The following is a 60,948-nucleotide window of genomic DNA, read 5'->3' on the forward strand; positions in this document are numbered from 1 at the left end:
CCTCACATTCCATCTTCAAAGCTTCTCCACTAGGTAAAGAGGGATAACAGTCTTCCATGGCTTCTAGTAATCTAGAATGACTTCTCTCAAACTGTTGATTTCTATGGTATTATCGAATTCTGCATACAGGATGACGTTCAACGTTACATCATCATCACCGATTCTGTTTCCGAACTGAATTTCCACACGAATCTGGCCGGATTTTATAGGGTGGAAATGTCCCTCGTCGCTGCCTTGGTCTGGAGTGAAATCAAAAGCCCACAAAGCATAGCCTCCGTCATAATCGTCGTACGTAATGCCGTGACTGGTGTTGGTTCCTAACTGTCCCGTGGCTTCGTACAAGGACAAGTACGATCTCAAGTAATTCTTCTTCTCAAAGTCAGGTTCGAAAGGTCGGGTACACAAGGTCTTGCCATCGCGACTGACTTCAATCTTGGACACGTTGAAGTGATGAAAGTTGAAAGGATTTTTAGTGATAGCTCCGTTGAAGGCTTCATTCGAGACCATACCAAGGATCAAACGTTTGGGTAGCTGTCCTTGGAACAGATGATCTTCGATCATGGATCGCTGTCCACTAGAAATGGTGAAAGTTTTCACTTCTACGCGTCGGATCGGATACTTGGCGGTCGTTCTGCTCAACGTCTGACTGATGTCGTTACCTACTTTAGGTAACACTTCCACACGACGTACGTAGAGTCTGGCTTCTTGGAGTTTGGTTTTGTACTCGCCAGCATCAGCCAATAAATGGAAAGCGGTACTGCTCCGATTCAGTCTCAGGCGGACATCCACCCCGTTCAGCAAATATTTTTCTTGCAACCACATGTCCAAATGCAAACGATCCATCAGTTCTAAACTTTGGTTGGGTCCTATGATTCTCTTTCTTCGTTCTACAAATCCCTCATTGGTGGTTGTTTTTGATTTGGGGTCAGCTGCAAGACCTGTTTTATCAAATTCGCCCGCTTCGTCAGGTTCCCATAGCACGCAGGCATTGAGATGAGTGTTCTTGGCGTCTATTCCGTACGTCAAGAGATTTTCCAGGTAGGCACGGTAAGGGTAAGTATCCATGCTGCTGCTAACCAGTTTGTTGTTCAAGTACAAGTCCACTGAGCTGAACAAGGAATGCATGAAATTGTTGACGGGAGCTACTGGCTCAGTGTCTATAGCATTTCCATCCTTATCTAGAACTTTGACTTTCAGGTACAAGTAACTGCTATTCAGATCGATGTAATCTTCGGGCTGTCCCTTGATTTCAAACTCGATGGGAGCGGAATCGGTCAATGAGGAGACGGGATGAAATTCCACCCATTGGGATTCTTGCATGGTCATCATGGTGGGGGGCATGGCAAACAGATCCAGTTCCGTCTTGGAACAGGCGCAAGACTCTCGGTGCATCATTTTTTTGTTGCAGTGTCTCAATAATCGAAAACGTCTAAGTCTCGAACGGTTCTTCTTTTCTTGGCCTTTCTAGCTTGAAGTCTAGTGAAAGGGTGTTTTCTTCGTCGTCTCTTTCTGCCTTGTCCTTGCTGAATGCTTGACTCGGTAGCGTGCAGGGCATTTATAGGTGTGTCTTGTCGGCCCAAAAGGTCTTTACCCGTTTGCAGCAAGACATTTTTGCCTGCCCTCATGAAGGCTTCTTTAGGGTTTTGTTTGTCGATGATGACATTTTGGAGAAATTCTTTGCCTTGTGTCAGTGCCGCATCTTTCAAGGTGTGCAATCCGCGTGTCACCATCGGTTTCAACACCGGGGCCACCGAACGAAAGGCCGATTTTAACATATCTCCTAAACCGTGTCCTCGCTGTCGTGCAACCCCTCGATACACTGGATACATGACTTACGAGTCGTGAGAGAACCGTTTTCGAAAATGGAGTTTCACCGTGACTTTTCCTTTGGTGAATGGAATATTTTGTCCCAAATCTCCTTTTATAGCAATGTTGACCGTGTCCAAATACGACTTGCTGACAGGCAAATAATGAGGATGCACAAATTCCCGGTGGACGTGATAGGTGTTTCCACCTTCCTGGTCACTGGTCGTGGTACTATCCACTTTGAAAGGAATGACACGCAGTAACGGTACAGAGGTGTGTCCCACCACGTTATACTCCACCACATCGGAGTACACGAACATCAAATTCAGTCCTTGGTTCAGTTCTACAGGGAATCGAAAAAACTTGTAAAATTCCGTATTGCTGTTGATCTTCGGTTTAAAATTTGGAGCCATTTTTGTGTCTCCACCTAAAATATCAAACAAGTCACGATTAAAACTGATGGACAACGTTTGGGTATCCTGAAATTTCATCAGTAAGCGACGAGCCACTTTATGGTACTCCAGGGTGACACTTTTTTTGACTCTGTTCAGGGCTTTGCCAAAGGCGAACTCGAACCTGGAAGTAATGGTGTCCACCAAATGTTGGCCACTAAAATAAAACCCTGCCGGAATTTTCAAGGTGTAGATATTGAAGGGTGAATTGTTGGATGGTCTTGTGTCCCCTGAAAACCCGATGTCATTCATGGCTTCTTGTAATTGTTGGTTCAGGATTTCGACCTCAAAAGTGTTTTGCTTTTCGGTGATGTTTTGGATTTGTGTAGGGTGAATCATTTCTACTAAAGCCACTTCCCAATGGGCTTCGTGATCTAACTGGATGGCTTGAGGTAATTTAGCTGTGTAACAGCACAACGTGTTGTGGGGAAACACCTCCATGGAACTGTCACTGGGTAAGGTTAAGTAAAATTGGTTTTGGTGACTCATAATTCCAGAGTTCTGTGGCTGTCCGAGGGGTTAGTGGATGTCAGAGGCGTGTCTCCGCCCAAAATGGGGTTCTGGTTGTGGTTATTGTTGGAGTGGTGACTGGCACTGGCACTGGATACAAGGTTCCCGTGGTTCCCGTTCGAGGAGAATTTCAGGGAGGGATTGGGAAGCAGGTAACCGATGCAACTGCTCAATACAATGGTCCACAATTGTTTGTCTCCTTGTTGCAAACTCAAATTGGCAATGGCTGCTCCGATGACACAATACACCACGAAGATTTGGCAGAAAAAGACGATTTGCGTTTTAGGCACACGTTCTCCACACCACACCCACAAGGGTTGTTTTTGTAAATCTTGCACAGAAGAACTAGGTGAAGGAGGAGTGGTCGACGTAGCTGCGTCTGTGTGAAAGGGCATGATGGTCACTTCTTTTTATAGTCGATGACTTGCGAAGCTTCGATCCAAGAATCAAAAACTGGGCGGATATCCTTTCCAACGTACTTTGACTTCTTTGACACGTCGTTTGCCCACTTTACGGGTTCTGCGTTCGAGAATGCTTTCAATGTCGTACACGTCGTCTTCTTTTTTGGTCACACGTTGTAACTCGGGCAAATAAAACGTTCCTTTGAGCACTTCTCCGTTCATGTCTTCCAATTTATAGACGGCAGGATGACGGCCATGCACTCGTCCAGTGACGCGAAACAATTCGGTCGTCCAGTTAGGTAAGTAACCTTTGTCGAAAGTGCGTTTGGTTTTGCCAATGCGCACCCAATCTCCTACGGCCAACTCTCCACTTTTCTTGGGGACAGCCCTCGTCGGGGACGTACCGAACAGACGCTCAAACACCAACACTTCGTTGTCGGGAGTCACGTCTTGCGGGGCACGTCCGATGCTTCGATGGTAAGATTGGCTGTACGCTTGCACCAGGTGCGGTAAGATGTCGATGTACTTCAGAGTGTGGTGATGCGTAAAATATTTCCACATGCGTTCTTTCAAAGTGCATTGAAAACGTTCCACGATGCTGGCTTTGGTTTCGGGATTCTCGGTGGTAAAAAAATGAATGTCACGTTTCTTTAATTCTTTTTGGAAAGCTTGGTTCAGAAATTCGGTGCCTTTGTCCGTTTGCCATCGAAGAGGGTGACGACCGCTTTGTTTCAACACCCGTTGCAGGGCTCGCACTAACTCGCTGCTCGATTTGGAAGTCAAGGGCACGACCCAGGCAAATTTGGAAAAGACGTCGATGACACAAAACAAATATTTGTAGCCACGATTGTAGCTGGCCAAATGAGAGACATCGGCTAAATCGACTTGCCATTGATGATCGATGCCTTCCACTCGGGTGCGACTTCTGGCAAACTTGCGTCGAATGGGTTTGTGTAAAGTGTAGGTAGCTTGTTCTTGTAACCATCGTTGCACTTGAGGTAAACGGAGACTTTTCAGTCGCGTTTTGGCAGCACGATACAATTTTTGAACTCCTGCGTAACCTGCAGGATGCGAGGGATCGTAGTAAATGCTGGCTAAGACTTTTTCCATTTTTTTGTGTTGGTTGGTGTGTTAATAAGGCACCCACTCTTGGAAGATGCTACTCTTTTTCTCTTGGGGTACTTTCTTGGATTGCAATGCTTTGCGTGTGCGACCAGCAATAGGTGTTGAAGAGGAGGATATCTGAGCGGGGGATATCGGTTCTTGTTTCACTTCTGTCTTCACTTCTGTCTTCACTTTCTTTTTCTCTTGTGATGAAGAAGGGGTGGCCATCATCTTTTTAATTCATCCAATTCTGGAGGTAGGTGGTGTTGTTAACTTGCGTACTTTTTCTGGTGGAGTTTGAAACCCTTCTTCTTCTTCTTCTCCTTTTTCTGTCTTGGTCACTGGTAGTGGTGGTACTGGTACTGGTACTGGTGATGGTGCCGGACTTTTCATCAAGGTCTTAAAATCTTTCAGAGTGGGTAGACCTGTTTCGTCTAAAGCTTTCTGGTGAAAGAGTTGCAGTCGTTGCAAGAGTTGACCGTACTTTTGCGATTTTTCTGTTTCGGACAAATCTTGGCGATCCATTAAGGACTGCAATTCGTGTTGTAACTGGGACATCTCGCTCAAATGGGGATTGGGAGGTAAATGCGGGGTGCGTTGTTCTTGCCACCGATGGTATTCCATGCATCGTTTGTAAGGCACTAAAGCTAGTTTTCGTCCTTCCATAGGGTTGTCAGGGGTCAATTCTGAGATCTTGGGACTTCCGAGGGCCTTTTTATCTTGCTCCCACCAGTCCTCCCAACATGGTTCCCAAGACTCCTTTCAGTATAGGGCCTAACAAGAGAGGCAAAATGCCTCCACGTTGGACCAACATCTTCTTCTTTTGACGAATGGGAATTTTCTTTCGAACCATTTGGCGAAGAACGTGACGATGCTTGCTTAAGCATTGTTTCTGGTGTTTGGACAAAGGGATCGTGCCTTTCAAAACGTTCAAACAACATTCGCACACGGTATCGATGACCTCTTTGGAGGCCGATTGAATGAGTTTTTTTCGTAGGGGTGGAGAAGCTTTGGACAGGACAGATAACATGTCCCCATGTTTGACTAAACGTGGTGGTAGTCCTTTTCTTTTCTTTCCTTGGGGTTTTCTGGAGGGTGACATCTTTGAGTTTTCAGGAGCACCAAAAAAACACTGATACCTCCGACTTGGTCACAGGTCTTTTTTATACTGGAACGCGTCTCCACTGATTGTCTTTACGGCGTATCAGTTTGAGGACAGGCATGACACGTCGTGGAGGGGTACGCAACGGACTAAATCGAGCCAGTTCTTGCTTGGACAAATCCAGTAAACTTTGTAACATACCCGATCTTTCATGGACTTTGGTTTTGGGAGAAGGTACTTTGTGAGCAGCAGCCACTGCCACTAAATTGGAGGGTCCTGCCACTGGGGAAGTTCTTTTTGGGGTCATCAACGGAGAAGGTCTTGGTGTGATCAACGTCTCCAAGTACTCTTCAGTTCTTGGTGTCATCAACGGAGAAGTGGATGAATGTGAGGCTGCCGGAGATGCGGTCACCGCCGTGGCAGGTCGTGGTTTGCGGGTATAAGGTTGCGTCCTGGCCGAAGTGCCTCTCTTGCGACTAGTTTTCTTCTGTGGACTTTTCTTTTTCTGGTGGCTTCTTTTCTTTTCCCGGGGTGGTGTCTGGTAGGAGGAGGGTCCCGCCACTGGAGAAGTTCTTCTTGGGGACTTGGTCTTTTTCTTTTTCTTCTTGGGGTTTCGTTGGACTTTTTTCTTGGGGATAACTTTGGGGGCATTAGGATCCCATCTTAAGAGTGAGCGAATGATGACCCCTCCTAGAGTACCACTCCCTCCAGGTTTCAAAATGATTTGTTTTTTGGTTTGAGTGTCGATGCGGGGATCGGCCAGTTGGACCAAAGCGACTTTGTTTCGATCGAAAAAGCGTTTGGTTTGATGAGGAATCTGAATGATTCCTTGGAGTATTTGACGTGCCGTCACCGTGAACCATCGTAAGACTTCTTTGAGACTAGCTTCTAAGACACGAGCTCGTATTTGTGGATTTTTTTCTCGACTGATGCCATACAAGGCACGAATCAATTTGACGGAAAGATGCGACTGAAGGGACGTCATGTTCGCACTGTGAGTGAGACAGACGAAAAAGAGTCTGAGGTTTTTATAGATTTTTTTATGTGGAGTGAAATGAAGTCGAGGACGGAGACGTGTACAGGACAGGCCCTCCGTCTTGGCACCAGTGGTGAAACAAGTGGGTACGAAATCGCAAATCCTCGGGGGTCGTAGGTTTCAAATCGACGAGTAAATAGGCGTGTGGACTTTGAGTGGCATCGTCGTACGCCTGAGTCAGCCAAGGCGTTCCTAACTGTTTGGCTAAGACTTGCACTTGCGATTTATCTCGAGGGCTTTCAAAAAAGACCACGTAATGCGCATTGAGACTGATGGTGCGATGGGCTTTACTTTGTTGAAACAAATTTTGGGTGATGTAAACGACACTGGCATTACGGTGATGCCCTTTGCGCGTAAACCACAGTTTAATTTCTTCTTCGTCTTCTCCTAACATGTCGTCGAAAATGACCAAATGGGTTAGACGGGAGTCAGAGACGATGCCGTCGTCTTCTTTAGGAATGCCTTCCACAAACACGATAGAATCGCCTTGACTTTCTCGCAAGAGGCTGTACGCCGATTGCCACTCTTTGTAACACCACACGATCCGCTGAGGTGGTCGATCGATCAAATGATGTTTATGTTCGATCAAACGTTTGACAAATTCGGTTTTGCCTGAACCGCTAGGTCCAGCAATGAGCATATTAAAGGGATGGCGAAGATACAAAGCCTCCCAACTGGCACGATCTAAGTGTTCGTCGATGACTTTGACAGTGGAGGAAGAGGGAGCAGAGACAGCAGAGGTAGCCATAGTGTGAGAAATGTCACTTGTGACACGAAAGCAAACAAGACAAGAGTTTATATACTTTTTTTCAGAACACGTTTATTGAATGTTTCAAACATGAATACGAAAGACAAAAATACATAAAAGTCAAAGGCTTAAGTATAAGGATAAAAGGCACATGATAACCATCAACGTGGAATAAACACAAGTGTCTGTACAACATGTTTTGGGTAATGTTCTAACCAGTTCTATAGTAGGGGGTAAGGTCACACAAGTGTCCTCCCGAAAGGGTCTTTCAGGCCTGTCCACGACAGTCCCGTCCTGGGTGACGGGTTCTTCTGGCACCGTCACTAACACAGGTTGAAAAGTCGCAAGGCTCACAATCGCATTCCACTTCAGAAGCCCCACACTTGAATTGTGCCTGTCTAAACTTGTTTTGTGTCTCTCTGAAAGTATTCATCTTGTTCGCTCGGTCTTGGTAGTCACAATGAACTATCGATCTTGCCTAGGGTTCCTTTTTATATACAGACCAATACCGACGTGTCCATACGGTAAGGTGAAATGATTGGGAAGTCGCACTCGCTTCTGGTACACGATTTGATAGACTTTTTCCAAGGGTCGACTGACGATGTGGTGAGTGGGTAAACGTACAATTTTGTTCGGTTGATAGGTGGTCACTTTAAAGTTTGCATCCTCTCCCGATTGCAAGGCTTCTTTCAATACCCCAAAGTTCACCACACGACTGGTACGATAATTCAGAGTCAATCCTTTCACTTTACACGTCGTGTGCAATTCTCCTTGTGGGTCCCGGTATTCGTAGCCGTAATTTTTGGGACCACCACTGACGAAACTTAGAATCTTGTCGTCGGGATGTTCGTCTGTCCAGGCTCCTAAACGGTCTCCTTCGATGTCAGGGTGCTGTTGACTCGGGTGATGGATGTAAATGCAACTGTCCGTGTCAAAGTACAGGACACGTTCCCCTAACAGTTCTAAAGCTTCGTACAATTTTAAGCGAGCATGAGCTGTCACGTAAGCCGCAATGATGACACTTCCAAAGGGGTCGTCTTGTACAAAGTCCAGATCTTCTTCGTAATTGACCAAGATCAAATCCTCGCGAACGACGTCCACGTGTTTCATGTATTTGGTTTTGTCGTGAATCATCTGAAAGTAGCGGGAAGGTTCTGTCAAATATTCCGTCTTGGGTAAACACGGTCGTTGTGCCATTTTACCCCACAAGCAATTTAACATCACTTTGGCAAACGACCGCCTGCCTTCGTTTTTCTCGATGTGGTCTAAAGAGATGCCTTCTTGTTCATAGTATTTCTCTTTGAATGTCTTTTCGTCTTCGGAAGTGTGACACCAGGAAGGATAGCCGCTGGCTTCTTGCTTCAGTTTCAAAAAGGCATCCACGTAGTCGGCGAAAATGCCTTTCTGACTGGGGTCACCCTTGTGGTATTGTTGTGTCTTGGGAAAGTGGCAAATTTCGTACACTTCTAACAGTTGGTATCCCATGTCCAGAGCTTTGAACAATTCTACGCTGACCCAGGTTCCCGTCAAGGCCCGTTCTTCCTGGGTGTGCTGACAAGGTTGGTCTTGGTTGCACGTTTCGGCACAAGTACGACACAAGGGAAACATCAGTTTGCCTTGACAATGGTGAGGTAAGACGGGATGGTATAGGTTCGTGGGAGGCAAAACTTTACACTTGATCAAGCCTTCGTATTGTCGAATGTTTTTCAGGTCGATGTGTTCCGTGAACAATTGTGGGTGCCCTGCAGGAAAGGGACAATATTTGCACACGTAAGGATACAACGAACACACGTCCAAGTATTTGATTTCTTCTCCTTTCTCTTCGTCGGCTTGGTACAGCAAACAGGTGGCATTGGTCCTTCCTCCGTACAAACTATCCCTCGGGTTTAGGGGGTCCATCAGCTTGTAACTTTCCACGGCACGTTTAAACTCGGGATCGGTTTTCATACGGTGATCGTACTCGTGTTCCCACATTTCCACCACTTGGTATCCTTGCTGTTCTAACTTTAGGCGTCCCTGACAAGTGTCCTGGTACAAGTCTTCCATGGTTCGTTGTAAAAACTGATTTTTAGTGCTACGATCAGGGTAACAGACGGGACATCCGTGAAATAAGCAACCGTTAAACTCGTACACGATCTTGGGGTTTTCTAAGTCCCAGCCATCTACCGAATACGTTCCGATGGTCTTTTCGCCTCCTCCGTTGCGGGCATGCTGAATCCATTTGTCTTCCTTGTCGCACAAGTAATGTAACCAACGTAGGGCTTTGACCGAATATTGACGTTTGACATAGTGGGTCGTTTAAGGACTGATGACAGCCACGGTGTTTTCAGGCATGAATCGTTGTCGATACACTAAGGAACACGCTTTGGCAATGGTGCAAGCTTCTTTCAAAGGATCGACCCCTCCGTGTTCCATGAACAGTTCTCGAAATTTTCCACAGCAACGCCGTAAAATGTCCACGTCGGAACGACAATACTTTAGCATTTCTTCCTGAAAGTCGAAAGGGTCGGAGGCGTGAGTCGGTACCAAGCGTAGAAAGCTTCTCGTTGTTCGGTACGCATGTTGTCGGGGTCGTAATAGTGAGCCTCAGGCAAATGGGGTAGAACGGCGTGTTGATTGACTTCCGTATTGAAAAAGTGTGGAAAGTACCCTTTAGCCATTTCTGTCATTCCAAACGTTTTAGGCATTCGACTCAAAGGCATGGCCAAATAGCTCATCGAATCTTTAAACTGCACTTGTCCCACTTGCATGAAAATGATTTTGGCTCCGTTCAAAGTGACTTTAGGACGTTCGGTGCCTTGTTCCGTATAGTATCTGAGAAGAAACTGTCCATCGTATCCGGAGAAATTGTGAGCCATCACTGTGGCATGACGATGACAATCTCCGTAACGTTCGATGTCCTCTTGGCTCCACGTCTTGTCGATGGGATCTAAGACCCATTGGGCAAAATCGGCTAACGTGTTCGGTCCTCGAAAGATTTTTTCACGCCCTCCGGGAATCTTGCTGCAGTGAGGGCAATGACTGAAGATAGGTTCTTGAATGCACTTCTCGCACGCTCGATGAGCCACGCAGAAATTAGGAATGTGAATGCCAGTCTCTTGCATGCATTCGAAATCGAAAAAGATGAAATTGCCTTTCTTCTTGTGACCGTCCTCTTTCTCTGGTGGGGGTTGGTATTTTTGCACGTAGCATTCGTGTTTCAAGTCCACGATGCGGTGACAAATGTGACATTTTTTCTTTCCTGAACATACGTGTGCCTTGGCATTATTGGTACGTAGGCCTTGTCGACACGTAGGGCACAGTCTCAGCAGTTGACAAGCACATTTCTGCTGTGAACCTTGCGTCTTCAGATGTTGTTGGTAACAGGCAGGGCTGACAAACGTGCGCAGACAAGCAGGACAATGTACTCTTTCTTGTCCTTCGCTCGGACAGGGTGGAGAGGCCAAACATCCTGGGCATCCGCAATGTTTGTGTTGCTCTCGATTGTTATAGCCATAGTCACATTTCTCACAGTAATAACTGTATCCCAGGAATCCAGTGATAGTGGTAATGGTATCGAAATGGTCATCGTGATAATAGACATGAATGTATTTTCCGTCCTTAAAGTCTTTCCCTCGAAACAACAGAGGCCCACGCACTTCTTGAGGGTGCACTTTCAAGGTGTAGCGTGGAGCTAGGACATCTTGCAATTTTTGCATTTCAGGAATGCCACAGGGTGTGTCTTTGGACAGGCCAGCTTGTTTCAACAGGAGTTCTGCTTCGTTTCGTTGTTTGGCTCGGTCCGATTGTTGAATAGTTTTCCAGGTTCTTTTCCATTCTGCCGTGTCGTTCTTGTTGGCATAGGTTTGTCCCGCCACGATGGCTCGGGCTAAGCACATCTGGTCTTGAGGGTTGTTAATTTGGACAAGACTCTTTTTGGTGCTGCGAAGGTCGTTCACCAATAACACCTTATTGCGTTGTCCGGTCCCTTGAGGAGGAGAGACGTGGGCCATTTTCAGTGTGGCTTTACCATCGGTGATGTCAAACTGGTCATTAGATTGTTGTACGTGTTGAATCTTGTCCATGACTTTGGAAGGGGTTAGTTCTGCGGGTCTGCTAAACTCGATCCAAACAGGGGATTTCAAGCTGTCGTGATCTATTGATAGTGTCAAGCGATCGTCTTCTTTGGGTTGACATTGTCGCTTGAGTGCGGTGAGCAAAGAATCCTACATCTCGGTGATAAACCCTTCCGCTTTCTCCAATGGTACGTCGGACTTGAAATCTTTAAACTTCACTGTGTAGGTGTAAGCCGTGGTTCTAAATTTTCTAGAGGAGCGCTTTTCCGTCTCTCGAATGGAATAGTACTTTTCAGGGTTAACTAAGGGTGGTGAACTTTGTTTAGAGGGTTCGGATTCTGGTTCACTCATGTCCTCTTCAAAATCACTGGCATGAATTTGTGCCAAGACTTCAGCTCTGGTACGAGGCGATAGATCACGTTTCTGCCTCTTACTTTCTTCTTCTTCTTTCTTCTCGAATGAATAGGATCGTTTCATCTTGAGTGCAAAACGTCAAATGACTCAAGTTTAAACACCATAGACTAATTTATAGTCATGACAAACCAGCGTATATAAAAAGGGTGTGTGTCTTGTCCTTTCACTATTCATTTCACTCTCAAACCGAGCACAACGATGGAAGAGACTACCCAGATGGAACGTTTCATCAGAGCTTTGCGAGGGGTCATTAGAAAATTCTCTTCAGACCAGCCGACGGACTACTCTCCTTCCTTTCGAGATAAAAGTCAAGATACTTCCTATATCTGTCAGAAGAAAGGGCATTGGTCTTCAGAGTGTCCAGACCGTCAAAAAAGAACAAAAACCGGGGCTAGAAAAGACAAAAGTCAAGATACCTGTTATTATTGTCAAGAAAAAGGACATTGGTCTCCAGATTGCCCAAAAAAGAAACAAGAGGAGTCGGAAGAAAAGAGGGATTCTTCAGAAGAAGAGAGAGATTCTTCAGAGGAAGAAAGCAGCCAGGTGAAGAAAAAGAAACAGGAGAAGAACAGAAGAAGGGAAGAAAGTGAGGAGGAAGAGGAGGAAAAGACTGTGACGGTGAAGAAATTGAAAAAAAAGAGAGAGTAAAAAAAGAAACAGAAGAAGTGAACGTAATTTATAAAGTGTTCTGTTGTGAATTGTGAATTGGATTGTAACTATGGAGAAAAGAATCAATTAATTATATAAGGTAAGTGTCTTTGAGTTTTGATTTTAAAATAAGAAGCTACACTCACGCACTCATACACAGACATGTACTATAAGGGTAAAATGGTTTTTTGTTGTTGATTTTTGAGTTATTGGCAAATTGAAAGGCTATCTCTTTTCGAGAGAAGTGGGTGGCCCTGAAAAGGGCCTTTTTTTGGTGTAGGGGTGAGTTTAAGCAATCAACTTTAACTGCCTTAAGCCTTTGCCACGGCCGAGGCCTACTTCTGATGATGATGATTGGGTTGAAATCACTAAGGGTGGTACGATAGGCTTAGTCACAGGGTTGGCGTGTTTAGCTCGGGAAGGTCGTATTCTCTTCGGTCGTGATAAAGAAGTCTGATACATTTGTTTCAGACTTCTTAACTCCGCTAAAATGTCCAACAGTACCGTAGCCGTTTGATTTTCACCCTCTTGTTTGCTGCTACTTCTTCTTGTTTTTTTCTTACCTCTTCTTGTTGCTGTTGCTGTTGCTGTAGGAGAAAAGCTTATTCCGCTTCCTTTTGTCGTTGCATAAATTTCTCCAGTTCTTCTTTCTGTCTCTGTCTAAAATTCTCCACTTGCGGTAATGAAGAAGGTAACGAAGGTTCTGGAACAAATTCTTGCGAGGTAAGAAAATCCACAAAATCCCAATGTACCTCTTCTGAAAGTAAGTCCGGGTTCCCTTGGGCGGTCTCCACTGCTGGTGCACCCCAATGGATCGTTTTCTGAGTTTCCGTCATGTTGAATCACTGTCGCATAGATTCACAGCACACAGGCGCTAGCGAATCTATATAGACCACATGACGTCACAGACTGCTCTCTTCGGATTGGATGCGGACTGACTGAATTTTGTAACGCGTGTTCGGATTGGTGAATGAACTCAATCCGTTTCAATCCTTCCTCTACCTATAAATAAGCGCAGTTCACTGCATTGATTCACCTGTTCTCGTCGCCTCACGATGTGGACCACAGTTGAATCATCCACCCTTGTGTCTTCCATGATGTTTAGGACGGACATGCTCATGTATGTCCGGTCCAAGTGGACTGTTGTTGATAGGACAGATACTAGTCTATGGATGAGAATAGTTTACATAGAAAGACAAGGATGCCTCAAGAGGGTACTTGTGAATGGACCTGCAGTTAGAAGGAGTTTAAGAAGAAGAAGAAGATGTGACAGATGCCGTCTATGTTAATATTAATATTAACATAAACCCAAAGGCCCTTTTCAGGGCTAGCCATATTTCTCGAAAAGAGAATGACTTTTCAATTGCCTACCCCTTTATAAAATTTAAAAAAAAAAAAAAAATCCCATGTTCAATATCCCTTGTCCCTAAAGTAGTTTTTTTTTTTTTTCTAACATGTTCAATTCCCCTTTGTCCCTAGACAAACCCACACTTTATTCCCATGTTCAATTCCCCTTGTCCCTAGACAGACCCAAACTCTATTCCCCATGTTCAATTGCCTTTGTCCCTAGAATCGATATTTTTTTTTTCCATTGTTCGAATGCCTTTGACGCTAATCTCAATATTTCCTTTTTTTTCCTTTCTCCAATGTTAAATTCCATTGACGCTAATCTTACCCAGGGTTTTTTGCCCATGTTAAATTTCCATTGACGCTAATCTCGCCCAGGGTGGTTAATGTTAAATTTCCATTGACGCTAATCTCGCCCAGGGGGTGTTTGTAATGCTAATTCCCATTGACGCTAATCTCACCCCTTTCACTACTTATATATATATATATATATATATATATATATATATATATATATATATATATATATATATATATATATATATATATATATATATAGCACACAATTATTAAGGTAAATAAGATCACCATCTTTCTTTTCATGAGATCTGGCTGGCCTTGAAAAAGGCAGTAGGGGTTAACACAAAGAGGTTAACGTAAGTGTCATATCATAATTGGTCGTCTTCTTAAACTTCGTCGCACAGTGGGTCAGTAGAGTAAAAAGTGCTTTAGGGACTATTGCCTCTCCAGATCCTTTTTCCACATCGCTGTATCTTTTACCCTGGTTAACAGGCTGTGACGACTTCACATACATGGGGTAGTTAGCCGGAGTTAAACAACATACCCAAAACGACTGTTGACACTAAACTACCTCAAAACTGCATGATATCCAAAAGCTGTATCCAAATCGGGTTTGATATCAGTCGGAGAGTACCATAAGCGCGCCCGAATTTTACAGTATGGTGGGTTGCACAGGAACAGATTTGTTATCCTTTTCTGACATTGGCAGGTCAGTGCATGTGTACGACTTTTTGCCCGTGAAGCTGTAGATCATTGCATTATGTCTACCCGTTGGAATTAAATCCATTGACGGTTCAAAGAAACAAAATAGTTACGACAAAATATTTAGAACATTTCAACTACCATTGTTTATAGATGGTACGTTATTTTTGTTCCCGTCTCCATTACAGGAATGACAACTTTTGCATAATTGTGCACAGTTATAAGTTTTGGAAGAGTTGTACCCCGTATATTGTACAAGATGTCATTTTGCCCGTGTGTCTTTTTGCTTGTGGGTAAATGGCTAGACATGAATACAAGCTACATGACTGAGTGGACATCTATCCCTCCATCCATCCAAACAAAGACATCAAGGTCAAAGTTTTACATCGAAATAATTATCTTGCATGAATAAGACTTTTAATTTGGTAGAAGTCCTTGACTTTGACCACAAGTTTGGACTGTTTGATCCAAGGTTTCAAAATTGTAAACACTTGTCTGAATCTGGAGTTGCGAAGCGAAAGCCACGACGAACCTGTCAAGTGATGATGAACCATAGGTTCCTTTGGGGATCGAATCCGGCACTCCTGCTCCACTATCAGACATACATGCCACTAGGATTAGCTAGGCTAGCTACTAACCTTGACCACTAGAATAATATTCTACAAAATATTTTTGTTTACTAACCTTGACCATTGTACTCGTGTTCTACAAAATATATTCGGTTCTTAGCCTTGATGACTACACACGTGTTCTTCAAAAGATGTTTGTTTCTTAGCTTTCACGACTACACTCGTGTTCTACAAAAGAAATTCGGTTCTTAGCCTTGACGACTACAATCGTGTTCTGCAAAAGATATTCGGTTCATAGCCTTGACGACTACACTCGTGTTCTAAAAGATACTCGGTTCTTAGCCTTGACGACTACACTCGTGTTGAACAAAATATATTCGGTTTTTAGCCTTGACGACTACACTCATGTTCTGCAAAAGATATTTCGGTTACTAACCTTAACGACTACACTCGTGTTCTACGAAATGTATTTCAATTTGTCGATATTTTTTTTTGACTGAAGTATGCAGGTTCAAAGGGTAATTCTTGAAAACACGAAGCGGTCGTGTACTAAGGGTAAATGGCGGCTGTGGCGAATAATACGAGTCCCGAAGGGCCGAAGAAGGGGGATTGTTCTTTGGAGGTTGCTAGTGCCTCCTCCCACCAGCTAGAGGGTATGGGGGAGCGCTGTGCCCGGGCGGAGCCCTGGCTGCCAACGATTTTACTGCAGTTTGATGCCATAAATGTGACATGAGGAATAGAGGTGTTATATTTTAGAAAGGTATATTTCAGTTTAAATAATTTTACTTTGAGATAAGGTTATTGAGTTAACTTAAAGGTAATCCCAGAACAAAAACAGCAGATCGTGCTATCTTCTTATCAAGTATGGAAACAAAGATACACCGTTTATAAGCACACACGCCACCAGTTGATAATATTCATGGAATTGGGTAACAGCTAACATATATGCTATGATAACAATCTTACCTGCTCATACAACAGATCCGAATTTTGTGATATGATGGAATTCAGAAAAATATTATTTCTCTGCTTTTTATTTTTTAAACTTGGCATATTTCTTTCCAGCTGTGTTTTTCCGGATTCATCGTGTGACCTGTCGTAATGTCTACGTGAGCATCAACATAAAATAGGTATCGTTAATGTGGGTCTAGATGGTAAGTATGACGTAATATGTAAACTATAACATCTGCTTTAATCTTCATCTAACAGAACAAGACGAATCACCATGCTGTCAATTGCAGTTCTCTTTGTATTGCCATTATATGGTAAGTTCGTTGATGATAAGAATAATAGTAATAATAATAATAATAAAGCACTTCGTTATAACAGAAATTATGCGAAGAGTACATTTTTGTTTTTTCTTAATCACATGTTATCTCCGCCAAAGTAATGTACCAAAAAAGGTCCTCGTTCTTTCTTAGCACGTGTCTATTCGCATATTTTGTTCTGTTTGACCATATGCATTTGACCAACATTTCTTCGTTTTGCTTTTGCCTTTTTAATTTTTCAGCTACGTGTGTCTTCGGATATCTAGAGTTAAGTAATTACACCTCATTACATTCATTACCCTAGGTACCTGGAAAGTGAATTATATGAACACGAGTAATTCATGAAGCATTCTGAGTGATTTGACTGGATCCAATTTAAACTGCTCAGAAAATTTAACTTTCATCCTGATCGTTAGGTGGAGCTATAGCTGCGTCAAGAATACATTCATACGAAGTAAACCATTTACATCAGGCTGTTTGCTAGAGCTAAACAGGGTCGATCTTGCTTACTGTAAACGCTTGGACTGACGGTCGGGCTGCATTTTTAAAACATCGAAATCCTCATTCTGATTCACGGTTTGATTATCGCCGATGAAAAACATGATACCGAATCAAGTGAATCATACATGCTTCGTGATTCAAAGTGAATCAAAGATGACGACTCTACTCCTGATTTCGAAAAACCAGTATGAATGAATACAAGTAACACTATATATAGTCAGTCAGGATCCCGATTCTCTGTTGAATCCAAATTTTGATCCCTAAAAGGTATTGCAGCTCTGGGTTTCCTCAATCATTGAATACAAATAAAAAGTAAGATACTCATGAAAATCTCAGATAATAGTCGGGTTTATAGTTTCATACAAAAATTGCAGAGGAAACAAAAGTAGATGAGTAGGTGTAAGAAAAATCGTATCTACGCAAGATTCGATGACGTTTATTTACAGAAGACAAATATGTAAATCACAGGAGCCTGTAGAATATTATTCCATCGATAATAAGTACTTATGATGTGTAGACCGTTGCAAGTTAGTACGGGAGATTCATCATTTGACGAAGATTAGATACATGAAATAAAATAAAATGAGTAACCGCACATCTTTAATATCATACACTGGGTTCCCCGTCTCTGATTAACTTGTATGCAAAGGTAAATTCTTATGAAGATATAGTCTTTGCTAAATCCCCAAAAGAAATGTTTGCTGCATCCCCAATAGAGAGTTTTGCGGAATCCCCAATATAAATGCTTGCGGAATCCCCAGTGGAAACGATAAGCTGTAAATCTTCCAATTTATTACTTTTATTTTGCCCATAAAAAAGATTTGGGATGGCCATTGCCAGAGCAGCATGAGCGGAGGGGCGGGGGGTCTGTGTGTGTGTGTGGGGGAGGGTTTCCGGAATTTACGGAATCTACATCCCCGGCTAAAAAACGCACATACCAACGTACATTCGCTTGAAATTTGACCATGGTTTTATTCTTCATAACATGTATTGGGTATCGTACACAATGTGAGTAAACAGATACATAGACTTTTGCTTTGGTGCCATTTCGAGGAAATTCAGGGCTCTTTTTAAATGTTGGAAACCCCCTCTGCCAACAATTAACATGAACCGTCCCTGGATCTATGACCACATGAAGGCCGGTTTATACATGATATGTACGACCTAATGAGTGTGTATTTATAATTAGGGCCTATACATCACAGTGTAACCTAATGAACGTGTATTTTTAATAAGGACCTGTACATAATAGTACAACCTAATGAATGTGTAATTTTAATATTGACCTATATACATCACAGTGCAACCTAATGAATGTGCATTTATAATATGGACCTATACATCACAGTGCAACCTTATGAATGTGTATTTATAATACTGACCTGTACATCACAGTGTAACCTAATGAATGTGTATTTTCAATAAGGACCTATACATAATAGCACGACCAAATGAATATGTATTTATAATATGGACCTATACATCACAGTGCAACCTAATGAATGTGTATTTATCATATTGACCTATACATCACAGTGTAACCCAATGAATGTGTATTTATAATATTGACCTATACATTACAGTGCAACCTTATGAATGTGTATTTATAATACTGACCTGTACATCACAATGTAACCTAATGAATGTGTATTTATAATATTGACCTATACATTACAGTGCAACCTTATGAATGTGTATTTATAATACTGACCTGTACATCACAGTGTAACCTAATGAATGTGTATTTTCAATAATGACCTATACATAATAGCACGACCAAATGAATATGCATTTATAATATGGACCTATACATCACAGTGCAACCTAATGAATGTGTATTTATCATATTGACCTATACATCACAGTGCAACCTAATGAATGTGTATTTATCATATTGACCTATACATCACAGTGCAACCTAATGAATGTGTATTTATCATATTGACCTATACATCACAGTGCAACCCAATAAATGTGTATTTATAATATTGACCTATACATCACAGTGCAACCTAATGAATGTGTATTTATAATATGGACCTATACATCACAGTGCAACCTAATGAATGTGTATTTATCATATTGACCTATACATTACAGTGTAACCTAATGAATGTGTATTTATAACATGGACCTATACATCACAGTGCAACCTAATGAATGTGTATTTATCATATTGACCTATACATTACAGTGTAACCTAATGAATGTGTATTTATAATATGGACCTATACATCACAGTGCAACCTAATGAATGTGTATTTATAATATGGACCTATACATCACAATGCAACCTAATGAATGTGTATTTAATAGAAAACTGTTTTTGGTTTATCATTTTAGTCTTCACTTTTTTGGGAAGAAAATCACACAGTTATAAATAAAACATTTCCAGGCTGAATTACAACCTGCAATTTTTCCTCCATACAGTATGTCAAGTTGACAAAAACAGTGGTATCATTACATTATGTCCCATCATACAGAATTGTGTCCGTACAGTATGTCCAATCCGTCAGAATTGTGTCCGTACAGTATACCCGTCCGACAGAATTATATCCGTACAGTATGTCCCGTTGGACAGAATTATGTTCATACATTATGTCCCATCTGACAGAATTGTGACAACAATGTATTCATAGACAGTTTAATAATGATCGAATCCACTTGCTCGTTGGAAGGCACTATTATGAGTTACCTCCCCTTTCCATTTTCTGTTCATTATGTTGAATTCCACAATTTCGCACTTTGCGTTTGATTTTTAAAGGAAAGGAATTTTCCAGATTTATCTCAATGATTATCATGGTTATTTAAAGAAGAATCTGAATGTCTCAGGTATTCTTAAAATAACTGTTCCTTTTTACTTTGGTGTATTGATGGTTGCCACTTGGGTTGGTGAGTAGGCCTATACAGCTTGGCCTCGCTTCAAATGTGCATCTCTTAGACTGCTAGATCCTGACAATGTCACTTTCCGGAAATCAAATTTTAATTACTAAAAACAGCCAATAAATAGTTACTTTTTCTACGTTTTGTTATTCATTCATCGCAGTCCAGAAGCTTGTAATATCTAATCTGTCGAAATTCATTTTCCCTATTTTACAAATTACAAAAGTTAGTGTGTTTTGGACCAGCTTAAGGTCGTTTTTCGAATACTTAGGTCCAGCCATTTTACCAGCTGTCAGCTTTAGATAATGCATAGTTTCGATAATAACTACAAGTAAAGAAATTTCAATCACAGAACATGAAAGTAGCATAAATGTATATTAACATTTGCTCGAGTGTGAAAAGCCTCACCATACCGGCCCCTCTCTCAGAAGTACATACTGTAGTGGAAACTCCCTCGGCTACACTACCCCGAGTCTCCTTATCTCAAGTTGTTTAGGATAGATCTTTGTATTTGGAGTGATACCCCGCTGAATCTGTCTGAGGACTGGCGCGCCAGAGTGCGACAGATTTCTACCTCAGCTGGATATCGTCTTATTCCCGGCTTTTTGTTGCCGACTGGGTCGCCGACTGAGTCGCTGTGTCGCTGAGTCGTCGACTGGGTGTCCTGTGGTCGCAGGGTGTGTTGTCAACTTGATCGTCGTCTGGGTCGAAGAGTAGCCCACTGTGTCACTGACTTGGTCGCAGAGTTGCAGACTGGGCCACAAACTGTGTCGCAGAGTCGCCGACTGGGTCTTTCTCTGGTCGCAGCTGTGTCGCAGAGTCGCCGATTGTGTCGCAGAATCGCCGACTGTCTTCTTCAAGTCACAGAGTCACGTTGTTATCCGATCGAGATCGAGAGAGAGAGAGAGAGAGAGACGACAGTGCGAAATGATGAAAGAAGAGTTATCCTCAGTCAAAACATGTATTGCCAAAAGATTTCAGCTTTCCTTGATCGAGACTTATATCACCTGTCGTTTGGTGAACGAAAGACCATGTTCCTACTCTTTTCCGATTTCCTGGCCTGGCTCTCTCCTGTCCAGCGAAATACGACCAAATGTGCTTACTCTGGTGGGCTGGTTATACTGCTTCACTTGCAGGGGACATCATCGCACTATGCCACTTGCTAACACACCATCATAGCAGCCACAGTTGGCCCATATATATACAAAACCCAGGTGGAATCACGTGACCCAAAAAACTAAGACGCTAGATGGCAATTCAAAGTCTGCCAAGCATTCAAAATCAGAACATACACTTTAACGAAAGGAAAATTATATTAACGAAAGGAAAATTAATGTTCATGGGTTTTCCTCGTTACAATACTAACTTTAGCCACTTATGTTACATGACCTTTATGTAAAGGTCTGCAATTAAGCCTATTCGTTTCCAGGATAAGTACAGATAGATCCATAACTTTTGGTGATCTTTTAGATGATTTAATTACACACTTGGAAAACAGCTCTTTCTTTCAGTGCATCGTTTGCAAATGCCTGTCGCAATAGCCACAGCTCACAAGTTTTATTCGTTGGTCTATAGTAGGAACATTCTTGTAGCTTTCACGTATTGAGAGAAACGACACATGATCGTAAGTTTTAATTGACCTGGCTTAATCGTAATGTCTCTGACATTTCGGTGATTGAATATACATTTCTAATGCATCAAGAAACTATTTTTGTTTTTAAATTGGAGTCAGGGAGGCGGCCATTTCAATGTTCGTCTTGAGCAATTCGAATAATGCGTTTACTTAAACCAGCTTCCAGGAAAACAACACATTATATAGGTTGTATTTGCTTAATGTCATGCTCCAGTGGTTTTCTGGCCAACAAATTCGACATTATTTTCTCGAAAACGGGAATGATGGAGTAGTTACGATTGGATCAAGATTTATTACTATATGCATTTCAGACAGGAAAGCTATATACTGTTCAAATATTGCAGGTCTGGCATTGGACTGCACCACGCTCGCAGACGGCGACTATGAAATCGGGTGTAAGAATTATGCCACCTGTACCAATGGTCACCTTTTGATTCACGAGTGTGGAGTGGGCTTGGTGTATAACAAGAATACCCACAAATGTGACAAGTAAGTAAAATAAAAAGAGATACACACGCACGCACATGCATGATGCAATTTATAGAAAGAGGCGCACATATAAATATTGACATATAACTGACAATGTTCATTTCTTTTTTCTCCTGATTCACAATGTCAGAAAAAGACCACGTATTACCTCTGCAGCATGTAAAAAAATGAAAATATTTACGAGATACATTATTTCATATATATACAATAAAACCTCTCAAGACCGAAACTTCTGCAGACCAAAATACCCTTGATACCGAATCGAATTTCTGGTCACTAATTGTTCCTTCTTTCTATTCAGTAGATTGTAACTAAGTCAGTAGAAACCACTTCAGTCTAAAAATTGAAAAATTGAATTAAATATTAAGTCCCAAATTTAAATTTTACAGTAAATTTAACGATATTTCAAACGAAACTAAAACACTCTATATATTCAACGTACAGATATATATATATATATATATATATATATATATATATATATATATATATATATATATATATATATATATATGTAGATGACCTCTTTATGCAGGTTCAAGTTTTAAACTTGGTTTTAGAACAAGTACCTAGAATTGAGTACCATTTGTAATGGTAGTGGTAGTGGTGCATTATGTACAGATTTAGTTTAATGCACTATTCAGGAAGATCGTAAAATGCATGGCAATGATATTCTCTCCACATTTTATGTTCCAATCTAAATTGCTGTAGTCTGCATAGTTTATTCTATCCTATAAATGAAAACATCTCTTTAATCCATCCTATAAAAGAAATCACCGCTATAATCCATCCTATAAATGAAATCACCGCTTTAATCCATCCTATAAATGAAACCACCGCTTTAATCCATCCTGTAAATAAAATCATCACTTTAATCCATCCTATAAATGAAATCATCACTTTAATCCATCCTATAAATGAAATCATCACTTTAATCCATCCTATAAATAAAATCATCACTTTAATCCATCTTATAAATGAAATCATCACTTTGATTCATCCCATAAATGAAATCATCATTTTGATCCATCATATAAATGAAATCATCACTTTGATCCATCCTCACTTTAATCCATCCTATAAATGAAATCATCACTTTGATTCATCCTATAAATGAAATCATCACTTTGATCCATCCTATAAATGAAATCATCACTTTAATCCATCCTATAAATGAAACCACCGCTTTAATCCATCCTATAAATGAAAACACCTATTTGATCCATCATAATTATGAACTCATCACTTTAATCCATCATTTAAATGAAAACATCACTTTGATCTATCCTGTAAATGAAATCATCACATTGATCCACCATATATATGAACTCATCACTTTAATCCATCATTTAAATGAAAACATCACTTTGATCCACCCTATCAATGAAATCATCACTTTAATCCATCCTATAAATGAAATCATCACTTTAATCCACCCTATATATGATATCATCACATTGATCCATCCCATAAATGAAATCATCACTTTGATTCGTCTTATAAATGAAAGCATCACATTAATCCATCCTATCAATGAAATATCACTTTATTCCATCCTATAAATGAAATCATCACTTTAATCCATCCTATCAATGAAATCATCACTTTAATCGATCCTATAAATTAAATCATTATCCAAAATTATTAAATAAATAAATACATCAAGTGGTCAGTTCGGCAGGGTATGGTGGCCGAATATATGCCAAAGTACATAAGGATGATTCAGAGATTTACATTTTAAACAATCTACTATTAGTATGGAGAATTCTGCGGAGAACTTTGTATTGAAAACTCTGAAGACCCGCATGCTCAGTAGTAGAAAATGGTAGGAAAAATATGGATTCCAGTCTTTGTGTGAGCAATTCTGACTTAAAACAGAGTTCCATTTGGTTTCCATTTAAACTGGAAGTAGTTTTCTCCTTCAAATATAATGCAAATAAAAAAAAATAAAAAATAAAATAAAAATTGCAGTTATATCGTGTTTCTTGAGAAGATTTTCACGTAGTGAAGATTCGAATTCGATAGTATATCTATTTATTTTTTTCCAGGTTCTTGGTATTTCGTCAAGAATTCTACAGAATTGTACCAAAAGTAAAATAAAATAATATTTGTGTGAATTAGTATGCAAGAAACACACCATAATCCTTTCTGATGTCATTAAAAATACAGACTTTTCACATAACGATTGTGTTATTATTTATTTTGATGTATTTATTATATCAGAATGGCATCGATAAATTTTGTTCAGGAGTTGTGGTGGGATAGTGATCCAATTCTAACCATACAAAAAATACATCTTTCCGAAACATGTTAAACTTGTGTGAAACTACGTAGAGTCCTTTTTTTTGCAAAAAAATATTGTGCTCTGAGTTATAATGGATATTTTTTCCATCAATCACCAGCCCAGCGAATGTCCCGCCCCCTTGTAACGAGGCAAACCACTGCACCACCTTGAGTGACGGACGATACGCCATAGTACATTCTCCAGTGAACTGTACGTCATACTATACATGCATGGGCGGCAGGCTACTTGGTGTCAACCTTTGCACGCCAGGTACATACAAGTGAAGTGTACGAGTGTGCGCGTGCAGCTTTTTAAATGTTTACTGATTCCGCAGCAAATACTAGGGACCGACTATTATTTTAATGGGGTGGGTTGGATTTTCTTGTGAGCCGCAACTTTTACTTTTCTTTATTTTTTGTTCAAGTATGAGAGCAAGCATAATTTAAAATAATTAATGCGATAATCATGAGTAAGTGCCTTTTTCAAGGTCATAAAGTTATGGTCAGGTGAAATTCGAACTCGCGAACATCTTCCGCATCACTAAAAACCAGGCAATGCTGCCTCCATTGTGTACTGATATAAATACATGTATTCGATCAAAACTGGAACCTATAAGAAATGAAGAAAAGACGTAGAGACATTATTTATTTATTTTTTATTTATTTATTTATTTATTTGACTTTTGATAGGACAGTGAACATAAAACTATCAACTAATCAGATAGAAAGTTGACTAGATTCTGATTTTGATCACGAACTGTTTTTATAACTGACAGTCTAGCTTAAAACACAGGATCAATGACCAGTAACTGAGTAACTCCAAGTTGCACTACCTTAAAAAAACTGGAGGCTTTGGACTAATTTTGGGGGTTGTATGCACGAATGTTTCCAACAGACATCAAAAGTCAGAACTTTAAATTAAATCTAGTAATCTATACGATTGAAATATGAGTTTGACTATAACTTCACAGCTTAAATGTCTCAAGTCTAGACCTAACTTTAAAACATGTGTTGATGGAAAGTGAAATCATGAGTACTTATTTGCAGCTCATGGATTCATTAATGGGTGCATTGTTTTTTTGAAGCAACTTTCTAGTCCTGTCCACGTGTACGTTCATACATGTATATTTTGACCCTCCTGTCCATGTGTAAGTTCATACGTGTATATTCTGACCGTTCTGTCCATGTGTACGTTCATACGTATATATTTTGACCGTCCTGTCCATGTGTGTGTGTGTGTGTGTGTGTGATTTAGATTTTTAACGTATCTTTAACAATTTTTCAGTAATATCGCTACGATGTCAGCAGTGTGACAGTTTATAGTGATGTCTAGCACTGGGGCATCATGCCGCAGACATGTAGCATGATGTCCCACGCAGTCACATTATCCTGCAACCAGGCCGACCAGTCCTAACACTAACCTCTTAATGCTGAGCGCCAAGCGAGGCAGCTGTTTGCACCATTTTTGTCAGTTTTTGGTATGACTCGGCCGGGGTTCTAACCCACGATCTCCCGCATCCGAGGCGGACACTTTAACCACTAGGCCACCGGGGCGGTCCTGTCCATGTGTACGTTCATACATGTATATTCTGACCGTCCTGTCCGTGTGCAAGTGCATACATACACATTTTGACCGTCCTGTCCATTTGTACGTTCATACGTGTATATTCTGACCGTCCTGTCCATGAGTACATGCATACATGTACATTTTGGCCGTTCTGTCCATGTGCACGTGCATACGTGTTTATTTTGACCGTCCTGTCCATATGTACGTGCATAGATGTAAAACTTTTACAGTCCTGTCCATGTGTACGTTCATACGTGTATATTCTGACCGTTCTGTCCATGTGTACGTTCATACGTGTATATTTTGACCGTCCTGTCCATGCGTACGTTCATACGTGTATATTCTGACCGTTCTGTCCATGTGTACGTTCATACGTGTATATTCTGACCGTTCTGTCCATGTGTACGTTCATACGTGTATATTTTGACCGTCCTGTCCATGTGTACGTTCATACGTGTATATTTTGACCGTCCTGTCCATGCGTACGTTCATACGTGTATATTCTGACCGTTCTGTCCATGTGTAAGTTCATACGTGTATATTCTGACCGTTCTGTCCATGTGTACGTTCATACGTATATATTTTGACCGTCCTGTCCATGTGTACGGTCATACGTGTATATTTTGACCGTTCTGTCCATGTGTACGTTCACACGGGTATATTTTGACCGTTCTGTCCATTTGTAAGTTCAAAAATGTCAGTTTTGACCGTCCTGTCCTTGTGTACATTCATACATGTATATTTTGACCGTCCAATCCGTGTGTACGTTTATGCATGTATAATGAGTTTTTACACTTTATAGCTTTCAACTCCTCTATCACTATTTAAAGTAAAAGTCTTTTGACCTGATTAGAACCGAGATGTAGGACTTCAAAAAAAGTTTAAACATTTTTTATCAAAACGGCGAGGTCGGGGAGAAAAGATTAGATAGGAGAAAAAGAAACTTCTAAATGCGTATAGGGTTCAAGTTTTTGACTTACATTTATTTATTCATTTATTTATATATTTATCTTTTTTGTTTAGTGTACCTTTATTTGAATTATTCTATTCAATCAATTTTATACACACTTTTATTTTACCCATCTTTTATATGGCATTTTCAATTTGAATTTTGTACTCAAGAAAAAACGGATTTCAAAATAAATAATCCGTTATTGTTTGCTTTCTAGGAACTGTTTTCAACAATCTTCTACAGACATGTGATTGGCCCGATGACGTGGCGCCCCCTTGCGGAACCAAGCATTAAATACTGGTTGCATAAGTTACATATCCTGTTAAATAGCAATATTTAAAAACAATATAAAAAATATGCATCGATATCTTTTGTGTGATATCTGTATTTATGACATACCCATTTAATCTTATCTGGTTGATCTGGCGTCCGATACAGATGTTCATTCAGTGACTCTGTATCGCACACCTAAACTTTTCGTATCGCACACCCACCCACTTTTACAACCTGAAATATTCATTGAATGTCCACTATAAAGGATCGGGAATGGTTTATTGCTATACATTTTAGATTATTCAAGATTCCACATTTGTAATTTTAAGAAGTGCAGTCATGGGGGTAAAAATGGCCTCTTTGTAGGTAGGAATAATGGGAGAGTACACTAAGTAGCGACGGGCAGTTTACGGACATTTCAAGGTATCTACCGCGAGAAACTATAGTTAGCTGAGGTGGACAACAGAATTGTGGACAGAATGTTTTACAGTAAGTTCTCAGATGAAGCTGGTGTGCGAAGTGACATGAGAGAGAGAGAGAGAGAGAGAGAGTAATCCGCTGCTGAAATCTCGTATCGAAAGTTTAAAAAAAAAAACTCAGGACAAAGTAAGAAATATTCATGGAGTCATGCCAAGATTCAAAACATGGTTTGAAATGCCTCCCCCCGCCCACCAGGTTAGGAGTAAAATTAACTCTATGTTTAATACCCAAGAGACATTCCACAATGTTAAGTCATCTAAATTTCCAAACTTACCCGAAATCTGTATCATCTTCAGAGTGTGAAAATAAGGTCCGTGGAATATTTTTTAAAAAGAGCAACTTTATTTGGAAGGACTTTCAATTTGTCTGTTAAAATTAATTTTGAATCGAATTTTAGTAAATCTGAGGATGAAACTGACAAACATTTGCAACATAAAAGTAGACGTATCACAACGAGAAGCAGCTGATTGTGACGCAAATTTATATGAATTACATCTTGTTGCAATGTTGAGATTTTTTTTTCAACACTGTGACGCAAATTTAGAAGAATTACATCTTATTACAACGGGGGCTAATGAAGAGATGCGTCTGTTTGCTTACATTTTAAATTCTTGGGACTGTTCAACTATAAAAAATAGAAGAAAACATATTGGTTAGAATTTGTTTGTTAAAATATATGCAGATCAATTTTAAAAATCTCGTCTGAAGGTTAGAACGAGACTGAATCTTCGATTTTTAAAAAAATATATACTTAAATTATTACTGTAAGTTCGCTAAATCGATAAAAAATTTTATTATATGCTCATTTTTGTCTCCGTTAACTTTACATTGTCAGAATCGTGCAATATTTTACGATACTGCACACCTTCATATTGCACTCACGTGCACGTCACGTGTACCCAATATTATATTAGGAACTATTTTATAAACAACTCATGTACACTCATGTATTAGACGCTTTACAGTTTGGTTGATTAAGTTTGTTTCTAAATGAACTAAAGCAAATGTTTCGTGGATTGCCATATACCAACTGCTTTGCCACATTCCGCGTTTCACAATGTCGTACCTCAAGCCCCAAAATATAGCATGTTCCGAAGGGATTCCAATATTCTTGGAATTTCCGATATTCCAAATGATGTATTCAAGAATATCTTTTGAAGAAGTTGACAAAATCTTACAAAATAGTGTGTTAGTTTAATAGTCAATGAACAATTAGTAACTTAGTAATGAATAATTAAAAGAAATAATTCCTCTCGAATTATACATGAACGCTCAGTAATGAATAATTGAAGAAAAATCTCCACTCGAATTATACCCGAACACTTAGTAATGAATAAAGGAAATAAATAATTCCTTTCGAATTATACCCGAACACTTAGTAATGAATAATTGAAATAAATAATTCCTCTTGAATTATACCTGAACACTTAGTAATGAATAATTGAAATAAATAACTCCTATCGAATTATTCACAACTTTAAATTATGTTCAAAAAAGAGTTCCACCGACTGATATAAAGCAGGTATAAATTATTAGTTTTTTAATCGCTGTTAAACACATTTTCACCTTACCTATAATATGATACAATGTGAAGAATTCCAATGAAGAAACCTAATCTAACGGTAAACAAGAGATTCTTTGAACTCTGGCTACGTAAAGAAGTTGTTTACAACTTACAGTTATGGACAGTTGTTAGCATTATCAACTCGTTGTTTACATTAGGTACAACTTACAATCATTGATAAAAATTAAGAACACATTATATGTATGTATGTATGTATGTATGTATGTATGTATGTATGTATGTATGTATAGAAAAGAGAGGTGAAGATCGAGAGATGCGATGTTTGTGTGTATATTATTATATTATCAAACAGGTTAGAATTGTATATGTTATAATAAGAAAGCAGAATACAGAAAAGAAACAAGTTGACAGCAGGCTTTCCGTCTGTGGCTTAAATACTTTGTACCTTTCCGAATTAAAAAAAAATATTTTTGAAGCCTTATGTTGAAACACCAGAGGATACGATTGGACAACGAGACGTAAACATTTCCACATGATGAAATTGAAAGCAATCACGATAAGTAAGCAGTGGTCTGGTCTCAAATTATTTCTCAATAGGGAACTTATGTCATTAAATCTATACAAGCAAAATGCGTCTAAATTTGTGCGTGGGAGCTAGGTTGGTAATGACTTTGAAAACGAAGTTTATTAATAAATAAAGAAGCTTAGCAAATTACCATTTGGTATTTTTTATTATGGCTGTGATTTTAAACATTATCGTACTTCTGGTCCAATGTTAAGAAAGTCAAATACTTAGAGTGCAAGGGGCAGTTTTAATATACAAAGTGAATGTCGCATCCTACAGCCTAATATAAAAAGTCATAAAAATAAAATACACTAGTGACGTAGGGACGATTAATATTCGTGGATAGCTATAATAAATCCAAACATAAAAATATTATTCCCTTGGCCCGACAAATTAGTGGCAGTTTATAGCAAAAGGAAGTTAGTGCACCTCAAACCCAAATGTATACATGCATTTTTCACGTCTGAAGGTAATTTTGTACACCAAGTGAAGCTCACAGTGCAAATACAAGCCCTATTCCCAGGCGATAACTCAGCGAAAAATTTTGTACTAAACGGCTTGATGTAATTGCTATTTAGGCAATTTATGGTCTGTTCTGCTTATGTCGAACCAACATGTCTACTGATATGGGTGGCTAGCTTTCTTCCGAGCCGACAATTGATATTTCACTATCTAGATATAGCCAAGTAACTATTGGGTGTGTACATGAATCGCATCAATATCAAGAACAAGATAAGTTCGAAGCACATAATTCACAAATATATCAATATCTTTAATTGTTAAATAATAACAGATGAAAACGTCACAACGTAGCCTTAAGTTAAGAAATCTGACACGGGTCAATGTACAAAAGTACCCCGTGCCACTTCACTGTCTCTCTGCAAGTTATCGTGATGTGCTAGTTACCATTATCGTCCGTGGATGACTACTTGATACAAGATGGTCACTGCGTTTACCACTGCAATGAATATAGGCTAATTGCATACAATTCTTCTATTAATCTCATAAACTCATCTTAAAATATGTTAATTAACACCTGTCGCACCTGTTATGTCACTGTCTACTGCATGTAAAAATATTTATCTGATATTGGGTATAATTTAAAATTCTAAATCCTTAACCTCGATTTGATTTTCCAATTAGAACCCAGTGCAAACAGCAGACTGACTATAATGCAATTTGTTTTGTCTACTTTGCATCCATAAATGAGCCTGTCATACTCATCACCGTATGTTACCTCCCTCATACTCATCACTGTGGATTACCTCCCCCATACGCATCACCGTGGGTTACGTCCCTCATACTCATCATCGTGGGTTACCGCCTTCATTCTCATCACCGAGGGTTACCTCCCTCATACTCATCACAATGGGTTACCTCCCTCATACTCATCACTTCGGGTTACCTTCCTCACACTTATCACCGTGGGTTACCTCCTACATGCTCATCACCGTGGGTTATTTCCTTTATACTCATCAATTTGGGTTACCTCCTTCATACTCATCACTGTGAGTTACCTCCCTCATACTCATCACCGTGAGTTACCTCCCTCATACTCATCACCGTTGGTGACCTCCTTCATACTTATAACAGTGGGTTACCTCCTTCAGGAAGATGATAACTGCTACAAAGCTGTAAATTTGTTAGTACAATACAACGAGGATAAAACCGTACATCTGATGATTATATCATCAAATTTTACCTAATAGGTAGAAGAGAAAACGATCAAGAAATTTTCCTTGCCGTGATGTCACGACGTTGCATATTAGTACCCTGCAGACGGCACAATATATAGATAACATCACAATGAAGTACATCATATCCGTTATGCATAGTCTGGATTTTATCTTTTTCTTATCGTTACGTTTTTGGTTCAATTTGCGATTAGAAAAGTAACTTAGGATGCAGTCAGTGCGCTCGTGTACTAATGCGCGGAACCTATGGGATAAAGATTAGATGACCCGGATGTCGCAAGTACCTTACGCACATTCGCAACTTTGACGTCAATCCTACGGATCATAACTAGAAAATATGCTGAAATATTTCATTCGGATAACCTCTGGCATTTAAGAAAAGTAAGAGCTGACCAAGAAGTTGCGAATTTATTTTATTTTTTTCATTCGCAACTTATCCGTCTATTCTACCGTCAATCTAATAGCACAGATTGCTGAGATGGTCCTAATAGATTGCAGTTTCTTTTCTGCGAATTAACTTCCAACGAAGAAAAAAATATTACCTTTTTATCGTAAATTACTGTGCCGACATGAATCTGTTTTATAGGTTTTTAAATTTTTTGCATATTTGCATTATTCAGTAAAATAATTTCCCATATTTTGTTTGTTTCACTGGTAATCCTGGCTATATAATAAAATACCTTGTATATCTTAGCTATCGTTAAAAGAACGTTTAATTCCTTTTAATTTGGCGTAAGATTCATGGATGTAATTTGGATTGGAGAGAATATAGCTAAATTCAGATATGCACCTCTCAAAAGACTGCTGTCTCCGTTTGGTCTTTTTCTTTTCCTGAACTTCAGTTTTAAATTGAAATAACATAATTAGCTGACAACTTTTCTTTTTCGCCTTTTCGATATATTTTATAAGCCATTTCTTGACTTATCCCTCTTTCTGACGCAAATAATAAGTGTAGATAGGCAACAGAAAGGACCGAATACGTGTTATTGTTGATTGTATTGCTCAAACTTTAAGACACAACAATCTAAATAGTCCTTTTGATTAATAATATGGTATCTCTTCCACATTCATTAATACCAAAGTCTCTCCCCACCAATCCGCACCCCACCCCCCACCGGGGGCCGTATAGTTGTGACAACTGTTGTATTTTATAAATGCACCTTGCAACTTCTCAACCTTTCTGAAAACGTTACATTAATAGAGATAAACATGAAACATACCACTATTATTTCTGACGTATCACTCAGAAATTTTGCTATTTGAGTATGAGTAGTAACATACGGCACTTAGGGTCATATCTGGAAAACAACTGGCAGCTGTATGTGCTCACAGCGGAAATTCTCTGTAAATATATCAACAGGTTTTACATTTTGCTGGTATTGTGGGGTCATTGGGCTGGTACTATGGGGTCATGTGAAATTTATTGGGTCATAACGGGAAATCCCACGTTGAAATGTAGATAAATTAAAAGTAGAATGCTACTATGGGGCCATACGAGATTTATCGGGTCATAACGGGAAATCTGATGTTGAAATGTACATAAATTAACATTGGAATGGTACTATGGGGTCATACGAGAAATGTAATGTTAATATGGAGAGTGTTATTGTCCGTTTCAGTGTTAACACATTTATCGGGCCAACATTTATAGGGTGAAACATACTATGCCAATACACTTCATAATTACAAACACATACCATACTATCCAGCACCCAGTTTCGATATACAATCGAACACATACCACTATTATGCAACGAAAAGGGTAGGAATCTTTCTAGACACGCTATACCTATATACATGTTTTCACACATACTATCACAAAAGTGTAGGAGTGTTTATATACACATTGTACCAATTCAAACATAATATGAGATACAATGAAGGGTAGGAGGGATTTTATAGAAACACAATGCCCACACAAATATACTGACAAATAAAAGAGTGGGAATAGATTTTGAGTTTTAGCTGAAATGATAGACACTGATCCGCACAAATATTAAAACGCACATATATACTGGAAACAGTTATGAGTTGTATCTATCTTTTTTAAGATCTAGTTGTCCCTGAGAAGAACCAATAGATCTCCTCAATGCCTCTTCCTTAATATTTCGCCAGGTTAGGGCACGATGCCGCACATCGTTTTCCCAATCTCTCTCTCTCTACTCCATGACGTCTTCATGGAGACAATGAGCCTTTTATGCTTAAAGCGCAGTCGTGAAAGAAAAGGTCAATCCAATTCAGTACGCAGCCGTGAAGGAAAGCGCCCATCCAGTTCGGTTCGTGGCCGTGAAGGAAAGCGCTCATCCAATTCGGTACTCGGCCATGAAGGAAAACGTCCATTCAATTCGGTACGCGGCCGTGAAGGTAAACGTTCATCCGATTCGGTACGCAACGGTGAAGTAAAACGTCCGACAAATTCGGCTGATGAAGTCGTAACGATGCTATGAACGTATGGAGTTGTTGACGGGAGTTTCTTTGGCATATGATTGATGTTATGCATCTTGAGAACTCTGACTTTCAGTCACATGTAACTATTATTCAGATCAATGTAATCTCCGGTTTGTCATTTGATTTCAAATTCGATTTGTACTAAGATGGCCAAGCACGACACAGGATGAAATTGTACTATTTTTTGTTTGCATTGTCATCTTTGTAGGTGACATGGTAAACAGATAGGATTCTGACTTAGAGTAATCGGAAGAATCTAGATGCATCAGTGTGTCCTTTTATCAGTTGGCAATCTAACACACCCAGTTCTATGCCAGTTGTTCGTTTTGTCTTATTCGATTTCTAAAATTGTCTATGAGTTCTGAAAAGCTTTCCGTCTTGTCCTTGCTGTGGCAGACAGAAGTGTGAAGCGACTTTATAGGGATGTCCAGGTCTTTTCCAGTTTGTAGTAATATATTTTGCTGCTTTCACGAGGCCTCCTATAGGACTGCGTTTTGGAAACAAAAAGATATACTTGCACAATGTTGTATCTATTAAAATATATATTACGCGACTCATCATTTGTTTCAAGATGGGGTTTTACAGAACGAAAGCCGATTTTAAAATATTTACTGAACATTTTCTCGTTGTCGAGCAACTGCAAGGTACACATGACAAGAGAATCGTTTTCATAAATTGTAGTTTCACAGTGACGTTTTCTTTCACGTCTGGAATATTTTGTCCAGTATCTCCCTTTATATTAATATTGACAATAACATTAAATTACAATATATTAGCGTGACGATAATAAGGAAGTAAACATTTTCGATGAAGGTTGTACATGTTTACACCTTTATCGTAAACAGTTATCGCACAATTTACATTGAAAGCAACATATTGGCTGTGTTTTCTATAATGTTGTATTAGACCACATCAATATACACCAGCAGTAAATTTATTCCTTCGTTCAATTCGATAGGGTAGAGGAGAATCCATCATGCTGTGAATTTCATTCACTGGAGCGAGAACAAGTGTATCCACCAAGAATAAAAACATTCTGAGTAAAACAATAAACATCGTTTTGCAGTCAGAAAGAATACATTTTAAGAAGATGAGCAATTTTATAGCAGATTGCATTCTAACATTTATGTCCTCACTGTGTGGGACATGTGCACGTAAATTGATTCATAATTACCTGGGTTATCTCTACGAAAATACTCCTTTAGCATATTTACATGACATTGCAGTTTCTGTTTCCGCCTCTTAGGTGTGTTGACGATATGATTTAAGCTATCTATTTTCTTTAGCTTGAAGATGATTTTGAGGTATGGATAAAAGAGATAGAACTCTGTCTCCAGGCTGAAACACCTTTCCTGTGTATTTCCGTCATACCTTAATTTCATCTTTAATTAAGTAGAGTGAAGATTTGTTCTTGCTACTTTATAAGCCTTTGACAACTTATATTCAAAATGAAAGATATAGTCAATAATATTATTCTTAGAATTTTTATTTGAAAGAAGTTTCTTTTTCAACAACTTCAATGGTCCTCGGTCAGTATATCCAAAACCTAGTTCAACGACTAAATTCTAATGAATCTTGAACTGATTCTCTAACAGAAAACAACAAAATGAACACCCTCATTCAAATCTTTTTCTATGTGAAAACAATATGAACAAATCATATTTCTCAACGTTTGCTGAAATATTTCTAAAGACAATTGAATTTCAGGGTAAGAGAAAATTTAAACTATTGTATACTCAATTCATGCATAACTTGTTGAAAATTCCAGACATAAAAGTTAACCCTTCTTCTGACTGAACACATTTGGGAAGATCCAACAGTGTAAAAACAGCCTTTTTAAAGCGTTTATTGTGATTTTAATATAAATATGTGTCAAAGGAATAGCCTCTGAAAATCGTATGGATGCACACATTATGGTCAACAAATATTAGTTGCCTGACTTAGTCTTAGATAATAGACTGGCATAGTATACCATTAATCTGCTAACTGGTTCTTCAAATGCAGGAATAGGTTTTAGATGAGCCTTAGGTATCTTATTTCGTGCAGTAAAAGTGATTCAAGATCTTGAGATAAGTCTTATTGATTCCTAACTGAATAACCAATAAATTTCATGGGCTAAACTTTGCATTTACTGTCGATATGACATCGGAACAACAATTTGATAGATCACTGACCACTCGTCACCAGCGGGTACCTCAGTTGGTCACTATGTTCTCACAAGGACCCCATTTTCACAAAGTAACTGCTATCTCATTGGCTTCAGGGACACTAATAGCTCTCTGAAACAAACACGAGATCTCAGGATCTTTTTTCCTTTTCATCTATTAGTGAGTGACTTTTCTCACCCTGATTAGAATAGAGAATGTGTGTAACAAGACGATCGCTGTTATCGTTATCTATGCATTAAAATATAATATGAGCAAACAAAAAATGACCTTATCGAAACGCTGCCTAAATAAATGTGTCAGCTAAAATAACACATTTTCTGATCAACTTTATTCTCAAGAGCTTTCTTTGTCATAGCTCTAGTAAGTGCACAATCTGGGTATAAATCAGGGATTTCATTTTCAATAGGCTCGACTTTCTGATCCAAACAATGCTTCTCAGTTACAAGTGGATTAACCACAACCTTATCTTCAGCTATGGCAATGCCTATTAACAAATGAATACCCTCTATGGGTAAAGACAACACTGTTCCGACTGTCACGGGTCTTGAGACTAAGTCTGATGACAAATTTATAGAATTAGGAGGAGCATTAGGAAAGCCTCGCTCAACTCCATGAATTAAGAACTAACTCATTAGAAGAAGACGTCTTATAAATGAGCAAACGACCTGATAATAAATGGCTCTGAGAAGCTCATGCGTCCCTTAATATTTTGATAGGGACAGGCATGGTAGAATAACCAATATGTGATATAGAACCTTTCGACATAAATAGTTAATAATTATCCAAACTATAATCAGACATGGTGCTGTTTCAACCAACAAGTATAGCACTTTTAATGAAAGACAGTGACATTGGCCGCTTGGAAATAAGAAAACAAGAGCACTTGGATTAGCTCTCTCTCCCTCTCTTTATATTCTGCTTATTTTTGAATTTGTAGCAATTAGAAATGACGTGCCCTTTCTTTCTAGAATAGGTGCACGTGGATAGATTAAAGGATTTCTGATCAGTCTTATGAGACGTTTAATTTTTAAAAGTTGTGCCAGATTGAGATTCGGAAGTACTTGTACGAGACAGATGATTTTTTTTTCTCGGCCAAATATCAGCCGAGAGGGAGACTCATTAACAAATTAAACTTTGTGTGAGCCAAGCAATAATCGTCATTTGCGACTAGCATTTTCCAAAGTTTCCACTTTTGTTCATCATGATAGGTATTGACATCACTATGGATGCAATTCTTGAACTCTTCAGTTGACATGAGCTGTCTGAGGTCATCGTAATTTTTATCAACCTTCTTGGCTGAACACTACCTATCAAATATTTGTTATTTTCCGATGCAGATTAACGTAGGTTTGTTCAGTTTCTTTATTATAGTTCCTAAACCCCTGTCGATATGCCCCAGGAACCAATTTAACTCTTTACGACATATTCCTTAACCACATCATCATCAGCACATTGCTGTACTAACAACGAAATGTATATATCACGACCTCTGTCAATAAGCAAACTTTGTAAAAACAAAGTCCAATGCTCTCGTGGCTATTTCAAGTTTTCAAAGATTATCTCAGAGTAAAGAAAATATTTATCAACTTTCTTTTCTTTCATCATCATCCTCATCGTCATCATCATCATCATCATCATCCTCATCATCAATTCCTTAACCAAGAGGTCGTTGGGGCACCACAGTGGACTTTACAACCAATTCTCTCCATCTTTTCCTGTTCTCTGCTGCCCTTTGGGAATCTCCAAATCCCATGCCTGTCCACTCCTTAATGTTGTCTTCCCACTTCTTTTTCTGTCTGCCTCTTCTTCTGCACCCTCGCACTGTGCCTTACAAGATTGATTTTGCCAATCCAAATGATCTATAGACATGACCGTACCACACCAGTTTACGCTTTTTACAGTGGTCAAGAGGTCTTCATAGGATCCGATGACTCGTTGGATCCTGTTGTGGACTTCTTTGTTGGTTACATGGTCAATGTATGAAATTCCCAAGATCTTGCGCTAGCATCTCATTTCGAAGGTTTGAATCCTTCTTTGTAGATCTGATGTAAGCGTCCTTGTTTCACAAGCATACAAAAAGATGGATATGACAATCGAGCGCATCAGCCTTATTTTGAAACCAAAATCAATGTTGGTATCTTTCCATATTGGCCTCAACCTAGTCATTGCTGCTGTTGTCTGGGCAATCCTGCAAAGTAGTTCCGAATTGGAGACCTCATCTGTGATAATTGATCACACGTACTTGAAGTTTATGACTCTTTCCAGCTTCTGTGCACTGACTTTTATTTCTGCACTGATGCCGTTGGTGTTGTTTGTCATCAGTTTGTTTTTTTCGGTGGTGATCTCCATACCGTATGCTGTGGAGGCTGTGTAGAGGCGCTCAACCAAGTCAGCCAGTTCTTTATTTTTGTTTCCTTCTAAACCATCAATACCATCTGCGAAGCGAAGTTTGGTGATTGTTCTTCCTCCGATGCTGACAGTGCCCTTGTAGTCATGCAATGCATCCTCCATGGTCTTTCCCAGGAAAATGTTGAAGTGTGTAGGTGACAGTATACATCCCTGTCTGTCTCCAACTGTTGTTCGAAACCTATCTCATCTGCTGCCATTGATGAGGACAACACTGGTGGCTTTGTCATAGAGATGCTTAACAACCTGCGCCAGGTTTGAGCTGATGTTGTACTTCCTCATAGTTGCCCATAAGGCCGCATAGTATAGATTCTGCTGATGCTGAAGGTATTCCTCGCAAGGAGTCTGAGATTAAAGATTTGTTCTGTGGTGCTCCTTCCTGCTCGGAAGCCTGCCTGCTCATCAGCAATAATTTTCTCTGCTTGGGGCTTTAGTCTGTTGAGAATTATCTTCAGCATGACTTTACTTGGGTGACTGATCAGACTGATGGTTCTGTAGTTTTGGCATAGCTGAAGGTTTCCTTTCTTGGGAAGCACGATAACCAAGGACTGAGTCCATGTGGTGGGCCATTCTCCTGTCTGCCATATCTTATTGCAGATTGTTGTCAGGACTGTCACTATCTCTTCTCCTCCTGCTTGAATGAGATCTGCTGGTATGTTTTCAACGCCAGCTGACTTTCCCTTTTTTGTGACCTAACTGCAATTTCTACTTCTTCACGAAGGATGGGCTTTTCATCAATTTCTTCTTCCTGAGCGCAGTTTAGTACCTTTGGATCTCCTTGGGTCTTATGATTGTACGAGTTTGAGCAGTATTCTGTCAATTGCTTGAGGATCTCTTGATTTTCTGTGAGATATTTTCCTTATTTGTCTTGGATGGTGGTAGTTTTCTCTTGTTTATGGGTTGTGAGATCTTTCACCAGTTGATGTGTCATTTTGCTGTCATTTCTACTCAGACTGTCTTCGAATTTGCAGCATTGTCATACTGTCCAGGATTACTTTGCCTTTTTCAAGTTTTTCCTTATCATGTTGTTTATCTCTCTGTATTTTCTATCTCCTTCATGATCTCTTTTTCCCTTTTTCAGATCTCTTCTTTTGTAGTATAGTTCAAGGACATCTGTTATGACCCAAGGTTTCTTTAATCGACGATATTTGCCAGTTATCCCGCTAGCTGTGCTTATCACAGCTGTGTTGAATGTGGTTGTTAAAGACTCGAGGTCAGTGTCTTGGCTCTCCAGGGTTATCAAAGGTGCTAATTTACCACCTATTATTGCTTGGAAGGCTTCTGCAACTTTTGGATCTTTTAATTTTTCAAGGTCAAATCTGATTCTTGGTTGGTTAGGCTTTTTGATCATTTTCAGGTGGAGGTGAAACGTTGTCATTAAGAAATCATGGTCACTTCCAATATCTGCTCCTGGAAAACTTCATGTTCTTGCGATATTCAGTCCTGTGCAGAATCATTTTTTTCACTATGATGTAGTCAGTCTGATTGTGATGTTGTCCATCTGGACTATGCCAGGTCCATCTTCTAGGTGCTCTGTGAGAGCCGAACGTGTTGGCTAGCACAAGATTGTTGTAGGCAGCAAACTCCAAGAGCATGAGTCCTGTTTCATTTGTTTCTGCATTGCAGAAGGGTCCACATGTGCTTTGCTAGTTTGTCTCTGAATCAACTCCTACCTTTGCATTCCAGGCTTCTTGTACAAACAGAATGTTCTTCTTGGGTGAGTTGTCAATGACATCTTGCAGTTGACTTGTAAAAATTCTCCAGTTCGCTGTCATCATAGTTAGATGTGGGTGCATAGGCTTGTATGATTGTGAGTTGAAGGGAGTCTCCCTCAGGCGAATGGTATTGAGCCTGCTTGAGACTGGGCAGCAACCCATAATGCTGTTCACAATGCCCTTGTGGACAAGAAATCCAACGCCATGATTGTGTTGTCTTCTCTTCCGATGAAGTAGAGCTTATTCCCTTCATCTGTTGTTATTTCGCCAAAATTTTTCCAGCGCACATCGCAGAGACCACTGATGTTCCAGTTGTACCCGTCCAATGCATGTGCAAGTTCTTTCAACTGTCCCACAACCCTAAGTGTTCTAAAGTTCCATGTACCAATGATAATGTTGTCTCTCCCACGGATCTTGGAAGTGGTAGCACCTGTAGCATACTTGTCACCTCCGTCCTGGTGTGCAGCAGAAGGCGCCGTCATTGTTGACCCGGGCTGCGACCGATCCGGTATGGAAGAATTGTTAGTTGTCTTAATGTGGTATGTCAAGGGCAAGATACAGCCTGGCGGAGCCCATTCCTCTCTAGGCTGGATGACCACAGCCGAAATCCACTGATATAGTGTGGCACGCCCTGGCCCTGAGCACATGGTCGTTTAGCTCATCTTGAAGCAATTCCGCCTTGTTCGTTGACTTCGTCTAGGAAGACTTCCGCCTATTGATACTGGGCTATCATCACACTATTTTATTCATAGTTGGGAGAATCGTGGAGGCGGGAGCGTCTTATTCCATCCCGTACGGATCCAATGGACATGTACCACTGCCCTAATATTTCTGATAATATCAAAGCCTAAACTTGTGTGTTAAGGGGTGGGTGTGCGAACTCTGTTTACCAGCTTAATCTATATGGCATTTCCTTTCCCTCTTTTTCTCTGTACATCTGCCTCTTTTTCTCTTTGAATTTACATTTCTCTCTTTCTGCATTTGCATTGTATTCTCTCTCTCTCTCTCTCTCTCTCTGAGTCTGCATTTGTTTCTCTTCTCTTCCTGCATTTTCATCTCAAGCAATCAGTCTTTTATCATAGACTGTAGCCCTCCCTGGGTAGTACTTGAGCAAAGTTCACTACATTAAATAACATTGCAAATGCTTACTGGTTTCTCTAAATATTTCCTAAATGTGCGAAATTAAAATCTTTGGTAGGGACATTGAAATTTGCGTAACAAAGTCAATATAAATTCTAAACACGACTTTTAATATCATTGAAATGTTTTAAAGATATTCAGATTCCGGACAAGCCACAATTTCGGTTACGACTTTAGGTATTAACCAATGTAACAGAAAGAAAATGAAACGAAACAATTTAGGAAAATCAAAACGTTATTTATTTCCCTAAGATAAAGCTTTAAAATTTAAGAGACACTTACAGTATTGTGAATTAAGTCATAAACAATCTTACATGGCCTATCACAAGCCAAACATTGCAGAATGTTTCGAATAATTCCCAATGATATTGAATGTCCAGATATACCATTAGTTTATAATGTTATGATGCACCATACTTACGCAATCCAGTATATCTGAATGAATTCACAAAATTCCTAAAGTAATGTGTTATTCGAGTAAATGAGCACTTAGTAATTCCAATAACTGAGTTACATAAATAATTCATCTTGAATTGTATCTGAACACTTCTACAAATTCTTGTCATAATATTTAAAAACAGGAATAAATAATTGTTTACCAAACCTCTTTCTATACAAACCCCATTTGCCCTGCGACGTAACAGGTTTCCTACGGAAAACCCACTAACTCGTAAACAAGATCAGGTCTTAAGTTCAAATTCTGGTACACATTTTGTATACTTCTTAGAATCATAACCAGATACAGGTGGGAACTACCATCAATCATGAAGAGAGTGAAGTACACACTATAAATTAAATAAAGTTATTATTAGTATTATTATTGTCGTTGTTGTTGTTGTCATTATATGGGATTAATCGAGACAGTTCAGTAGCTCGTAATGGTGTCTGATTTGCATATATCATTTGGTAAAGCAAGGTGCTACATATGCATGATGGCTTGATGGGTACTATAGTATTTCTGATGTGTTTTTACGAGGGGTCCCGCGTGACCGAATGGTCGAAGGCGTTCGCCTTTACCGATTAGTAACATCTTACTTCTGTCCGCGTGTGTTCAAGACTCGGGCTAGACTGACGTGGGTATGTGAGAAAATTTGCTGGTAGTTTCCTGTGGGTCGGGATTTTCCTCTATCAGATATACTGGCCGTCATGTAAGGCCTATCGTGTGCTGAAAAAATGGCGTTAAATCCACGAAACGAACGAGTTTTTCGGATCATTGACGAAATGGGTAGAGTATTCCGAATGCCGATGAACAAACACCGACCGTGCGCTTCAAGAACTACTTGTAAGGAAAAGCCTTATTTATTACTTTCGTGTACTTCGGAATGCTTCGATAACACTGGTTCACACTGTAGCTACTCCAACGGGTATAATGGATATATGTTGGAAATGAAAGAGGAAGAACTGCAATGCGTCTAAAGTTTTGGTAAATTAAAATTAGGGAACAAAATAAATGGCGAATGTAAAGGAACTCGCACTTGCCCTTTTCGTGAATTTTGTCTTAGCGGCTATGTGGTTATTATGGATGAAACGTCATTTCCGTTACTGTCTACGTAGCAGGAATGGCATCCATTGCTTAATTGTGCTTACTTGTGCACAGTTATATGTTTTAAGAGAGTTGTGTCCCACTCAGAGTAGGATAATGTGAAATTACCAGATGTCTTGTTGCAGGTGTGTCCGTTTATAGATAAAATGGCTAGGTTTGACTGCAAGCTAAATGAATGATTATACATTATACTCCGCCCATCCCTCCTTCCATACATACATAGAAATGGACATACGAGTTTTACATTATATTATTTACCTCCATATAGTCCGAAATGGGAAAGCAATTATTTATTATTAGTCCTTGACTTCTCAAATTTGGATTGTTTGTTCAAAATCTTTCTAAGCTACAGTTCTTCAGATGTGAATCGGACTTGCGAAGCTAATGGCGTGGCGAACCTACCAGTTGAGGACGAGTCATAAAGATAAATAGCGAACCCAGCACTTTTGCTCCACCGTCAGAAACACATACCACTCATCAAAAGGATCATGATCAGCTAGGTTACTAACCTTGACCACTAAACTCAAGTTTTTCAAAAGATATTAGGTTACTAACCTTGACCTCTATACTCATATTCTATAAAATATATTAAGTTAGTAACTTTGACCACTGCACTAAAGTTTCTCAAAAATATTTCAATTTGTGAACTTCTTTATTGTATGAAGCAGCCCTTAAACAGAAGAATTCATGAAATCACCGAATATGTACATAACGTAATACACGGGTAACAAAGTGGTATTCATTTACAGTAGCAAACTAACGGGGGTGGGGGTGGACGGGGCGATTGCCCCGGGCTCCAGAGGTCTTGGGGCACCAGAAGCACGGGCTCCATAGGTCTTGGGGCGCCAAAACCCCTTTGGACCATCATATTCTCCCCGGGCGCCATTTACCCTTAGTACGCCGTCTTATCACGGTGCCCCAGAAGTCGACTCTACAGCTCTCTGTGCACTACAGTTTCAGTCTCGTCTATCATAACACATTTCTTTAAAGTAACGGACGACGAAGTAAAATTTCAGATCAGTCAGTTAGTCTTCAGAGAAATATCAGTTTGCGATTTTTTCATTTGTATTATATCGTGTTACATAAATCGACGCGGTGTGAGTTGAACTCTTTCGTATGCGATAACATTCGGACGAACGTGTGTACTTTCAATTGGACCAAAGCTATACAATTCGTACCGTCTCGATCAATTTTTACAGCCTACGTCGAAAACAAAATTGCAAATTTGTATTCACCCAGTGTCTTTGCGTGATCTTGTTCGTAATCTTAAAGCAGTTAAATCTAAAAAAATAGGAATAAATTTCCATTTTGCAGGAGCCCTTTTGGTTCAGTTGTTAGCGTTCTGGACATCAGACCTGAAGGGTGCGCGTTTAAATCTTACCATCCAATCAGCCTCGGTCGGCTGTTGTAGTGTGTGTTTTGGCCAAGGCACTTTAATCTGATTATCTCAGCATTAACTTCATATATTGATGTATTGTAAAACACCAAACCAGTCTGAACTAAGTCCCTTATGTAGTCCTGGTTTAGTTATCGTATTAAAATCATATTTTTAAAGAGCAGTCAATATTTACTTGCCGGGGTCTGGTAATTACAGCTTCTATTCATAACAAATCTGAAACCACCCCCACCCACCCCTTGCACAGAACATTATAATTTCATTTTAAATGATCCTTTTTATCAAACATTGTGTCATACGACAAAATCTGACCTAACACTTCATAGTGCGCCCTAAAAAAACATACTCGACTCAACATTACATCGACATATTCCACACCCACCCACACCATCCCTGAAAAAAATTCTAATTTAAAAAAAACAAAAAACGATTAAATGGAAAGTCTAATAAATAGTTCTTGAATTATTCAGAAGAGACTATACATTTGTACTGTTTAAATGTCATTAGAACATCAGTTCAATTCAATTCTTATTATACGAACATCCCCAATTACAATAGACAATTGACATACACTATCAATCAATGATAAATGTAATTACAATAGCTTTGAGACAATAATTACAAAATTAATCGATTTTTTTTTCTTCTATTGCTTGGAGGTTACAGTCCATCCGTTCTTAATTTCAAAACTTCATGTACCAGTTTATTACAATAACAATAAAATTATGTAACTTGGATTCAAGAGGAATAGAGATGTAATATTTCAGAAATGTACATTTCAGTTGAAACAATTTTATTTGCAGATATGGTTATTAGATCTAATAAAAGATAACCCTCTTACAAAAATTAGTAGATACTACAATTTCTTATCAAGTACGAAATACACACCTTGTACACGTATGCGGCATCCAGCTGATAATATTGACGGCACTGAATGACAGACACCGTATATGTTACAACATACTACATCCTAAACTTTGAGATATGATGGAATACAGAACGGAACTCTTATTTCTCTGCTTTCCGATTTCAAAATTTTACTGGAGCGTCAACATAAATGCGTTTCACTAAGTTGGGTGTAGATGGTAAATATATAAATATATTTTTCTTATTTATATTTAATAATAATAGTAATAATAATAATAATAATAATAATAATAGTAATTATTATCATTATTATTATTATTATTGCATTAGCATATTTTGTAAAATAAATTAAGTTGCTGGTTTACGTTCACCACTCTGTAACGTACGAGAAAAGGTCCACGTTCTTTTTTCACTTCCGAACACGAGTCTTGCTCTAATGAAAATATAAGCAGTTTTTATTTACAGATTACTTGTTCTGTTTATCAGTCTACTTTATACCAAAATTTCTCTTTTTCCTTGTTTTTTTTTATTCTTTGCTTTTGTTTTTTCAATTTTTTTTTAGCTTTTTTCATGCATCACTTTGGGCTGACTAAATGTATACGATTACATTCATTACCCATTGAAAGTAAACTATAGGAATATAAATATATTCGTGAACCAATCCGAGAGTTTTGACTAGATGTAATAGAAACTGTTTAAACAATTCCAATTTTCTCTTGATACTTCTTCCCTTTTAGGAAAGAATTGCAATGTCTCAAAGCATTTGTATCACAGGCTTTGCTTAATGCGCAAAACAGTTCTATCAATTTTTTCTAATTCTGAGACTAATGGAAGGGACACATGTATTTAAAATCAAAATCAAAATTACGATTCGGATTTCTAATTATGATTCATCGTTTTATTATCACTCGTCAAAAACATAATACCAAATCGCTTGAATCTAAGATTCAAAGACAATACAAAGTGAATCAAAGATGGCGACTCTACCCCTGATTATGTACATCACTCTGAATGAATGTGTTTTTATATACAGTAATGATTCTAATTCCTGGACGAATCTGGCTGAGGATTTCTAAATTGAAATGCGACCCACGTTTCCTCAACGATGTAATGCAAAGTAACTCAGTCTTAAGAGATGGAAGAATGCGAATCAAACTGTAGATAAAGAAACGAAAGTGCAGAATAGCATAAACTTGCCAAATGTTATCCCAAGTATGGTTAGCAATAAGAACGTGTCAAAGGTCACATCTTAGTCTGAGAGATTCAATGTTCGATCCCCCTATCTTACTAACTTACAAGCAAAACACACATCCGTACATATAGACGTTGTTGAATCATTAGTTGAAATGGTAATCTGTTCGACTTCTAAGATACTTCACATCAAAATGGGAGTGATAATGTGAATGTTAATGTTATCTCATTTAATTAATAAGAAAAAAAAACCATATAAATTATAGTTCAACCCTAATAAAGGAAATTTTAATTTAGGAAGGAATCATAAAATGCGTTGAATCTCTTGCATAATTTGTGATTTTTGCCGCCATCGGAAAGACAGTCGATGGATGACATAAATGCCGTCATATTTTTTCCTAATGCGGCTGTAATGATAAAAAGATAACGGCACGTACTTCTCGGAGATACCGGATAGACGTAAATGGTGTCACTACAGCTGTATCGAGAGCAAGAAACAGACATGTGAGAAAGCTTGTCAGTAACTTCCCGTGGGTCCGTGGGTCTTACTGGGTCTGTGTGTGTGTGGGGGGGGGTCACGGGTTGTTCCTCCACCGATTATACCGGTTGATGTGTATCGTGTGGTGAGAAATGGCTTAAAACACCAAACAACAAACAATAGAAGTATGTCCCGACTGACAGGACATTTGTAATGACATATGGGAAATCAACACCCACTTCAACAAACTTTTTATAAAGGCATGTGGCAATAACTACATCTCACAACATACTAGGACAGTTTTCAGTTTGTGTGAATTGAGAAGGAACCAAGGACGTTCCGCGTGCGTCGATCGGCTTAACAGCATCTACTCGACATTTCCGCGACTTCATATGCATTTCCAGTGTTACAGGAAACGGTCGAAAAAATGAATACAGTCTACAGAAGCTACCTTGAAAATTCTCCTTCAGCAATCTGAATATCAAGCTTATTTAAATCAGCTCTTCGGACAATCCCAAAATATTCCGGTTTTGTTTGGGTAATATCACTCCGTGAAGTGGTCTTCCTGAGAACAAAATGCGTAAGAGTCGCACATATCACTACACCTAACACACACGATATTATTCTCTGGGAAAAGAGAGTGACATATTGTTGTTGTTGTTGTTGTTGTAGGGTTTAACGCCATTTTTCAGCACAAGATAGGCTATACATGGCGGCCAGTATTAAGGGTGGAGGAAGAACCCGGGAAAACCCCCGGAAGGAACCACTGACCCATGAGAAGCTACTGGCAGGCTTTCTCACATACCCACATTGGCCTAATCTAAGATTCGAACCCACGCAGACAGAGGTGAGATGGCAGTGATCCGTAACGGAGAGAGCTTTAGACCACTCGGCCACTAAGGGCCCCCGACTGACATAGTAACAGAAAATAGGTATAACTGCCATCTAGGGTTGATCTATGCACATTTCATATAGGGACAAATATTACAGGTCTGGCGTTGGACTGCGCCAATCTCACGGATGGTGACTATGAGATCGGGTGTAAGATTTATGCCACCTGCGCAAATCACCAACTTACGATGCACCAGTGTGAAATGGGCAAGGTTTACAACATGAAAACCCGCAACTGTGATGAGTAAGTAACACAGAGAGAGAGAGAGAGAGAGAGAGAGACGCACATACATACACTATGAAGCATAGGAAGAGATATACAAATGCATACATATAAATATTGACACCTAATTGTTATAAATTGGATCAATTCGGGACAACGGCTTTATTCGATTATATATACCGTCCGTCATTTATATATATATATATATATATATATATATATATATATATATATATATATATATATATATATATATATATATATAATCGAGTAAAACCATTGTCCTGAATTGGGCTATATTTAAACTGAATATATTTTAACTCACTGCTATAGTTTGAAAACGGAAGAAAATTCAGGTCTCAGACGTAAATTTTACACTAAACTTGACCCATCAAATCGAAACCAAAACACATACTGTTAATCAATATATGAATTCTAAAGTCAGGCGAATTGAAATAAACATCAACATAGCAACGTAATTATCGCACACAAACTCATCAACACAAGTCTCTCTCTCTCTCTCTCTCTCTCTCTCACACACACACACACACACACTAAAATGTTTACTCTGGAATAGGTTATTGTGTAAAGTGACATTTACATGGAATGCAAAGGCGTTCCAGTAGGAACGGATATAACTTAGGGATTGGAAACGTATGCATGCATGAAACCTGTATAAGACAGTCCGACAGACACAACATATATATATATATATATATATTGATGGACAACTAGACAGAAAGACAGAAAACAAGAAAAAATGACGATAAGACCGATCTATAGAAAGCATAATTTAGTTGAAATATTTTATTACGATTAATATACATTATAACAAAATTATGGGATTCGAACAATCTCACAAATTTTATTTTTTCAAAATATTAATCATAATTTAAACTGATATATTTCACACATTATCAGCCCTAAGAACGTTCCGCCCCCATGCAACGAGGCCAACCATTGCACTACCTTAAATGACGGACGGTACGCAATACAGCATATGAACTGTACATCATACTACACGTGCGTGGGCCACAATCTACAAGGTATCAACTTCTGCGCGCCAGGTACGTAATAAGTGTGAGTGTTTGCGCGTGCTCACGTTGTATATATTGCTATTCGCACGTTTAAGTATCCACAAGTCTACTATAGCTGGATCAAGATAATGTGAGGTTCCAAAACAGTTCACGATATTGTAAACACACCATACAAATAGTGTTGTAAACATCTCATACCAATAGTATCGCAACCATACAATATCAATTTTAATGTATATCTATTTGTGTGTTAATTTTCATGATCATAGATTGAATCATTTCAAAATGATTTACCTGAGCCTCGTTCCGCTGTTTGTATTGAGTCTGAGTATTTGATATAAGGAATGATTTACTAGAAATTAATTATTTTTAGCATTAACATCAGACGTAGAACAAAAATATAGTTGTGATCGAGTGAGTAGACTTGTACATTCATGTCAAGTACTCATTGGAATTACAATGTGCTCGTACGTTTGGGTTTAATAGTTGTTTTAGATTTGCTATCAATTTATTTAACGACATTTTTGAGTATATCATTGTGATACATCATGACTGTTATCATATCCAAAATGCTCCAGACTATTGGCACATCAGTAATTGGGATTACCAATGGAGCTCACTTGGAATACTCGATACTTTTTTTACTTGTGATATAACTTTTATGATTATTGAGGATTTTATTTCTTAATTTAGTTTTAGTTCTTCACTTTCTATTGGATTTAAAAATTATTAATTCCATTTTACAAAACTCGCCGGTTTTCAATCTTTCATGTTACTTAGCTTAAGACCATATAGTCGCAACAGGAAAGCTGGGGCTCGAACTCCGACACGAATTTCTTTACAATTGTGGCAAAGAAATTGCAATTAGTTTTGAAATTTAACTTCACTTTGGAATTTTCTTAGTCCCTGATATTTTGATTTCGCATTTTTTTGGGAATCCTTAGTGAAACCAAGAAGAGTTCACCCTGTCATCAAAATTGGAGAATGTTGTTGCAGATCTGATCTAGGAAGGGTCAGAATCCTTTAAAGGGACGGGTTGTTTGTGCTTGCCTGGCATTATGATCTTGCTGAAGCGCAGGCTTTATTAACGAATCAAGAAATAAAGAATGTTTTTGGTGTATTATTTGGTGAAAATTAATATTCTTGATAAAAATGCTTTGGGTATGATTAGTGGTTCTGACAGAAAAACAGGAAATCACGAGGATTATAGTTAAATAAACCAGATTGAAATATAATGAAGAATGATTGTACTCTAGCAGTGTTAATGCAAATGCAAAGAGAGAAAGTAGCAACAGAAATGCAAATGCAGAAAAGTAAAAGATGAAACAGGCAAATGCAAACGGAAATAAAGATGAAAAGAAAATGGTTTAACTTCAAGGAATTATAACTGGCAAGTCGATCGCACTCTCGTTTTTTACAGACAAGTCAAGGTTTTAATGTTATCAGAAATATACCCAGCTTGTGCAGTTACTAGAGCTATGGCAAAGAGAGCTCTTGAGAATGATTTTTATCAGGATATTGTTCCTTTAGCTGACATAGTTATTGGTCAGATTTTTATGAGGTCATTGTTTCTTTTTGTATTGATCAAGCGAGAGGTATTGATAACAGTGATCCGTTTTTACAACTCATTTTCTCTCTCCTAATCAGAGTGATAAATTACAATCACATAGGAGCAAGATTCCGGGAATTTTTGTTTGTCTTACAGGGCTAGTAGTGACAATGAAGCCGCACAAGTACCAGCTTATAATTTTTCAAAGCAGTGGGTCCTTGTGATTAAATGGAGATCACCTAAGGCACAGCTGGTGACTAGTGGCCAGTGATCTATGAAATTGTTGTTCCTAAGTTATACCGACATGAAATTCTTAGTCTATTCCTTGAAACTACCACAACTGGTTTTTTAGGAGTCAGAAAGGTTTATCATCAGATCTTAAATACTTTTTATTGGCCGAAAATTAATAGTGATTATTACTAAATACTGTTGGTCTTGTCACAATTGTCAAATGGCAGGAAATGAGAAGATATACAAGGCTCACCTGGAATCAATTCCTGCATTTGACGAATCATTAAACAGAATAATGGATACTGTCGTGGTCTCTTAATATCAGCCCAGACAACCAATAATTGTTGTCCGTAACGATTGTGTCGGCAAGATTTCCAGAGGCTATTCATTTGAGGGATATTAAAATTGAAACCGCAGTACAATCTTTGGTGAAGTTTTTATATATATATTTTTTTGTAATTTTGACACATTTTGGCTCTCCCAAGTCTCTTCAGTCTGATCAAGGATACACCTTTATGTCTGGAATTTTGCAGCAAGTTATACATGAATTTAGGCATCCAACAATTCAAATCTTCTATATATTACCCGGACAGTCTATGGGTTTGAAACTTTCATCAAACTTTGAAGAATATGTTTTGGTCATATTGCTTTGATACCCGAAAAGATTGGGTCGAGGCCGTTCATTTGTTGTTTGCTGTTAGAGAATCAGTTCAAGAATACTTCCGAGGCTAGGTATTATGAACCTTATAAAGTTAGAAAAAAGTAAGTCACTAATTGTAGGTCAATGATACTCCTTTGTGATGAAATAGAAACAATTTTGCCATATAAAGATGTTAAAGGAGTATTGACAGAGATATCCCTGTAAATCACTCTATCACGTGTCCCACGCAGTGAGGATTTATTTTCTTTTGTCTCGGAACCTGTGTGCCTTGATTTTGTTCGGTCTAGTAGATCAGTGCCACTTTTTTGGTGATAATGACAATATGTAGAGAAAGAAAAGTCAACAAGTTGTACAAAACAAACAGCAGTAAGACAGATCAGACATTCAACGCAGTGAAATAAAACACGATCAGCCGTACATATTAATGGATAATGAAACAGCCGCACAAATTAATTGATAATGAGACAGCCGTACAGATTAATTGATAATGAGACAGCTGTACAGATTAATTGATAATGAGACAGCCGTACAGATTAAGTGATAATGAGACAGCGGCACAAATTAATTGATAATGAGACAGCCGTACAGATTAATTGATAATGAGACAGCTGTACAGATTAATTGATAATGAGACAGCCGTACATATTAATGGATAATGAGACAGCCGCACAAATTAATTGATAAATGAGACAGCCGTACAGATTAATTGATAATGAGACAGCTGTACAGATTAATTGATAATGAGACAGCCGTACAGATTAAGTGATAATGAGACAGCCGCACAGATAAATGGATAATGAGACTGGCGCCCAAATTCCGATACTGTGCACAGGCAAAATTATAAAACGGGGATCCAGTACCAGGTTTCGACGAACAACAAGATGCATTACCTTCGAAATGGACAGGTTCTGGGCACATTACTGATGTTGGTGGTGTGAATTTCACCAACAAACTTTGATTTTGGACTGTAATTTATGTGTAGATATATGTAGTCCATATGGCCTAAATTTGAATCTGACTTGAATTTGACAAATCAAACGTATGCTATTTAATTCTAAGTCTTACGTCAGAGAAAATAGGACTTGGCTTGGATTTCACTAACATACTAAATTCTGGATTTAAGTTAAAAGTTGAATCCAGAATAGAATTGGCTGAAATTTAAGTCTAAAATGTCTTAAGTCTTCTCTTACCATTAAAACTTATGAATGAAATTGAGACAGGGACGAAAAACCCTCCCACCTTAAACAAATACAACCAGTTACCGGACTAATTGGTGGATCTTATTAGAAGAAGCTTTAAATATCAACTGATTTTCACTAGAAGTAACTTTATATTTTAGGAAGCACTGAGAGCATGCTATGCTATAGGAATCTTCGCTTGAGAAGCGTTCGATTTATTTCGCCGTGTGTGTATTCCTATGAAATGTCCCTTAACTCCTGCTGCACTATTCAAAACAGAAATCGCTGACATTGGATTCTGTTGGAAAAGTAATGCATATTTAGTTAAAATCGTTATTAACTTGGCGAAATCAGGGGAAGAAGATTTCATAGAAGAAATACAACTCATACGCTCGCTTTCACTCATCTTCTTGATATTGAACATTTATTTATTTATATATTTTCTTCAGTGCGCCTTTCCTTGAAGTATTAACTTCCACCAAATTTTAATATCCTTCACTTTTTCCCGTATTTCATATGGCATTTTCACTTTAAATTTTGAATACTGAATATCTCACAGATAAATATAGGTAATACATTTTTGTTTCTTCCCAGGAACTGTATTCAACGAAGCCCTACAGACATGTGATTGGTCCGAAAACGTGGCGCCCCCTTGCGGAACCAAACATTAAACGCTCGTTTCAATCATTCAGTGGCAATATTTCATAAATAAATATAACTATAAAACATACGATGATTTCGGCTCTGGAGAGTCTTTTGACTTATATCTGTATACGACCTACCTAACCTTCACACACACACACACACACACACACACTCTCTCTCTCTCTCTCTCTCTCTCTCTCTCTCTCTCTATATATATATATATATATATATATATATATATATATATATATATATATACCACACACATTAAAATACCTTGCCATTTAAAGTGTTGGTATAAAGCAAATTGATATACCAACAATATTGGTATATAAGATTGTGATCCGCCCATGGCGCAGTAATACGAATAAATAAATATTATTTTAGCTGCCGGCCTATAGATCAATGCTGAATTTCCACTCATTCGTTAATCATAAATGACATATGAAAATAACGATAAAAGTATTAATAGCCCCTGTGTTCTAAATGAAATTAAAATGGCACACAATTTCATCGGAATCCTTTTTTTTCCATTCCCCTCTCCCCTCTCGTGCGTAAGGGACAAAATAAGCAAAAATCTGGAGTGAGAGAGAAAAACATATTGCGCTGGACGAAAACATTAAAACTGAACTTGTACCAAATAACCTACAGTAATCTGGTTCGTTGTAACGGTATGTTTACTCTTTCCTTGGGATATATCTACAGTTTTCAGAACATCAATGATACAAATTTGCAATAGCCAGTCGACACTAGGCCTATATGTTAAATTTGTCGGTTATGAGGCACACATACTGTAGCGTATTTAATGCTTTGTTGTTGTCGTTTCTTAAACCTTTTATAATATTCTAAAAAGTGATTTTTTAAATTATTAAATATGAGAGAGAGAGAGAGAGAGAGAGAGAGAGAGAATTTTATAGTCTTTAGAGATGTTAATTAAAGAAGAATAATGACTTCGATGAACTGTCAAGATATAAAAATATTTTAATTACCTGTTGTTGGTTCGTCATTTCGCTTAGTTCCTATTCCACGCTAATTTCCATTCGCCAGTACGTGAATGCCTGACAGTACAGATTCAGTGTAATAGAAACTAGCCTTGTTTGTTGTGCACTACTTTCTTCATAAAAACATATTTCATGTTTAACTCATGAGTGTGTCTTATATTGATTTAATAAACGTGAATAAAATTGGAAACTCAAAAAAGAAAACAATTAACTTATCAATATGCATATGTAATTGTGAACAACAAGAACTATATTTTTGTATCGGACACAGTCACAGGGATGTAAGGAGTTCATTCACTCAGCCAATACACAGTTGCTCAGAGTGCAAATTGCAAATATGTGTATTTGTATATGATATAAATGCAATATTTGTATAGAATGTACGCTGTATCAATATCACTCGCGGTATAATATATATATATATATATATATAGAGAGAGAGAGAGAGAGAGAGAGAGAGACAGAGACAAAGGTTAATACAGATAGAGCTCAAGGAGACAGACAAACAGGTACGTCGGTGAGAGAATAACATTATATTATCAAAGAGGTTATATTAATATTTCGTCGGATATTTATAGGTTACTGCATTTGTATGGGAAAATATGAACCAGTGTTTTTCGAATGAATACTGTATCACCTGTGGGTAGTGAAGACTCCATGCGACAAAACGAGTTCGCATTTCCCTATTCAAATGCGGTAACCTTTTTATTATATACTCATTTTCTTATTCTTCTTAAGACTTAATTATATAACAACGTACACTACAAGAGCACTAAGTAACTGAATTAATGCTGTATTCCAAAAAAATAGACAAGCTCAGATTCATCAATACACAACAACAATATGAATGAGAACATAACTCCTCCCAGCGAAATATGTACGTAATAGCTTTAAAAAAAATGGTCTACTTAAAACTGAAATTTAGAGTCATATTGTGAATGAATGCGCATTGCTGAGTCAATTCCACACAAAATACACGTGTCTGTGATTTGAGCAGTTAGGGATGTTTCGCTGCTTGACCCAGCCGCATGTGTTTCTGTTCATTCGTTGAATATTTGGAATCATGATGTGGGAAATACATGAACTCTTTCAGTTCTAATTATCATGGAATATCACCTTCATTTTATTTTGAATGAAGTAAGGGTAATGTTATTGCACTTGAAACGTATTCGAAATTACAGTACAATTTCGAGATGTGTAAGCAAGCTCTAGAACCCATGACATGGCTCATGTAATTCGGATTTGCAGAACTAAGAAATTACATTTTGAGGAAATTCAAGATGCAAAAATGTAAGTATATTTTTGCACATTGTTATTACCAGCTAAAATAGAAATATTTATGCCTCGTCACTTGCATGCTCCCCCAATTATGTTTTGACTGGTATGGCGTCTATCTCTAGACAAAATCCGAAACATTGTATTCAGAAAGTTATCGCAGAAAATTGCAAAGCGGCTGGTGTGTAACAATCCATTCAGCCAGTGGAAGTAAGACTTCGTCATCGTTTTGGCTAGGAGGCCCTTACGTTTCTAACAAAACCTTTCATTTGAGTTTTTCCCACGAATTTAGTACTTTCACTTTTAAAATGGTACGTATCTGATAGCATTGCGATAGCCGTTACAATCAGTATGCTCTGCTGTTCTATCTTTTTATATTCCAGAGAGCACTGGTAATAGTCTGAACCAATCTATTGAAGGAAAGATAGGAATATTTCTCCTAAATAACTGTTTAAATGATCAGAATGGTATTTACAATTCTGCGTCGCTCACGTTTGTTGTGGACATTGTGAATATGCTATTCCTTCCTTGGCATGCTTGAAAGTTTCATTCATGACTCAGTAAACTCATCCACATTGTTCACTTTATCATCTCTATTTTCAAATAGACGAAACAGCTGCTTTAGTTCATTCACAAACAAATCTAATAAACTGAAACCTAATGCCTACTACATGAGTGTACATGTTTACAAAGTATTTCCTAATACACAAAATCAAAACAAAGAGTAAATATACTCAGCTGCCGTATGAGGCTAAGACATCAGATGCTTTTGCAGTCTAAACTGCTTCTAAGACATTGGATGAATTTTGCAGTCTAAACTGCTTCTAAGACATTGGATGAATTTTGCAGTCTAAACTGCTTCTAAGACATTGGATGAATTTTGCTGTCAAAATTACTTCTCACGCATTATGTTTTAATATCAGATCGGACGATTCAACAAGTCGACTTTAAAAATTCCAAAACGCAAAATCGAAACCTACCACGATATATTGCCAAACTAGTAAATTTTGTGTATATTTTCTTGACGAAGTTTAAAGAATTATTATAACTGCAAATCAATAAATGAAAGGCAAAAAGTCGAACAAAAGTAACTAATAATTTCGAATAAGTATGATTCGGAAGTAAAGTATTTGCGCCGGTCCAGTTACGAATCTCAACAGCGGTCTCTCTGTGCGTATGTGTGTGTGTGTGTGTGTGTTTCTTTTTATAGCATGTGATCACTCGTGTGTGTGTGTCTTTGTTTATAAAAATATTTTGTACGTGATTTCCCATGTGACTCTTTCAGATTTTTTACGGCTTATGCCAGACGAATCTTTCGACGTTATAAGATTACAATCCGAGTTAGAATATACGTTTGTTCACCATATCTTAAACTCGTTCTTATTTCGTCGCTGCTTTCCTTGGCACGCATGTTTGCTACGTCAGCAATATATATAATTTATTTTCGTTACAGTGATAAGTCCATTTTGGTATTTAAATAGGTCAGCGCGTCCGCCTCGAATGCAGGGGATCGCGTGTTGGAATCTCGCCCGAGTCATATCAAAGACCTATAAAAATGGTACTTGCGTTTGCCTCAATTATCGCAGATCATTCAGAGGTTAGTGTCAGGCTAATGCCATTTGGTGGGACACGAAGCTACATGTCTGAGGCATGATGCCCCAGTGCTAGACACCACTATAAACTGCCACGGTGCAGACCTCATCGATATGACTGAAAAATTGTTAAAGCTACGTTAAAGATCTAAATCACACACACACATTATTTAAATTTATGTCCACTTATTGCCTTTTAGATTTCGTTGATAATAAAAACAAACCTGGGAGCTGATCATACCTGGGAAAAGGAAAAGGATGAATTGTATGCCGCATGTAGACATTTTTTTGGACAACGGGTATGATCTAAATCTCTAACTTGAATGTAGGGTTTAACCCCATTTTACAGCAGTTGAGAGGCTACACACGGCATCAAGTTTATGTGTTCGACGAAGAACCCGTGAAGAAGAAACGACTCACGAAAAGCTACTGGCAAGCTTTCTCACACTGGTCGAACTGATATGCGAACCCACGCAGGTAAGGGCAATGATAGAATAGCTGTCAGTTACTGGCGACCTAGGCGAACCATGCAATCAGTGCCCCCTCCCTCTGATAATTTATGCTCAAGTTTGGCGCCCCATTTAACTTGGCTCCTAGGCAACCGACTAGTTCGTGTATATGAACGGACCATCCCCGTACTCAGAGGGATGTGAGATGTCGGTGATTTGTAAAGGAGAGTTCCTTAGACAATCCGACCACCCGGGCCCCATTGTGGGAAACATATGCAAACAGAAGACCAACTACTAAGCCATACAATATTCGTTCTCTTGCATCAAAGAAGGGACGCATTAGCTTAATGGTGCCAATTGAGCAAGCCCTGCGGAAGGTTTACGTGGGGAGGGGAAGCTAAAGGTGTAGGGAACATTGTATTCATTAATCAAGAACAAAACTAATTTTCACTTGTGTATTATGTTGCATTATCTAAGAGTTGTAGATCATGTTTTCAAATCTTTTTCACCGTTTTTTAAAAAGCGCTACACATCAGATATAATGTATCCCTGTGACTGGATAACTCCTACCCCTGTCTACGTCTGGCAGAGTTATCTCTGCATGGAATATGTGGCGCTGTCTTCATTATATTATCCATGTAAGGTAAGTCCGTATGTCAGTGTATGTGACATGCATGCTGAGGTAGGACGTACTGTATTAATTAGCCCGTGAAACAGCTTAGCGACGTATTCATGCTTATTGCTTAGCAGATGAAACAGCTCTGTGACATGTTCATATACATTGGCCTTAGCTGTAATGAGATGCCAAGTCTTTAGTTGAATCATAGTAAAACAATCCAAGGTTTCCTTGTTTGAATTCACTATATATCCCAGTGTTACTATTCTATGTTCATAAACTAAGCAACACAAAGAAGCAAAACCAACAAGTTTTGTAAAACTTAACAAATAATTTAATTATCAAGTCATAAATTAAAATGTTCGAGGGATTTAGAGTGTCATGTAGTAAATCCAAATTAATCCTGATAAAGCTCCATGAATGTACAAAAGAATCATTTTCAAAACCGGAAATGTACTGGTCCACCAAGAATCGTGGCGTTTTCAAGATGGCGTTGTCCAGAACTCCTTCGAATAATTCCAACAGTTATAGAATAATATTATAGTCCAAATAATGAGCACTTTCAATTTACACTGAACAGTCCAAACAAATATGTTTTTCCTCTCAAATAATATCTAAGTTCAACATAAAACACATATGCTAGCTTGCAATAGGAACACGTGAAATAAGAATTACTCCATAAATAGGAATTAATCTGATTGTTCAGTTCTTTCCGTATATACAACTTCTATTGCGACTATAATTCACAATATGCCCCCCACGTGACAGGTCATATGACCTAGCTCAGCCAATTGAAAGTTACTTAATCCTTATAAAACAGTCAAACACCATCAACCAATGAGAAATTAAGCCTAAGTTGTCAACACATTACATAAGCATCTATTTACAGATACTATGCAAGTTTTATGTTTGTACCGGACTCTAATCAAGTATGCGAAATCTAACAATAGATATACTGCACCATTTACACCAATGACAAAATTATAAAAGTTAAATAAAATGATGTACCAGGAGTTGCAAAAAAAACCCCCACATATTTATGTCTCTTTACAATAATTTGATAGATGGCATTTATTTCCAGGGAAGAATAATTTGAATTAAATAAATTCTGCCCTAATCATAAACTAAAATCAACAAATGATTCTGCCTCGAGATCTTATAGCATGAATGGATATTTTTTTGATAAACGTGATTAAAAATGTATGACACAAAATAGTCAGGGTATAGGACAAAAGTTTAGTTACAGAACAAGAAACAATCTAATTGGACGAGGTCTGTTACTACAATTATAATAAAGTACATGGTAAACACAACGTCCTTGACTCGGACCATGATAAATATATTTACTTCCATCAATAATGATCCTAATATTAGATCCAAACTAATTGGGGGAAAATATGTATTAGTATTCGTTGTTTTAAATACAATTTTACATAACCCATAGCATATAATAAATTTAAAAAATCTAACAAAGAACCGACATTTAAAATATATATAACACCTCCCTGTATAAAGAAAAAGAAAGATTTATACAATAAAGCTTTCTTAAAATTACTAGTCAGATGTACATGTGAACAAAGATTACGTAAAAAGAAATCCTATAAATGGCACCAAGTATACATGGAACAATATAATATTTCGATACATACTAAATTCCGTCAGATATTAAATTGTCTTTTACCTTCACGTACCTGACAATAATATTGTATTCCTGCAACAACAAAACTCGGCCCTAATAATCTTGCCTTTAAAAACAAGTGGGTTGGGATCACTAAATACCACCATCGGAGAAGGACGTAAACTAATATACACTTCAAATTGTTGCAAAGTCAATATCAAAGCCAAACATTCCTTCTCGATTGTGGGATACATTTTGTGGTGCATATTCATTTTTAAAATAAAAAATAGCAAATTAGATGATTTACACCATTTTTGTCTTCTTGAATTAATACTGCACCAACCTCAACGTCACTTGTATCAATGAGTATATCAAAACATGTCCGAATCGTCACCAAGTGATCTTTCCAAGTGTCATTGTAGATGATGACATCATCGATGTAAGCATTTAGACCAGGCGAAATCATGTTCAATAAACGTTACAAGTACAAGGCGAAGCTTTCATTCTAAAGTCAATGACTTTATATTGATAAAGTCTATCTGAAGTTACGAATGCTGAAATTTCCATTCCCTTTTACATTAGTTGAATTTTGCAGAATCCTCTCAAAATTTCAAATTTGGTGACATATTTTTCATTTCCAATTTTAGCAATGCAGTCATCAAATCTTGGCAATGGAAATGAATCTGTTTAGTTAATACTGTTCAATTTTCTATAGTCTGTGCACTTGTGGAAAGCATTATCTGGTTTAGGTACAAGAATACATGGTGAACTCCAATCACTCTTACTTGGTTTTATGAGATAATTACCCAGCAAATATTGATTTTTGTGTACAAATATTCATGCTGTTCTATGAAATCTTTCTCCAGCATGTACTTGATTTCTTTTACCAAACATTCCTGATTGAGATGGTTAATCCTGTACGTATGCTGTTTCACAGGTGTTGAATCATTAAATTCAACATCATGGAATATTTTATTTTTTCGTGTTGGAACATCTGGAAACACGTGCTCATATCCAAATAATAGCTGATTTAGTTCACTGTTTTTTGTTTGTGTAGCTACACATGAAAAGGTTTCTGGTCCGTTTTATCCATAATTTTGGATTTCCTACGGTTGGTTACACCAAAGTCCCTACAGTCCGATTGCATTTCATCACTTCAGTACTCACAGTGTGGGACAGGTACACCTAAATTGGTTGCAAAATTAACAGGTCTAGCTCTATCGACATAATCTTTTAACATATTTACAGTTGTAAAAGGATCATGATATTTAACTGGAATATGATTTGGAAGCATATGTAATAGAGCCATAAGTCTGTCTCCAA

At 38.4% G+C, this 60,948-nt stretch overlaps 1 protein-coding gene across 3 annotated transcripts; it reads left to right on the forward strand.

Moving 5' to 3' along the window:
* The first annotated feature begins 16,329 nt into the window (after positions 1-16,329).
* LOC149777218 (peritrophin-48-like) lies at positions 16,330-53,159 on the forward strand. Of its 3 annotated transcripts, none has more exons than XM_089941954.1 (4): positions 16,330-16,459; positions 21,824-21,968; positions 24,371-24,522; positions 26,988-27,137. In XM_089941954.1, the coding sequence occupies exons 1-4, from the start codon at positions 16,420-16,422 to the stop codon at positions 27,062-27,064; spliced, it is 414 nt and encodes a 137-aa protein (XP_089798080.1). In that variant the 5' UTR covers positions 16,330-16,419; the 3' UTR covers positions 27,065-27,137. The 3 variants fall into 3 exon arrangements, with proteins under 3 accessions (XP_089798080.1, XP_089798081.1, XP_089798082.1); XM_089941955.1 differs by lacking the exons at positions 21,824-21,968; positions 24,371-24,522; positions 26,988-27,137 and adding exons at positions 47,650-47,794; positions 48,695-48,840; positions 53,024-53,159 and having other exon boundaries at positions 16,351-16,459; XM_089941956.1 differs by lacking the exons at positions 16,330-16,459; positions 21,824-21,968; positions 24,371-24,522; positions 26,988-27,137 and adding exons at positions 45,166-45,208; positions 47,650-47,794; positions 48,695-48,840; positions 53,024-53,159.
* Positions 53,160-60,948: the final 7,789 nt, after the last annotated feature.

The sequence above is a fragment of the Sinohyriopsis cumingii genome, chromosome 18, assembly GCF_028554795.1.
Source record: "Sinohyriopsis cumingii isolate HCF-2022 chromosome 18, ASM2855479v2, whole genome shotgun sequence".
Lineage (NCBI taxonomy): Eukaryota > Metazoa > Mollusca > Bivalvia > Unionida > Unionidae > Sinohyriopsis > Sinohyriopsis cumingii.

Excerpts from the sequence above, each read along its gene's own strand:
- LOC149777218 (XM_089941954.1), top strand. The coding sequence starts at position 16,420 with ATGCTGTCAATTGCAGTTCTCTTTGTATTGCCATTATATG. Across the intron at positions 16,460-21,823 it reads CTTTGTATTGCCATTATATG|GTCTGGCATTGGACTGCACC; the intron begins GTAAGTTCGTTG and ends CAAATATTGCAG. Across the intron at positions 24,523-26,987 it reads TGTCAACCTTTGCACGCCAG|GAACTGTTTTCAACAATCTT; the intron begins GTACATACAAGT and ends TTTGCTTTCTAG.